This window comes from Dermacentor andersoni, chromosome 4, assembly GCF_023375885.2.
Source record: "Dermacentor andersoni chromosome 4, qqDerAnde1_hic_scaffold, whole genome shotgun sequence".
Taxonomy (NCBI): domain Eukaryota; kingdom Metazoa; phylum Arthropoda; class Arachnida; order Ixodida; family Ixodidae; genus Dermacentor; species Dermacentor andersoni.
In genome coordinates, this window is record NC_092817.1 from 169,801,287 (window position 1) to 169,873,375 (window position 72,089).

Genomic DNA, 72,089 nt, shown 5'->3' on the forward strand with positions numbered 1-72,089 from the left:
AAAAAAGCCAAGAGGCACACTGAATAGAATGCAAGAGCTAATCAGCAAAACAGTCACAATGCGAGACAGCAATCGCAAAAGAATGAAGGCACAGTACGGTCATTATAAGGTTAGGGTTTAAGGTGATCAGTAAGCATCAGATAGTTATCACCACTGACAGGCTCGCACATCCAGTTTTACTGACTATGCGACGGTGCTTGCCCTATACCGGAATATTTTCGTATCTCTTCTCTTTGGTTTTTGTTTTCTCCCTTTGAAATTAAAGAGGAACAAAGCACAAGAGAAAATATGCCAATATAAGGCGAGCATCATCGCCTGGCGAGGCCAAAGGCCAACGTCAATTGCCCGGCCTCTGCATAGCTAGCCATCTATGGCACTGGTTAAATCATCTTCGTCCACTCTATGAGAATGCTCGGCGACTCGGGGACCGTCGGGCTACGTCACCTCCCATCTCCAGGTGAATCCAGAACTACGCACGAACAGCCTGCAAGTGCGGGTACTGAGCGGGCGCACAACTTTTGAGCCGTTGGTGCCGAATAGCCGGCATCGTTCACTTGATCGCCCAAAAACAAGAAAACAAAGAATTATCGGTGAAGAGAAAGGGTAGGGAACACGAACTTGAATTCTACTAAGACACGTGGAACACTTTCCTTCTTTTTGTACTACTATGGCATTACGGATAATGTATTGCAATGTGTGAGCGCTAACTAAAACTTTAATGATCTTACCAAACTGTTATTTGAATACAAGCTTAAGGTATTTTTGAGTCCAGGAGAGGCATTGAAACTCTGACCAAACAAACTTCCGGTGATCAGCCATCTGAAGATAGCGTGACGACGGCATTGCGTCATTGGCTGGTATGGCAATAATTGTGCAGACAAGTCTATCACTTATAATCCACAACTTAAAAGCCCCTCGAATAAGTGTCAGTACAAGTAATTCGAAATGATGTATTGGCTACAATTCATTCTATTTATCTTCAATATAAATGTGTATTAGCAATAATCTTTTTATGGCTGGTGAGTGAATGCTTGTGGTGAATGCTCAACAATCTGTAGCGAGACTCTCGGTGCGATGCCAAAAGTAAGCACATAGAACAAAGCCTTGTAATCTACGGGGAGTGGTTAATAAAGAGGAGGCCATCTATTGTAATGCATTACATAATTATTATTGTTCTGTTGATTAGGCGTTTGGCCCGTCTGGGCTTCTTCCCTACTTGGAAAGGAATGTTATAAAATCTTTTTAAGCAACAACTTCACACTAGCGTCTACTTTAATGCAGCAAAACTCCTGTCCTGGGCGTATTCCTATGTTGAAGCTAGCTTCGGATAATTGGTCGTATTGAAAAAAAATCAACATGCCTTATTCGTCATTAGTTCAGCAAACTTAGCATAGACGACGCAATAACATACTTTAGTACTTTTATTACTGACGGCATAGAATACGTGCAAGGGTGAGGAAATGAGGACAGAGAAGATAGGCGAGAAAAGCAACTCAAAGCATGGGGCACACTTCGTCGATACCCAAGCACGCAAAATTCTGTCGAATTAAAGAAGGTAAGTGAAAGGATAGATCGACGCAAGGACAAGATATAGAACAATCTGGGGCAGTTTCTCTCTAGCATAAGGTCCTGCACAGAATAGATGCAAGTCTAGTATGGGCTAACAAGTTTACAATGGCAGGAAACTCATCCGTAGACCTTGATGAATGAGTGAGGCAGGGGCCTAGAAGATCACGCATATACTCTTGGTAAACACTTCGAGCATGGGTGTAGCTCTATGCCAAAAATTCAACCATTTTTTACTTTTCCTTAAGGTCTATTACTTCTGTAATCTTCGAAGAACACTTCTCTTGCCTCCAGCACACTCAATTTGCAGCGTTTTCAACTGGCTTACTTGTGCAAAAATCAACTAAGGCTTTTAAGCAAGCGTTCGTACACCCTGGAATTGAATCATGGGGATATATAGAGAGAGAATTCTTTATTCAAAGTCTTGGCTTCGGCCAAGGGACACGGGTGGCCGGGATGCTAGGCCCCACCGGAGCCTCCCTTCCTCAGCTGGCGGTGGGACCTTGAGTCTTTGCGGCGTCGTCGATCAGCCGAACTAGCCAGATGTGAGAATTTGGGCATTCGCAAGAAGTATGTCAAAACTTGTCTACGTATTTCATCATTTTGTGTATGAGCTCACTTCACTGTTGCTGAGTATGAAGCATAATTTACGACTATGGCGTTATCACTTCCTAGGATAGCAACCTGGCTTCAGTGTCCATGGCGCGGCACGTGTTATTGATTCGTAGCGTGGGACACGGATAAACACAGAAACATGACTAAGGCGTCTCACATGTCCAGGGCAAAACTTTAAGCACAGGCCAAGTAGGCATTCATGAAGCCTAAACCACATCGAAAGACAGTTCAGGGTGAGCCCATCGAATTGTGGTCTTTTTGTTTTTAGACTGAAGCTTTTTAGGCGCACTATGCCGGACTTTATTACTGATTGTGGCTGCAGATGTGTTACCCAATAGGTGCGTGCTTCACATCGCTTCGCACGCATGCGCTGTGCAGTTTCCATTAGGCGACAAGCACAAGAATAAACAAAGAAAAAAAAAAGAAGGCTACCGTACACCTGTAATTGGAGTCTTAGGCCCAAACAATGAAACGGTCCTTTCCTTCGAGCGCTTCCTAACCTTACGTGAGGCCTCCTAACAGCGAAGGACCGATGGAGGAAGCAAGCGTACTCTGAAAGCTCCCTTCACCCGTCCTCACGTAAGGAGTGGTTGCCGCATGCCTGGGTTCGAAATTATCTCTTCATATATTTACGCGAACACCATTATTCTGTAAAAAAATGTATCGTCGCACAATCTTTAAATTGAAGAGCTAATATAGAGAAGCGTGGACGCTTTCTTCTAGTTTTGTTTACTAAAGTTTAAAAATGTAGCGCATTACAGTGCAAAACTTGATGTGCTCCATCAACGCTGGCACGCCGGCGTTGTGCAACGCCTAGCAACGCTTTCATGCCGCACGCGTGACTGAAACGAACATGCCTGGCAAGACGTACCGTGCTCGCGCTTCTCCGCAGGTGGGCGACAGCACGCATGCGCAAACAAATATCACGTGGGTAAGCAGTGAGGTGAAGCGCTCGTTCAGGGCCAGGAGCGGCGTAAGGATGCATGAAGGTAGCTTTGGAGCTACCTTATGCTAAGGAAGCACCAAGGAAGCCTTCACTAAGGGTTCCTCAGTAAGGAAGCTTTCAGAGTGACATAAGGTAGCCTCCCCGCAATGAAGGCTTACTTACTGAGGTAAGGAAGATTTCATTGTTTGGCCCTTAGACTTCATCCTGCACACACCTGTTCATACACAACGCCTGCATGAGTACTGGGTGGGCGTAATTTCCTTTTCTTTTACTTATCTTTAACCGTAAGCAGACACAGCATTGTGGACTGCTTCCGATCAAGATTTTCTACCACCGAAAAAAACAAGCCTTTAGCGAAGATAACTTTTACGGGCATCGCCGCGTACGCACGCGCGCGGCACCAAATACTTTCAAGTTGAAAGTTACAGCTTTGCAGAGGAATTTTGCTTAAATTTTCAATATAGTAAATTTAGCGGAAAAACATGGATCTAAATAAAGCGACCCTATTTGAGGCACACGAAGTTGCAAAAGAAAGGAAAACTTAACTTTCGTTTGCGCACTCGAGATAACGCATGCTTTGGCTGAAAGCTAAGCTCTTCATGGAAAGGCCCATCATTTGACAAGCAGGTGAAAGGCGTCATTGAGCCAGTAACAACGAAGTTTACTGGAAGGACAACGTTTACTACAGGTGTATTTCGTTGCTTTTGCTTTTTTACGATCAATCAACGTGAATATAGAGCACCTTGCTATACGACCCGAGCACGGTCGTCCTTTTAGGGAACTCCGAAAGCTGTCTCAACAAAGAGGGAATTTGCTGAGGCAATCGTTTGGTTCTTACCGCAAATCTGCCTCATAGAATATTGCTCACTAAATATACCTGTAGATTCACTTCTTGAGGCTGACGTACAGAATTCCCGCGTGTAGTCAACTTCGATGCTCTATCAGCTCTGGTTGCCCCAAGAAATTCCTTCTCTTGTCCGCGGTAGGCATGCACGTATTTTGAAGTTCTTTTTCCTACGGCATCTGAGTATGTCAAGCATTAAACTTGTACCACAAGATATCGTTGAGAAATGTGGTCCGGTCTACACGGTTCAGACATCTAGATTTTGCAATTCCGTTCAGGAGAGATTATGATTGCCTAGTAGAATAATGTGACGCAAACACATGAGAAACGTCCATTCCTTGCGTAGGACATTTGCAATTCAAGCAGCAGCGCCTCGTGGATGACAATGCAACTTGACGGCAGGGCCTGTCGTACTAGAAGAAGGAAATTCTGGCCGCCACAAGCCATATTACTTTCTGGAGCGAAAACGGTGACCGCTGGTCACCTGTGCAGCAGCAACTACACGGTGGTTGTTGTAAATGAAATATTTTATTATATTCGAGCACCGTCGTTGTCGGTTCGGAGCACCTATCGTTTACGTTCGGTAAATAATTTGCATTCCAGGGCGGCAAGAAGGGTCGGTGGTGACTGAGCCGCATGACTGCAAGCGGCCTCGGGGCGCTTACGCTTATGTTCCTCGAACATGGTTGGGTGGACAAGATTTTAGGGATGAGGCATTTTGGCAAGAAACCGTCCTGTAGAATTACGTGAAGGCTCTATGCACAATCCAAAAGACACTGAAGCGAGCAGGAGCAATCCTGTGCTAACAGAGAGCACTGGCGTCAACTATACGTGCCTTGAAGTCAATTGTCGCTCGAATGGCTACACGCCCAGGGATAAAGTCAATGTTGACTTCACATTTGCTGTCTTCGCGTTCACCGACGTAATTTGGCCTAAAATATAGGGGAAAAGATTTTCTGATTCACCCTCCTAAAAACGTCGTGTTGGCTTTGGCTCATTCTATGTATTCACTACTTGCGCCACGACCGCCAATATCTCCCGGGGAAGCCTTAGCCCTTCTCCTGAAACAAAGAAACTGTGAAAACACATGTTAGTGCTTGCAGTTTCTGGCTGGGCTAGGCATTTACCTAAACTTGCTTTTATGATTCTGTGTCAATTCAGCACGGGTCACCGGGGCGCCTCTTTTGGTGTTCGAATATTAGCACTTTAACGTCTACATAGTGGCGCACTCTATCGCCTCTTTTTTCCAGATGGGTTTTACGATTTCATTCGAGTTGCCCAAATGCCCGACGTTTTACTGGTTCTATCATCCTTGGTACAGACAGCGCATGCGTGATCATTCAGCCACGTTCTGTCTCAGAATGACACTAGTGCTCCGGAGCGTCAGCATCAGGCATGACTGAACAAGGAAATGGGGGACACACGCCTCCTGCGCTTGCCTTCATCGACGAAGCTACGCCGGGTACAAGCCGTGAAGGCGGCGAGGTTGCTTCAGGCACTTGCTACGATTTACCTGCGTGAGTATTCCCGCTTGTGAAAGTTTCGTTGGATATTGCCAGCCACAGAAACAACCTGGAATACAGACTGTAACACCCACACTTTTGTTTCCACATAGAAGTGGGCATTTTCGAGGACGACTTAGATTCAGCGTGGCTGTGGCTGTTTAGGACCATGATAAAGAGAAGTGGCTCCTGTTTTTCGATTAAAGTGTCTATATATATATATATATATATATATATATATATATATATATATATATATATATATATATATATATATATATATATATATATATATATATATATATATATACTTACACCCACTTGGGGTCTCTTCTGTTTCAGTTACGATAGGGGACCAGACATTTAGAAGTGAATTTACTGTGCTTGCACGTACAACGCATGACATTACTTTAGGAATTGATTTCTAGCGTGAATGGGGGCAACTTTGTATTGTGGAAGTGGCGCCATTTCTCTTCGCCGTGACGTGCTAACTTCAATGAAAGATAATACCAGTGATGTCGCCGACGTTCTCGCCGTGTCGCAAGATGTCTGTTTGCCTCCTGAGAGGGAAATGTTAGCGCCTGTCAATAATTCTGGCCCTCGTACAGGTTCTTGTTGTGGTTTAGCCGAGCCCGATTATAACAATGCGCTCAAGAAAAATGTGATAGTCCCTCACGCCCTCGTTGTCACCGCTGATGGTTGTATTCGTTTGTGGACAGTGAACGTTCCAACCCAAATCATAACAATGGCGCTAAGACTTAAACTGGGAAGTATTGACGAACAAGCCACTGCCAGCGTCGGAACGGTCGAAATGTAAACTGCCGAAAATAAATCCAACCCCGATTTCAACCGTGATAACTCTACTGACTTTAAGCGCATGAATAAGAAGTCGCTGCCTTCTAGTGAGCAGTGTCTGCTTGAAGGAATGCTCTCTCGCTACGCCACATTGTTTGATTTTGAGCGTCCCATACACCACCGGCGTCTCGTATGAAACACCGCTTCCATACAGGGCAAGCGACGCCAATTCCTCAGAAGCCCTATCGCGTTTCACGTTCAGAGAGAAAAGTCATTGCAGAGCAGGTCGAAGAAATGTTGCAGAAAGGAGTGATCCAGGAATCATGTAGCCCTTGGGCTGCTCCTGTGATCCTAGTAAAACTAACTCATGGAGATTCTGTGTGGACTATCGCCGCCTAAACACCGTTACAAAGAAAGACGCGTACCCCCTACCGTGAATAGACGTCATGGACTGCCTCCACTCCGCGTCGTATTTCTCTTCTGTTGAATTACGTTTAGGACATTGCCACATTCCCATGCACCCCTCAGGCAAAAGGACACCCTTCATGACACCTGACGGTCTCTTTGAGTTCAACGTTATGCTCTTTGGCCTATGCAACCGTCCAGCGACATTCGAGTGATTTATGGATACCGTGCTCCGTGGACTCAAATGGGAAATTTGCATGTGCTATTTAGAAGACGTCACTATCTACGGCCGGACATTTCACGAGCACAATCAGCGCGTGTCGGTCGCTCTTGACTGTATCCAGCAAGCTGGCCTTATTTCAAACTCGAAGAAATGTCATTTCGGTGAGCGTCAAGCCCTCGTACTAGGCTTTCTGGTCGACAAAGACGGCATACGACCAGACCCTGAAAAGATAGTAGCGGTTCGCGACTTCCAACAGCCACACATGGTGAAAGATCTGCGACGCTTTTTGGGCCTTTTCTCATATTTCCGGCGCTTGATCAACAATTTCGCACAACTACCCTCTGGCCTCACGTCACTCCTTCGCAAACACTCCTCATACTTGTGGACTGCTTACTGCGAGTCGGCGCTTGAACAGCTGAAATTTTTGCTGACTTTTGGACTGGTTGTAAGGAATTTTGATCCAGAGGTGTCAAATGAGCTGCATACTGACGCCAGCGGTGTGGGTGTTGGCGCTGTGCTTGTTCATCTCCGCGGTGGCCGTTAGCATTTCATTGCCTACGCTATTCGTGCACTTACAAAAGCGGAGATAAACTACACCGTTACTGAACTCGAGTGCCTAGCAGTCGTCTTTGCCATTCAGAAGTTGCGTCCATATATACATGTCTAGTATCTAGTATCAGTCTAGTATCAGTGACCATATCTAGTCACTGACCATCATTCACTCTTTTGGCTCGTTGGGCTGCGTGACCCGTCAGGCGGGTTGGCCCGTTGGGCTTTCCCCCTTCAAGAGTACTGCTTTTCCGGTAACTACAAGAGTGGACGCTGTCACACGGATGCTGACTGCCTATTCCGTCTTCCTTTGCCGCACACTAAAGCGGAGGATAATGACTTCGATGACTACCTAGTTTCCATCTCTTCCGACTTTCCAGACCTGAGTACCTTCGAGAGCGAGCAACGTTGCGACCCTACCTTGAAGTCCCTATGGGCTGCGAGTCAGCCAGCATGAACAACACCGTTTACTTTTCGTAACGGTTTGCTGTGCAAAAAAAAATTACCTGGGGTGCTGGTGCTCCATTGCTTCTAGTTGTGCCCGAAAACGTGAGTCCTGCTGTCCTTCCTTCCATGCACGAAGATATCACGTCCGGGCACCTTGGCATCGACAGATTTTTCTGGCACAAGCTCTGAAAAACAACAAAACAGTATGTCGCCAGCCGTCGTCGTTTGCCAGCGCCACAAGCAAACGACGACGGCTCCAGCAGGCTATTTGCAACCAGTTACTCTTTGAAAAAGTCGGCACCGACTTGCTTGGCCCGCTCTAAAAGATGTCATCTGGCTACCGCTGAATTAGAGTATGCGTAGATTACCTTACTCGCTACACGGAAACGGCGGCACTTCCATCTGCCGCTGCAACAGACGTCTCTTCGTTTTTGTTGCATCACGTCATACTCCGTCACGGCGCTCCCCGTGTTGCCATCAGTGACCATGAACGACAATTCACCGCCGACGTCGTTGAACTTTTACGGCTTTGTCATTCTGCATATCGTCATTCCACTCCTTAACGCCCGCAAATAAATGGCCTCACGGAACGGACGAATCGAACCCTTGCCAACATGTTATCAATGTATGTCGCTGCTGACCATAACAATTGGGACGCCGTCTTACCTTTTGCAACGTGCGCGTACAAAAGTTCCAAGCACGAAGTTACTGGATCTGTGTCGTTTTTCTTTTGCTGTACGCACGCGCTCCCGAGAGCTTTCTGGGCCCTATTCTACCTTTGTCGTGCCAAGAAGATCCTTCCATCGCCCAAACTTTGTCGTGCTGAGGAAGCACGTCGACTGGCGCATCGTAGGACGTTGTCCTCACAAGGCAACAGCAAGATTCGCTATGATGTGTGGCATATCCCCGTCAGCTTTACTCAGGGTGATTGTTTCGTTGTGGACAGCCGTTCGCAAAAAGGGATTGTACCGCAAGTTTCTCGCCACTTTCACCGGACCGTTCGTTATACTCAGCCGCTTGAGTGGTGTGGACTATATCGTGGCCAAAGTGACGGCAAGTAATCGGCGTTCACGTTCGACGGAAGTTGTTCACGCGGCCAGACTCAAGCAGTACCATCACAGGTCCCTTTAACTCGCTCAGCGACCTTTGTCTGCCCCCGAGGAAAATGTCGCAGCACTGCGCGACTAAAGCAGAGAAAGAAGAACTAGAGTGTGCGCGCGTGATCTCGCGGTACCCTGGGCGTCGCCTGTGGCTTCATCGTGGACCTCGTCTCACCCTGTAAATATACATCATTTGTAACAAATATATATATATATATATATATATATATATATATATATATATATATATATATATTGCACGCATTTATGCGACGCATTTATGCGGACTTCATCTCCATCTGTACAAAGTCATCATCAATCAATGGCTCGTGTTCGTTTTTGCTTCGGCGCCATTTTTCCTTCTTGGAATAAAGCGTCGTCTCGACCGTTGTATTTCAAGTGGTGGAGGCACTTTAATATCCCTTCCACCTCAATCCACTTCAAGACCTCTCCTGGAGCTACGTTCGGCACGCCGCTTACGCCAAGAGGCTGCCCTGTCGCAAGACCAGACCGCAGCGTCTACCATCTCTGTTCAAGTGCCAGCCACCCCCACTCCCAGCCCTGCCAACACCCGGTATCGCGATCCTGAAAGCTTCTCTGGCTTGCCTGGTGAGGACGTTGAAGACTGGCTGGACAACTACGATCGTGTCAGCGAATACAAGTGGAACGAGACATCGAGGTTAAACAACGCGCCATTCTACGTCTCTCAAGTAGCCAAGACATGCTTCCTGAATCATGAGAGAGACTTCCGTGATTGGTCGTCTTTCAGGGAGCAGTTACGGCGGATTTTCGGCACACCCACGGTTCATTCGGAAGTTGCGAAAAAGAGGCTGTCTGAGCGCGTCCAGCATTATGGCGAGTCGTATACCTCGTACATTGAGGACATCCTCGCGCTTTGCCGCCGTGTCGACAGTGCCATGTCAGAACCTGATCGCGTGCGACACCTTCTTAAGGGTATCGGATCTACTGCCTTCAACGCACCCACCGCTCAATACCCTTCGACGGTGTCGGACGTCGTCACCGTCTGTCAGCGCCTCGACGCCCTGCAATCAATCCGCTTGCAACCGGACTTTTCCGACAACCCTCTGGCAAACAGTATTGAGCTCCGGTCTATCATTCCAGTCATAATTCGTGAGGAATTGCAAGCGCATGGCTCACCCCCTTGCAGCAGCCCTCACGTCCAACCTGCTTCTACTGACTTGCGCAGTATTATTACGGAGGAATTGGCCTCCCTGCAGAACACCCAGCATACCAACGCTTCTCCTTGTCGGTTCCTACGCCCAGGTTGCTGCAATGCCAGCCGCGCCGTCTCCAATCACACCACCTGCGCCTGTTCACGATCACCTGGCCCCTTTTATCGCCCGAGCTCTGAACCCGCCTTACTACTCTGCCTGGCGTTCGTCGAGGCCTATCTACTACTACTGCGGCTTTCGAGGACATATCTCCCGGTTTTCCCGACACCGCCAGCAAGACGAACGTCGTGGTTACGCGGCCTTTGAGCGCGATGAGGCACCTCCGCGCGTTCACCGCACTTATGACGATAATCCTCCCGTTCGCCGATCTCCATCTCCGGCCGACTACTCCAACACCGCACACAACACACGTGCCTCAAGACGCCGCTCCCCATCGCCGCTCCGACGTTCTGTTTCGCCATGTCGACCTGTCTCCGAACTCCATGTCCAGCGACCGGAAAACTAACCAGTGCAGTTTTTTTAGGGAAAACTCCATCGCCGCGAAGTGCTCCAAGTACTCCTGAACGTCCTTCGAACATGTTATTGGTGACTGCGGAGGGCGTGCCTTTGTTAGCTCTGATTGACACGGGAGCTACTATATCTGTTATGCGTGCGGACCTGTGCTCTCGTCTGCGGAAAGTGAAGACGCCTTATATTGGATCATCCCTGATTAGGGCTAATGGAGAAATCATTCGACCATCAGCCCAATGTACTGCATGCGTCTTCATTGATGGTATCCGTCACCACATTAAGTTAGCGATTTTATTCCCGTGCGCTCATGAACTAATTTCAGCGTCCGCTTTAATCTCTTGCTGTCAACGTGTACTCCACATGACCGAGACAGTTAATTGCAGCGGGAGTGCCGATGAGCCATGACTGCGTTTTCTCACTACTGCCGATTCTGTACTGCCTCCCGGCCACGAGCAAGACATAAGTCTCTCTTCTGCGGACATCACCGATGGCGACGTGTTCATCACTCCTTACAGTCGCTGTCTTGCCCGTGAGATTGTCTTCGCTTCCTGCCTGGTGCGGTTCAAAGAAAGCTCTGCGTTAATCATCGCTTTAAACGCGAACACTGAGACAATCCTCCTACCTCAAGGCTCCGCAGTGACCTGTTATGTGGACACCCAACCAGTCTCCCTGCTTCCTCTTGCCGCCTCGCAAGCTCTTCCTCAACAGGATACATCTGCTTCATCGGCCCTTGCTTCCGTGACAAGTCCTGAGCTTACTGCTGCTCAAAGTCAAGCGTTGCTACAATTGCTCACGAAGCACCAGGCCTCCTTTTATATGGATACTTCGTCACTCGGACAGACTTCCGTTGCCTTCCATCGTATCGACACCGATGGCCAGACTATTGTACGCCATCGTCCCTACCGAGTCTCTTTGGCCAAACGCAAAATCATCGAGGAGAACGTCGCCGATATGCTGAAAAAAAAACGTCATACGTCCCTCCGCCAGTTCTTGGTCATCATCCGTCGTTTTAGTGCAGAAGGATGGATCGGTACGATTTTGTGTTGACTACCGTGCGCTAAACAATATCACCCGTAAGGATGTACATCCGATTCCCCGTATCGATGACGCCCTTGATTTGTTGCAAGGCGCACAATACTTTTCCAGCCTTGATCTTCGCTCCGGATATTGGCAAATTCCATTGCACGAAGCGGACAAAGAAAAGACCGCCTTTCTTCTCCAGATGGTTTTTACGAGTTTAATGTAATGCCTTTTGGTCTATGCAATGCTCCTGCCACATTTGAAAGAATAATCGACATTGTTCTTCGCAGCCTCAATTGGAAAACTTGTCCATGTTACCTCGACGACATCATCGTGTTTTCCTCGGCTTTCACTGACCATCTGCAAAGCTTAGATGAAGTGCTCACATGCCTTTCTAATGCCGGACTCCAACTAAACACGAGGAAGTGCCGTTTCGCTAGCACAACGATTAAAGTCCTGGGTCATCCCGTTAGCAAAGACGGCACCCAGCCCGATCCGGATAAAATTTCCGCGGTGCTCAACTTTCCACGCCCACTACGTGCAAAATAACTGCGCAGCTTCATTGGACTCGCCTCATACTTTCGACGTTTTATCCGGAACTTTGCCCGCATTGCCACTCCCCTCCACAAGCTCCTTGCTAGTTCCAGTTCCTTCAATTGGAACGATCAGTGTGAAGCGGCGTTCCAAGAACTCAAGCGCGTACTAACATCCCCACCTGTTCTTTGTCATTTGATGACAAGGCGCCCACATTACTGCATACTGACACCAGCGGTCAAGGAATTGGTGCCGTACTGCTGCAGCGCGACCACGAATATTGCGAAAAGGTTGTTGCATATGCAAGCCGCACTCTCGCTTCCACGGAAAAGTACTCGATAACCGAACAAGAGTGTTTGGCTGTTGTCTGGTCCATTCAGAAATTTCGTCCACATCTCCACGGTCGACATTTCACGGTTGTGACCGACCACCATGCCCTATGTTGGTTGTCGACGATCAAAAACTTGTCTGGGTACCTTGGCCGCTGGATACTCCGATCGCAAGCATATGATTTCGATGTCATATATAAGTCCGGAAAGAAGCACCAAGATGCCGATGCTCTTTCACGATGCCCATTACCCAGATCATCGGAGCACATCACATGACCTCGTCAAATAGGCCGCATGGAGGACGCTTCGTCTATTACACCGATTTCTTCCTTGACTCCATCAAACCGCTCTTCAGTGCTTTCCACTCACCAGTGCGCCGATTCCTATTGTATCATCAATCGCCTTAGCGGTGTTTCATTTCAACCCAATGCCAGGCTACGAAAACAGCTCAAACTGCTCAAGTTTGAAGACGACGTGCTCTACCGGCACATTTTTTATCCGAAGGCCTTCGATGGTTTCCCGTTCTACCGCGCTCTCTTCGCGCTGCAGTTCTGCAAACCTCACACGATGACCCTACGTCAGGCCACTTGGGTTACCACAAAACACACGAGCGCATACGCAGCCGCTTCTATTGGCCAGGCCTTTCCACGAGCATAGCTAGATATGTTGCCTCGTGCACGCTTTGCCAACACCGTAAGCGACCTACTACTGCTACGGTCGCGACGCTACAACCAACTTCCTTGTCCAGCAGAACCCTTCTCTGTCGTTGGCATTGACCTTTTCGGGCCACTGCCACGTACTGCATACGGCAACAGGTGGATCGTTGCTGCTGTTGACCATTTGACCCTGTACGCTGAAACAGCCTCAATACGCTCTGGAGCTGCCTCAGAAGTAGCGGCCTTCTTCCTGGCTGTCTACTTGCGTCACGGGGCGCCTCACGTTCTTTTAAGTGACCGAGGCAAGGCATTTCTTTCAAGCACTCTTAATCAAGTTCTTCAAGCGTCCAACACCGTGCACAAGACAATGTCCAGCTACCACCCTCAAACCAACGGCCTAACAGAGCGATTTCAACGCACGCTGTGCGACATGCTATCCATGTATATTCAACCTGATCATCGCAACTGGGAAGCGATTCTCCCATTTGTAACATTTGCGTACAACACGTCTGTTCAACGGACCACCGGATACTCTCCGTTTTTCTTAGCATACGGCTGCCACCCAACCTCATCACTCGACGTTTCTTTCTTCTCAGGCCCCGTCAACGCTTCACCATTCATTTGCGGCCAGTTTGTGTCTCGTCTTGCCCAATGTCGTCGTCGCGCCCGTATGAACACTGCAGCCAGCCAAGACGATCGCAAACATCGGTACGATGCCTCTCACCGCGTCGTTTCCTACCGCCCTGGTGACGAAGTGCTCCTATGGACACCTGCACGAACACCCGGTTTATGTGAGAAGCTTGAGTCTCGATATATTGGCCCCTACAAAGTCATAGAGCAGACCTCGCTGGTGAACTATCGCGTTACACCTGTTGAGGCCCCAACCGACCGACGCTGCCGCGGAACCGAGATGGTGCACGTTTCTCGCATGAAGCCCTTTCATCTTCGTTCCACTGACTAATGTGCGACCAGGCTGGCCGCTTCCGTCCACGGGGGAAATTAGTGTAAGCATTTATGCGGACTTCATCTTCATCTGTACAAAGTCATCAATCATCGGCTCGTGTTCGTTTTTGCATCGGTTCCGTTTTTCCTTCTTGGAATAATATATATATATATATATATATATATATATATATATATATATAATATATATGTATATATATATATATATATAATATATATGTATATATATATATATATATTGTCACGTGTACTCATCTTTATCGGGTGACCACGTTTGGCCGCCTAACATATGTTTATCGCGCAGCGCAGGACGCACCTGCATGTAAAAGAAGTTTCTGGAATGTTATCGATGGTTCCGTCCACTGTCTTTCACCGCAACTTGTATAATCTGATTGCATGTATGCGTGACGCGAATAGTGTAGAACTTTGTGGAAGACACGCGGGTCCCATCGGTTAATCTGGAACATTTGACGACTGATCTATAAAAGCTGACGCGCTTGACCCGCTGATCAGATTTTTCGACGATCACCGACTGTGTTCGTCGCTCTCATTGTGCTGTAAGTATAGCCTGTTTTTTGGGCACAGGCTCGCTCAATAAAATCTAGATTTGCCTTTCACAGTATTTCTACTGTGTTCTTAACGTCACCACCACGTGACAATACATATATAATTCAGCGTGCGTTTGATCACGGCACCGCAAAGTTGTAGCAGTAGACCATTCGCTGGGATGTTGCGCTGCTTAGCTCAACATCACGGGTAATATTCCAGATGGAGTGGCATTTCACCAGTGATTGTGAGACGCAAGAAGGCTCCATAACTTGAATTTACGTGCGCCTTACTGAAACCCAGGTGGTGAAATTTAATTCCGTGATCCGTCCAAGATTTCGTCATAGCGAGATCAGGGTGTTGAAACGCGAAACACAAGGATATAAATAAATAAAACAGCATGTCACACTTCAATGGGCGGTCGAGTGAGCACATGCCAGGAGCCTCGCAAAACATCGCACAAATAGTACCATTTGCTAAACACGCAATAGATGTGTGACCACGTGAGAACACTTCTTAACTTTTTGCTGTTACTTGTTTTTCAGGAAATATAAAAGGCGCGCCTGAAGAAAAACGCCATACGTCTTTGAAGTGAACGCTGTGATAATTTTTACAGCACGTTCGGGTATATCGGAAAACACTACCGGGACGCCGCGACGGCCGCGTTGGCAGAGCGTGCGAACGTAATCGTGAAACGACGAGAACAATTGCCGACTGCAAATTTTAAGATGCGTGGTCGCACGCTGGCACAGCTGTTGCGTACGTGGTTGGGCGACTGATTCGACCGACTGGCACGGTTCTTGTACAAGCGTTATTATAATGCAGCCAAACCTAACATAACCTTGCGTTACCGAAAGCATAATTTTAAGTTCCCGTCCACCGTTTCCGCGCGCTAGTCATGGTGCGGCCATCCTGTGACAATGTGTATGACTAGCACTTTCCAATTGACTCGCACGACGTCGTAGAGCTATAGGCACGTAGTCTAAAATGGGCGCCTTGGAGGGGATGACCATACATAATTATATCGTAATCTTGCAACTTAGCATTTTCCTAACTTGGTTCTAGCATCATTCGTTGTTTTCTTGTATTTCATGCTTCATGCCATGATTTAGGAAATTACGCAATTTAAGAGTGCGCCGTTCACCTATGCCAGCCAGCAAGTTATACTTTTGATAAAATGATGCATTACAGGTTTTACCTTAATTAACAAAGAAGCACTTCCCTTGTTCCAAATTCTGTTTGGCAAAAACACTCTTCAGGTATATTGTGCCGTAACTTGGAGCACCGAGCCACAGCCAATATGTATGTCTCATTCCAGGTATATTGAAGAGTACATCAATGACGCGTTGAAGGCGCGGAACTGCCAGACCGATGCCACTGACGTCAATGGTACGTACGGCATGGCCTTTAACCATCGATACCACTCGCGGACATGCTTAACAAAGCCCAGAGGAGGCAGCATTTCCACCGAACATGACGGCGGTGCATTTATTGGTCATACCGACACCATACTAGCGTCACCATGTCGGTTGCTGCTTGTGCAGTCATCGTGATATTCATGCAGATGAATTGAGTGCTAACAGAGACAACATTACGCATATTCTACGTCCCTCAAGTTTCGAATGAATCCACTTTCAACGCGATAAATTAATTCGCAAAGGCAATCAACGCTTCTCGTTTTGTTATGCATTTCTTGTTGGAATGGGGTCAGAGTAACCAGCTTACCAATGCGTAGCAAGTCAACCGCATGTTTTATACTTCACGCTCAATGCTTGCTAGAGGACCTTGTCATTCAAGGGCCTCTTACCGGGCGCCATTCCAAATTTAGATTAAACGCTGGGAACTGCCACTGCGCCGTCAAGGGAGTGTTTCAGTGATACAATTATTGAAGTGCATTCGTTATGGGAGAAGATAGATCGCATCGAGCTGTCGCGCTACTGTGCCGTCAGCACGCTAGTGTTACTGCTTCCAGACAGTCTCCCTCTCCGCCTCGAATGGCGTTGCTTCCTTGCCTTCTCCGCAAATGGCCTAAATCATGTTAAGGTGACGAGCCCCTGCTCTATTATTTATTTCGATACGATTTTGCCGTACGACACATCTGTTGTGGGCATTTCGTCATTGGATGATCAACCAAATCCCTGTGAAGTGGTCGTTGCCGTTGCAAGCAGTTCGCATTGCACAGATACATTTGTCAGCGAGACATTGACCGGCTCTCTCAAAGTGCGGCTCCTTCCAGATGAAAAAAAAATATTATGTAGTTTTAAGTGCCAAAACCACTCTCTGATTATGACGCACGCCCTATCCCCTCCTGGTACGCATAAACATTCTCTGTTGGTTTACCTCGGTTTTTTTTTTTAATAATTGGCTTTACTTCAAATTACATTTTGGGTTTCTACCCCTCTTCATTTACTTTTGATTGGCTTAAAGCTGCTATACCTTGGTGGTGCGGCTTTCCCTCATTTTTATTTAGGTTATTTTTGTTTTACGAGGGGCTCAAAAATACGCCCTAGTGGAGGACTCCGGAAATTTTGACCACCTGGGGTTCTTTAACCTGAACCTAAATCTAAGTACACGGGTGTTTTCGCATTTCGCCCACATCGGAATGCGGCCGCCGTGGTCGGGATTTGATCCCGCGACCTCTTGCTCAGCACCTTCCATATGAATGGCACGTGGCCTACTGTTGAAAATTGCAACTGTTTCCGGCCTCGCAGGCGCTTATACATTGCACACGCGGTAGCCAACACCTAATTTACGAGCCGTGCTTTTCTATTTACAACAGCCAAACCTGGTGAGAGGACCTTTAAGACAGCTCTCTGTCTACCTTACGAAAAACCAGCCACATTTTATGAGTATTCTGGAAAACACGCGGTCAATGTGTTTACCGGAGTGTGGCGAGATTGCCGCTGTTACTTTATCCAACGATACTGCCCTGTCAACTTGTAATTCTGCAAGTCTTTCCCATCTTATCAGATGCCCGCAACACAACCCTCACATATGCGCATTGGGCGGCCTATTTTAATCATTGTGATAGGTCTCGAAGACGTGCAGTGGATCACAGCCATTTTTGTTTATAATTAGTTGTCAAACATGCACTGCTAACTGTGAATGCATTCTTAGGAACTACAACTACAGACGTAGGTAAATATATGCATAGAAGAGCGAGGCTCTTGAAGAATAGTTTACTACCGGTTGAAGCTGGCATTTATCTTATCATGACATAATTTTCCTGGCTATTCAAGTTTGAATGGAGTTTTTACACTTGTTCTGTCACCTTTTTTTCGTCCACGACCCGATCAGGCTGTCTACTGCTAACAATGAATAGGTGAAATGCAGAACCTGTAGCTGCACTTTTGCACACAACCCGTTGACATATATAGGTTCGTGGATGTCGCGGTACAATAGTAATGAAAGTGTCAACATACGGGTGGGTGACATCATTCGGCAGTAATCCGTAAAGTGCACCACCCATGCTTTCGAAACAATTTTCTTTTAATAGGAAGCTTCGGCTAGGGGGACATTTGAGATTTTCATGCTCAGCATGTAAAATGCCAAAATGCTTTGAGTAACAGCTCTTAGACTGACATGAACAATGTTCGTTGCATTTGAGAATTTTCTACTCACTGCAGCAAGGGAATTGCACATTTAGGGCCTGGATGGTATGCCCAAATTCCCGGAAATTGGCAAGTTCCCCGAAACTTGAAACACAACCTATGCAATTTAGTAACTCTAATCCTAAAACACGTATAGCAGTCCTGTTAACCGCTAGATATAGAATATCTAAAGCGGCCGAGTTTAATTTATGAATGTACGATTTACAGATATGACAAATGTTTCCGGGCATTTTTCAAAAGTCCTAGCTATAACACTGTGGTAAAGTTCAGAGCGCTGCGTATCATTTTATTCAATTTACGGGCATTAGTAAATGTACTTTCCAGAATTAGGATAGCGTTTTATTGCTCAATTACACAGTTGCAAGCTTGATATTCTTTTTTTTACAAATTTTGGCGCAAAAAATACTTATAAGGACACTCACCATCTCAACAATAGGTTAGTTTATGGCAGTTACAAGATTTCAGCACTTTCTTTCACATTCGATAGCCTGCATCAGATCTGGTGCAAGCGTGACCGAGAAAAATATCCCTGCTCCAACGTACTTAGACAGAAGCCTCCGCGCTGAAGGTTCCTTTTGCGCGTTGCTAACTAAGCTGCTTTGGAATAACGAGAAAGCGTCCTTTATGGTAAAGGCAAGTTTGGCGTGTCAAAAATCCTGCTCATTGAATTTAATATACATTTTGTTGCGACCTTAATGAAGCATGGAACACACCCCTTGCTTGAAATTGGAAACATAGGTTTGACCTTTGTAGCGCACTAAAAGAATACGACCTGCAGCCTTTCGCTTAGCAAATGGTAGTGTTCTAATCTGCTGTATTGTTTGCAGCGTATTTATCTTTAGAAAAATGAACATTCCATTATTTCAACGTGGTTGTCTCTTCGTCATCATCGTCATCAGCCTGCTTACGCCCACTGCAGGGCAAAGGCCTCTCCCATATTTCTCCAACAACCCCGGTCATGTACTAACTGTGGCCATGTCGTCCCTGCAAACTTCTTAATCTCATCCGCCCACCTAACTTTCTGCCGATCCCTGCTACGCTTCCCTTCCCTTGGAATCCAGTCCGTAACCCTTAACGACCATCGGTTATATTCCCTCCTCATTACATGTCCTGCCCATGCCCATTTCTTTTTCTTGATTTCAACTTAGATGTCATTAACTCGCGTTTGTTCCCTCACCCAATCTGCTCTTTTCCTATCCCTTAATATTACACCCATCATTCTTCTTTCCATAGCTCGTTGCGTCGTCCTCAATTTAAGTAGAACCCTTTTCGTAAGCCTCCGGGTTTCTGCCCCGTAGGTGAGTACTGGTAAGACACAGCTATTATACACTTCTCTCTTAAGGGATAATGGCAACCTGCTGTATTGTTTGCAGCGTATTTATTTTTAGAAGAATGGACATTCCATTATTTCAACGTGATTGTCTTTTACGTCGATGTAAATCTTTTTCGTGCACTGAGCTCCGAATTCCAGAATTCCGGAAAGAAAAAGCGCACTGCACGCACCAACACAGCAGCCAGTCTTCCCTATCCCTAAAGCCCAACTAAAACGTTTTGCATGCCACCATTTATTTTTCATGCTCTTTGAATTACCTCTACACAGCGACGAGTAAACACCTCTGCTGTTTTTTCGGGCGGTGCAGATGCCACTGACAACGGAAGCACGAACTACGCACCTGTGGTGTCCACCGCTAGTGCCGATCACGCCTGGCCCAGAACGAGCCACACTGGCATTGAGAAACTATCGCCTACCACGAAAGACAGCGCGAGGTGAGCCACCATTTCGAAATATTTCTTGACATAAAGCAACCCAGCCATTGGGCGAACTGCGACTGCAACCGGGCCTCTCACTCCCGATTTTATGCCACATAGAAAATAGAAAAATAGATCATTACTGTAAAAGGAAAAGAAAACGTCTACTGCCAAGACGCGTGAAGACATTTCAAAGACGCGTGAATACGCTTCAAGGACGCAAGAAGACAGCTCATTTCTCCATACCATAGGGTATGCTGATGCAGTGCACAAAGGGACAGTGCCGCAGCAGCCTTGCCCACGAAGAATGTGCCCAATGTTAGGCAACAAGCCCCCTTCGGCGGGTGCAGCCAGCGTTGCACTGCCATCCAAGAGAACCTCATCAACTTCTAGGTTTGTGGCATTTGAAGATACTGTCACTCCAGGCGAGGCGTTGCCAAACCACCGCTTCCAAGAAGGGTGCTGAACACGATTCCTAGTCGAACTGCACCACCGTTTCACTTCGAGCCGTATAACCCACAGTACCCCTGCGTCATATAGAGCCAAAAGGACTCTGTAAGCTAAGTTAGCTGTCTTATGTTAGACACGCAGCACAAGTGTATTCAGCAATATGTACGCAGTAATATTGCAGAAGAATGTAAAGAGACTTCTACACAATTTAGATGATGTCAAACAACCTATTTAGAAACTTAGTGCAAAAGTGCTGCGAACCGCTGTGGTTGCTTAGTGGCTATGGTGTTCGGCTGCTAAACACGAGATCACGGGATTAAATTTCTACCACGGCGGCTGCATTTTGATAAGGGCGAAATGAGAAAACACCCATGGCGCTCAGATTTAGGTGCACGTTAGGGAGCCCCTGGTAGACCAAATTATTCCCCAGTTCCCCACTATAGCGTGCCTCATAATCAAATCCTGGCTTTGACACGGAAAACCCCATAACTTATCAATTCTTAAAAGCTCGGTGTGTTTTCAGACGTAATATCTACACACACTTTCCTAGGCAATGTCAATTTTAAGAGAGACCACGACAATTGTCTCACCTCGTCGGGTGGTGTGGCTATAATCGTAAATAAAGAAATTCCCTGCCATCAATTACAACTCCGAACGACCTTTGAAACTGTTGCTATCCGAACACTGCTGCTCGACAGGCTGGTAAAAATCGCTGCCATTTGCATACCTCCCAACCACCAAATTCGCGAAACAGTTTCAGAGCCTTATGTATGAACTTCCCGAAACGCACATAGTATTTTGAGATGAAAATGCACATAGCCCCCGTTGGGGAGATTCTCGCTGTAATTTTTTCTCCTGTGGATGCCTCTTTATTGATAACGAGCCGAAATTCTTCAGCTTGAGATAAAGCATTCCCCTCGAAAGACATCAGCATAGCATCATATACACTCATGCCCTACCTAGAGTGGAATGTGCTGAATAACTCGTCAGGAGCCTGCTGCGGGAACTGATCAGACTATGTACGCGATAATAAAACACATTCACGTTGATACGCAAATTGCTCTATCACCAATTTTGAACACGATGTGGGCAACAATATCAATTTCCATAGCACTTAAGGAGGCTATTTATTTCTCCATCTTGAAACAGGGCTTGGATGCATCTTCTATGGCAAGTTAGTGGCCTATGGCGGCATGAAGCTGCTCGTTTAATCTATTACGAAAGATGATTAATCGTGGGCTATTACTTTCTTGAACGAAACAAACTACTTGACGTTTATGAACGATGCTTTACAGACAGCCGATCCACAACTGACCACCTCGTGCAGATTGTCTTACATCCGTAAAGCATTTGCTTAAAAACAGTTCTTTCTGTCATTGTTTCTTGATATCAAAAACGCTTGAAGCCCCACCTGGCCCTACGGAAGCTTGCAACATCTTTCGGAAATGGGCATTCGAGGCAACATGCTTAACGTAGTAGAAAGTTATTTATCGAACCTAACATACCTTATTAGTGCTGGCAATATTTCGTCCAGGTCATTCATCAAGAATACTGGGTTACCAGGGTGGAGGCGACTTATTTGTATCATTGTTATTGTGAAAAATGAATTTAACACGTTCATTTATTCCACAACGTTTGCTTTTATCCATTCATGTTCATGACTTGCCGATTGGATTTAACTCGTGTCACCTTGCATTCTACGAAAGACAAATTGAAATTGGCTTGACCAAAGCGTTCACATCAGCACAGAATTGATTTAAGCCGCATTTCTTGAGAAGCCCCTCCTTCCTTTTTTAAAAAAAATAGAGACGTCGTTCTGGTCTCCCATATTAAGGTGCATGTGCAACACTTATTTGCGAATAGAGAGCACTAAATTTTAAGGCAGCATTTTAGGCATGAAGTTAACCTTTATTCTACGCCTGAGAAAGATAGGGTAAATGATAGGCTTTGATGTTACCCTACAATGAGCCCGGTTGGCTACCCTGCACTTGCGGAAGGGAAAGGGGGCGGCAAGATCAAGAGAAGGGAAAATCTACTGTGGATACCACCGACACCCCAATGGTTCTCTGCTCTATATCGCAGTTAGTCACTCAGTCCTTAAGTACCTTGAAAAGAAATGCCAAAAAGCAATGAACATTCCTAAAATTTTGTTGCAAACAACGTGGTGTATAGTGACAAGAAGTTCCTCAAACTTTTACAAATGCCTAATTGGAACACGCGTAGATTACGGGGCCAAAGAGTATCAATCGACTACTTATAGTGCCTCAATGATGCGGATCCTGTCAATCAACTAGGCATCCGGCTGACCCGTTGTAAAGGCTCTGAGTGAGACCGAAACATTGGAACCAGTTCGATTACCAAACAGAGCTTTGGTTTCTCGGAACTTGCTTATAATAAAAGATAATTTCAACGTTTTGCCACAGCTGTAAGTATCTCATACCAATACTTTTCTTTAATTTGCAGCTGTTCTGACGACGCCTGGCGTTGCCAGCGGTACGCGCAGCACAGGCCGATAGCCGACCAGACGTACAGCCTCGATGGTACGTAGACGATGGTCATTCAGCTTTACAAGAAATATAGGAAAGAGGTCCTACGTCCACCATTGCAGTGTTGCATTTATTGCGCATGAAGATGCGCTTCACTGACGCCGCCAAGTCGGTTTCCGCAGGAGGCGCCTTATCCCTCTCCTTACTAAGAAATTTGTGCAGATGCGTGCAAATTCATACGCAACCTATCTTTGAATGCATTTATTCTCACATCATTGAAGCGCAAAGGCACGCTTCCAGGTGATCGAGGCAGAGGCCCAGGCTGTACATTTTACGCAATCATCAATTTAGTAGCAATTAAAATCGCCGCTTCAGCATTGATCCCAATTTTTATTTGTCAAGCAGAATCTGTGTGTTCGTCGAGCTGGCACCATAATTTTTCTCTTAAACCCATTGAACTTTGTTGACAAAGATAATGCTTAAATACCAACCGTGGTCGCTTAGTGGCTTTGCCATTGCGCGACTAAGCACAGCGTCAATGGGTAAAGTGGTGGTTGCGGCGGCTGCATTTCGATCGCGGCAAAATACGAAGACCTGTGTACAGTACATTGGGCGCACGTCGATGATCCCCAGGTGACCAACTTATTCCTAAGATTTCGGCCCATAATATCCCAGGATTGCAGGTTAATGTGTTGACACGAATGCAGAGTAAGGTGTGCACTTAGGGCCGTGTTTCAGATTGCTATACTGGAGGAGCAGAACGCTACTACACGGAAGAATCGCTCAAGTGTAGCAGGTTACAAGTAACCGACGTATCCCGCTACGGCTGACTGCGAAAATTACGGCATATGACTTGGGGCTGCCCAAGCAAATTTATATTTAAGCTCTAGGCTCTAACAAGCCGAAGAACAACGGCATATACAACTTTGAAATTTTAATGAAAATGTCGCGAAATGGGATTCAAAATTGTGGGCAAGTTACTTAAGGTCTGAGTCCATGAATCTACCCATAATAACCCAACTATAGGCTTTTGAAACTTTACCAACCTCTAACCCTATGCCCATATTAACAAGCACAGTACTCGGCGGCCTCTTATAAGTGTACCACTACCTCAAAATTGTAGCGCTTTTCTATCAAGAAAGTCCACGACATGAAGACACCACTGCTTCCCAAACTAAATTCGTTCTCTTTTTTGTAAGATGATTAGCACTATTTGCTTACTTCAAGCATTTCTCGTTCTCCCAGTACCTGTGCAACCTCCTTCACTGATCTGACTGATATTAGTTGCGATTTTAACAGTGCTCGAAAACGTTCGAAAATGAATTTGCCCTAAATATTTCCGTATGCAACAACACTATAGTTCATTAAAATTCAGAGATGCTAAAACTGAAATCTTTAGTACCAGAGGTTGGCAAGCCGCGTTTATTTAAATTTTCTTTATGGTATGTGAAGACGCGATTAGCATTCTTACTACTCTCCCCTCCCTTTCACATTGTAAATGAACGTGTATTCAGTTTTGCGGTATGTCTCTACATTGGCTTAATGGTAATTTCTCTATCATCTTTGGTCGTCAAGAGGAAGCCTCCACCGTAATTATTGCTACTAAATCTCACGCTTGCCTTTTTCTTTAATTTCATGCAATTTCTGGGAAGTTAAGAAAGATGCGTCCCTAGCTACAACACTTGCATATATAACTATACTGTCCCCACTTTTAACGTACATTTATGCTCTCTGTTGCACAGTTATGTGTCATTGCCAGGCAAATTATCACTTCTTCATTGCTTTCCAAGCTAATATGAGGACTGCAACACGACTCTTACATATGCGCATTGACTAATCTTTTAAATGCAAAGCATTTCTTGGTCAAACTTTGCTACTGGGTCTGTCTCTCGGTCTGTCTGTCTCTCGGTCTGTCTGTCTCTCGGTCTGTCTGTCTCTCGGTCTGTCTGTCTCTCGGTCTGTCTGTCTCTCGGTCTGTCTGTCTCTCGGTCTGTCTGTCTCTCGGTCTGTCTGTCTGTCGGTCTGTCGGTCTGTCGGTCTGTCTGTCTGTCGGTCTGTCTGTCTGTCGGTCTGTCTGTCTGTCGGTCTGTCTGTCTGTCGGTCTGTCTGTCTGTCGGTCTGTCGGTCTGTCGGTCTGTCGGTCTGTCGGTCTGTCGGTCTGTCGGTCTGTCTGTCTCTGTCTGTCTGTCTGTCTCTGTCTGTCTGTCTGTCTCTGTCTGTCTGTCTGTCTCTGTCTGTCTGTCTCTGTCGGCCCATGTCTGTCTCTGTCTGTCTCTGTCTGTCTGTCTGTCTGTCTCTGTCTGTCTCTGTCTGTCTGTCTGTCTGTCTGTCTCTGTCGGCCCATGTCTGTCGGCCCATGTCTGTCTGTCTCTGTCTGTCTGTCTCTGTCTGTCTGTCTCTGTCTGTCTGTCTCTGTCTGTCTCTGTCTGTCTCTGTCTGTCTCTGTCTCTGTCTGTCTGTCTGTCTGTCTGTCTCTGTCTGTCTCTGTCTGTCTGTCTCTGTCTGTCGGCCCATGTCTGTCTGTCTGTCTGTCTGTCAAACGCCTTGAAGGTCTCACGGTCGTTTCCTTAACTAAACATGCGCATAGTATGACAAGAGTGTATGACGAACATAAATGATCGGTCGCGACATGAATATCATGACATGCGTCAACGTGAGTCATCAAACAGCCGCCAACGCCTTAGTGCTCTCATGGTCGTTTCGTTAACTTGGTAGGCACCAAAATTGGTAAAATATAACTAGAACTTAACATCATTGACAGGGCATTATTTGTATATCATGACACGAGTGTTATATATATCATGAAACAGCCTCCTACATCTTCGTAATGTCATGGTCGCTTCGTTGACATGGTATTTACAACAATTGGCATAGTATGTCAGTATCAGGAACAGAAATGAGAAGTCATGACATGAAAGTCATGATTTGCGTGTCATGTACGTCATGAAACAGCCGCCTACGTCTTGGTATGTACCAAAATTGGTATAGTATAGGAGTGTATGACGAACATATAAACTCCGTGCGCTTCCAATTTGTGAAGGATGACCAAGGAGGCTGTGTATGTGGGCCGCTAATGGCAAACTGCCCCGCTGCCGTAGGTTGACCTGGCACAGCACTATCTTCGGGATCGGCCCAGGTGTGGAGAGTCCTTAACGCCTGCTTAACCTTCACTGCGGGTCTTCAGGATTTCGTGTTTTCAATGCGGACACGATCCTGGGGGCACTAGCGTTAACAGCCGTCCTGTAAGTGATTCGTCATGTCATGAGTGAAACTCATGACATGCGTGTCATGTAGGTTATCAAACACTCGCCTCCATCTTAGTGCTCTCACAGTCGTTTCATCAGCTTTGTAAGCTACGCGCACACTGCTTCGCATAACATCGACTTCCACAGGGCGCGGGATCTGGCAGATTTTTAATGTTGTCTGATAGTCTATCGATGGCCTACACAGGGATGTAGGGAATGACAGCCGTTTGAAGCACGAAATACCTGTAGCCCTGCAGGGACGTCTGTGTCAGCAGGCGTTTGGTGTGTTGCGACACCGCGTACCCCAGCAATGAGTGTTGGCCCCTCGCGCCTTCTCCTTTCCTTTGTCTTCCACTTTTTCCACACGCGCACGCGCACACACGCGAACACGCGCGCGCACAGACGCTCGCGCACGCACGCGCACGCACGTAGCTCCCGTTTCTGGCAACCTTCAAGAGACGTTGAGCAAAACTCCTGAGCCTTTATCCAGGAAATCAAGACGAGAATGGAAGGCGAATGTGGCGAGAACAAAACGAGAACAAATGGGCATCGTTGGGAGATCAAAACGAGATCTTCCGAGGAACCAGTCAAAATTAAGAAAATGCAGTCTCCTGCCTTCAACTCCTTGTACAGGACCGCAATACATAGGCTAGTTACTGTGCTAAGAAGTTAAAAATATATTTCTCGCGATTACAACGGTAGCGAGCAGGAGTCCCAGGTGAAAGGGGTACACATGTCAGTCTCGAAAATCTGGGCGCTATGGGAGGTCGCCCTTCTCAGCCACAACCTCGCCGATCAACTTTGGAGCGTCCGGCACGCCGAGGATACCACCCGTGTCAAACGCCTCGAGGCCGTCACCTAGATTGGGGTGGTTATAGCTCCTCTGCAAAAGTCGCCGAACATTTTGAATAAACTTTTCAATCACTCATTCCTATTTCTTACTCTTGCCTCACTCAACATCACTCAAGCTGCAATTTCTTGAACGCTGAAGTTTAATTGGTCAGTTCCAATAGCGACGTTCAAAACAGAAATACAGCACCCAATACAATTAACTCATTTTCGGCGCTGAGATATGGTCACCCGTGTTTTCAAGGCCCGCAGAGGCCCGCCAGTTACGCGGCGCGGATTTGGCACCCCCTCCAAAAGAAGGCGCGACGCTGCGTGGCCAGGCCGGCAGCGTCGGGCGAGCCGCGAATGCTTATGAGGGTTAAAAGGGTTGTGAGTAAACGTCGTAATTACTTCAACCAGTCTTCCTTTCTGGAAGCCATTTCATACTTGCATATACTCGAGATTCCAGAAGCATGGGCAATTTTTTCTTCGTAATGGGAGCATAAAAGTACATCCGTTGTATCCTGTACTTCCTTAAGAACTTCATCTACAGGAGTACTGAAATGTGATTCGGATACCGGCTTCTGAAATGCGAGTACGTCGTTGACAGACGCATGTATGAATAATAGCAGGTCAACAACTTCTGCACAGGTTTCGAAAGAAAATTTTCTAGTACCTCGTCTGAAATACGCCCTCTCATTTTATTTTGTCCTCGTCTACAACGGGCTATGTCTGCTGTTCGTAATAGAGGAAAAAGAGCAAGAACATTGTGAAGCACCTGATGCTCATATTATTGGATGATGCATCAAATATATGGGTCAACGTTTGCGCGCTGGAGAAACGGACATGTTCATTTTTGCTTCGAACAATACCTTGTTCTGCCCGAGGTCTGTAATGGAGCGTAATAATCCTGCGAAGAAGCCATCATTGCACAATCTTGACAGCGTTCAGCTCCCTCATCGCCACGAAGTCTTGTATGTATTTAAGACTGAGTTTCAGAAAGTGCACCGCATACGCAAGCAACTACAATAGAACTCCTCTATCACTGACAGCTTTCGGCTCGACCGTAAAAAATCATCCTTTAATATAAATTGGCCTTGCAGACCTGCGAATGAACAATTTCTATGTGCTTCCATGCCATTCAGGTGTCTCTTATAGCGGTAGCACTAGTCACCTACACCTGGGGCCCACAAGCGGCATCGATCACAAAAAGCCCAGCACAAGCCACGCTGGAATGGTGGAGGCATCAGCTAGTTCACAATACGGAACCAGGTAAGGCGATATTAAGAAAAGTTTCATTGCTAAAGAACTCGGAGACTACAGGGAATGCTTACCCGAGTTCAACTTTGCCTGCCCCCTCTAAATGATCAAGGGCAGCGCTAGCTCTGATGTCTGAAACAGGAACTGCATCAGCAGTTTTCAGCATTCGGCAGGCAGAGCTGGCATTAACATACTTCCTTGTTGCAAGAGAGCGACTCGACGCGGACCGAGCAGAAAGCATAGGGTTTCCTACAACACACTTCAGAGTACTCGGGCACTGCAATCGTTGAGCCACCATCGGAATGATGGAAAGTACATTGGTCTGATTATTCACACGTTGTTGTGGAGCCGTTAATTAAGCTTTGTCTGCCTTCATTGTCGTAAAGTTCAGAGAAATCTATACACTTCGAAGTGCGGAAGACGTTGCAAACACGTACAATGAGGACTAATGGAAACGACGGAGCTTGTCGAGTTGGCCAAATGGAAACGCGCCAAGCGTCTCAAGGCACTGGCTTGCCCGCAATAATTATATAAAGGCGTTTCACATTGCATGTCGATGCATGCGACCGTGGCGTAATAGTTTCAATATTGGACCTCTGTGCTTAGAGGTCCTGTGTTGGAATCTTGCCGTCGGACAATTTTATTATTATTCATTCTATCATTCACTACGCAGGACCATGTTGAAAATAACCAGTTTACCCAGTCACTAAGCCGTTTGAAGCCAGAAGGAAGAAGTTAAGGCAAATCCATGTACCTCCCATAATTCCCATGCTCCCGTAGAAACTAGCACCAGAGTTATTGGTTCCTGTTTATTGTATGAAACTGTCATAAAGGAGGGGAACAGCAAATGGCGCAATCGTGAAGCCACAACTCGGCCGATGTACCATGATGTTAACACGCTGCAATATGCGGCACAGTTGAAGGCTCGTTGCCTGCTTACTTACTCCAGCTTATGGAATTCATATGGATAGCAAGGAGCAAGATGTTCATTTAAATCAAGGCTCATAAAATGATGCAGTGTATCTAAGTTTACCGAGGGAATGTAGCGTGTGCTCAAAAAAGAAACTTGCGCTAGAGCAACAAAACCGGCCGTTGCAGGTTGGCCGGCACGCTTGAGAAATGGCTCTTCTTTGTTTCCCTGATAGTTCTATCTGTGTGCGTGTGTCCGACATGAACAATCGCTAAATTACAGGCGTCACTGTTTTTTTGGGCGAGCTTTGAGTTCAAAGGCCGAACATATTCTACAATGACTCGACAGTTTCAGGGGACCAATCAATGGTTTGTGTTAGGTTCTGGGCTACTTGCTGCTTGCGCCGAATATTACCTGGCTTACTTTTTTAAACGTCATTGCGTGCACATTGCGTCAGTGCTCTTACCGTATTCAAAGTGTGTTGTTGTGAACCCTCAGAAAAGGCGCCTGAATTAAGACGACTTTCGGATATACATAACTTAGTCTATACCCTCGGGCCTACATCCAAGTGTATTTAGTGTATTCATAACAGCGCCTGCTTAGGCGACTCTTGGCACACCCATAAGTTCTGTTTATTGATATTTTTACCCGAAGACAAATCACAGTAGGTGCTTAAGAAACAGCGAGATCTTGAAAAACAGAAGCTATGCAGGTTCCGACTATATTACCTAGAAGAGACACTGGCGCTGCACTGTTTTGTTGAATACATTGTAATGCGCGATCGGGTGACTTTGGATCGGCATCGTTCTCGCAGAGCCAGGACACTTTCAATGCGCGCCTGGCAAGCGAAGCAAAATGACGGTTCAATTCTTTTCCTAAATCAGCACGTGACGAGCTGCTTTTTCTTTATTGCTACGTACGCAAAAATATTACTCAATCAGGAGGGCATGTGCTTTTATGTCCAAATATGGGAAACCACAGAGTGTCAGCAGGTCGCTCAAGTTAGAGAACAGAGACTTCCGTAAGCATTGCAACAGTTTGTCAGCGTATGCTATGTGCTGTAGGCGAGAAAGCTTTATCGAAAGATATGCTGCCGGTGAATAAAAACATTTTACGAATGTTTTATTTGAATAAATCTATATCAAGGCAGCCATAAACATGTTTCAGGTTATGCAACGTTCTAGATAATACCGTGGACCTCTATAATATCCCGACATTCCATAGGCGTCACGATGTCCAACGTAAAACTCGCATACACGCTGTCGCCAGATGTCCTTCTAGGTATTATTGCGAGAAAATTTATGATAGCGACTATCGAGGCCTGCTCGTAATATCACCAATACCCTTATGTCCTAAGTACGCCGACACATGTGTAGCCCAGGCAGACTCCTGGAAGTCCCGTGAACATCTGCAAGTAGGAGGGTGACCAAGAGGCGGCGAACAGAGAAATCCTTGTTACACACTGGCTTCCCGCTCATCCATTGTTGTAGGTGGCCTGATCTGTGCTTCGAAAATCACTTGTAATAGGGAGTGGCATCAAGGAACGTTCACTTTGGGACAAGCACCTGTAGCCTCCTTCGCAAGTTCTGCTCATAAAGGCATCGCTGTGACCGCCAGTACTTGTGGTCGTTAGGTTAGGTATTAGGCTTGTTTTCGCGCAAAATGTAACATTAAGTGTTCAAATAATGAGCAGGTCGTTAGTCGAATATACAATGTCTGTAATACCATGACACTGACTGTTTATTGATCTTATACCTTCGTATAGATGCAATAGGTTGGCCCCTTGTCTTGCCAAATAGCTTTTTTGTTCAATCCGATTTCGTAGCTGACAATATATTGTATCAGATCAATGTATCTGTGTTGCTTATGGCTGAAGGGCACAAAAGTTTCAAGAAGGGGACTTGTGCTCATGAGTGGCATCAACTTGCCGAAATGTCGGCCTCGGAAACAACTTTTGTTACGCCACTGTTAATCACCTCAGGCCTTACTGTTCGTTTTTTTTCTGTTCTAGAAATCCTCAGACAACGCAGATTCACCAACGCAACACGCAGTACTACCCGACTGCAGGCACATCCACCGTCCACGGTACGTGTGGGAAGGTCTTTAGACGTTGGTCTACCACGCCTCGTCTTGCTGGTGATTGAGGAAGCTGATGTCTGGTATCGCAGACGACACATTTAAACAGCATCCCCGCTTGCTCTCAGGTGCATGGTTCTCCTCATGTAAATCTGAGCAGAATATTCTAAATCGAACTGTCGTTCCATGAAATTAGGTTCCCCTGTGACAAGATCTAACAGATTATTCACTGCGTTGATCAAGCTGCACGCACGTGTGCGATTCTGTTCTAATCGCTAAGATAGGTTGTAGATTATACTTGAGCAATTCCTGATGCCCATTTACCAGACTTATGGTAGCAATATGTGCATTTTTAATGTTTAGGGTTCCCAATTAAAGAGGCGGAATGCAACATGCGCTATAAGACGCTATCTGGTCATGTGAGATAGATTTGTCGCAACTACGAGACAGGCTGTCTCGGTTTGCTGCTCAACATACCATGTCCACGTAGCGACGAATCGAATTAGTGGTAACGCTCCTGAAGCCTTGGATTAATAGCAATGCTTGTTTTTAGAGTTCTTTATTAAAGTGCATAATCGCATGATGAGTTGAACTCTGCTGCGCTTCTAATTGTTACCTTAGATCTGACAAAAAAAAATCCTGAGAAATAGTCGTAATAATTGGATGGAATGTAGTAACGCCTGCCGCAGACGAAGACAACGGTGCATTATTGTCTAACGCTATTATTTAGCGGCGATTCCGTCACAGCATACCTTCCACTCAGTAATGCCCATTGAGTACCTCACCGGAACCCAATAACTCCCTTTTAGAAATCCGTGTCAAATGCTTGCAGTATTCAACCGGTTGACACTATACGAATGCCTTCAACGTGGTAGTCTTGACGCTTTCGTCACACACTCAAATACACGATTTACGCCGACAAATAGGGTTTCACGCACCCCCAAACAATCCTTGCTGGCCGGGTAACGTGACTTCGTGCAGTGAGTGGTATTTCAACAATTTCTTCTACAGACAAAAAAGGCTTTAAAAACCGTAGGCTACGCTGGATCCGTCCTCAATATGACCACGTGTCCGAAGTTACGATCAATTTCTTAAAGGAAGTCATTGCTTTGCACACGCGTACACCATAGTTGTACGGGAAAACTATGCGGGTTTCTGAGAATGAAAGCTTTGCAGTTCACAAAAGAAATTAGTTTTTTTTAGCAGCATGTCGGATGGGGACAAATCTTTCTTGGCCTGGCGGATGCCAATTTTCTTTCATGAACCTTTCCTTGCATTTCACGATAAACACATAGGCAAAAGATGGAGAGTTGATGTTCAGGTGTGCCTAAGCCACAGCCGTTGATCTTACGAAAACCTTTCCCATTTCTAAAAATAAGCAGCCAATACGGGTGCAATAAATTACCATAGAACCATGCGGTTTTCTTGTGGTCAAATTTTTCAATAACAGCAAAACACTAGTATGTAGCCATCGGTCCATACAGGACAGTTCAATCTTATTGTGTGACAAGCCAAAGCGAAGGTTAACGCCTAGTAACCTATCGCGGAGATAATGCATTATCCAAACACTTGAAGCAAGGAAACCAAGATCAGGCATTGTAAGATCAACCATGCTCTAGTCTAGGCATCAAAGACCAATGAATAAAATAATGAAAAACTCCCAATATGCATACTTGTCTTTTTCGTAGCGCCACGTTGGGCCTTCCAGCTTTTGTTGCTTGCATTTAGAGAAGCATTCCAGACGGAAGCACTGCTGTTAGGATTTATTAGCATCCAGACTCCTACGAAAACTTATTGGTCCTCTCGCGTTCCTAGCAGGGAATGTGACACAGTGTGGATCCAGCACCTCTGATTTCAGGGTATACACGCAACAAAGAAACCGGAAGCACCGGTTTCACACTTCCAGTGGCCAGCAACGCGGGCACGCAGGAAGCAACGGGCATTCCAGCAAAAGATGCTAGGTGAGCCAAACATCTGTAAGAATTCCGTTCAATAGAGCAACTCGTTTAGACGACATGGAACGCCACCTATGGCTCAGTTATGCTTGAATTGACGAACTTGTGCGAGGGATTGAAGTTCTGATGACTGAAGCTCCAAGTATCGGCTCTTCTTTTCACAATATGGTGCTGGCTTTAACAGGAAGCTTTATCTGTGGATCTGCTACCTAGGGCGTAAATGCGAGAGAATTAATCGTCTTGATCTGCAACCACCGCAACAACATTGGTAAACCTTGCGTCGTATTAAAAAATAGAATATTGAAATTAAAGGAATTCCATCGATTTGTTGAGAAAATTGAAACTAAGTTATTGAAATTACAACTTCATTGAGCTTTAAAAAATACCATGATGATCTAAACTGCACTAATATCACATCTAAAGTGCCCACAATTGATGTATCACACAGCACTCTAAGATAAACTTTCTTATAAGTAGATGCTTTGGAAATGCTCGCATAAATGACAACTATTTTACGCGTCTATTTTAGGATTGGTGATTACAGAATTTTTTCAAGTTGAAAACCAAAACGTTGATTCAGGCAATTCTTGGAATCCAACTGTGTCAATCAAATGCAATATATTTCAACGGAATTCACACAGAAGATAATAAAGAAAGAAGATCGTTCCATTGCCTTGACGGGTTCTCATTATTTATTTGCCCACGATGTTCTAACTTAAGCAGGACATAAGCCAGTCTAGATGCCGGCCAAGCTGACATGATTTGCAATGTAAACCAGAAGAGTTGAGCAGCACCATAAAATTCCATTAGCCATGTGAACAACAATAACAATAAATATAGGTATACAAACAGCACATTGCCCACACAATAGCGAACAATGTTCACCTAGAGCTTAGCGCAGCTATTTGAAAAGAGCAACATGCAGTAAAGCAGACATGCACAGGGCATGCGTGAATCTGCTCCAAGCAACACGCCTGTGCGCCTTAAAAATTCCGCAAGCAAACGTCTCCCTTTGAAAGGGCACTTATCCTCATGAGTTCCGCCCGTTTGTCGAAACGTTGGCTTCCGCTAAAATCTTCAGCTACCTTTGTTTACCATCGAAGGCCGCACTGTTCATGTACATATCTTTCTTGCATTTTAGAATTCCTGACGCCACCGGCGCTGAGCCATGGAGTACGCAGTACTACGCGGCTCGTGGCACAACAGTCTACGGTAGGTGTGGGGAGACTTTCAGCCGCTGGTATACAATGCCTCACCTTGCACGTGACTCTGCAATCTGTCTGCAGTCGTATACGGCACATTTCTAGAGCATCGCCGCTGGCTTCCGGGTGCGCGGTTCTGCAACTGTCAATCTGTGCTCTACATTCTGCATAGTTTCTTATATAAGAAATGTAACTGTTGCCTCGTGAACTAAGGCTCATGGTTGAAATGATCTGCAGTGTGAATCGCTGCGGCGCTAACGCTACTCGTGCCTGTACGTTACTGCAATCCTGCTGAGGACAGTACCAATAAGCCAGTAATTAAGACAGTAAGCAGGGATTCCCTGTTTGCTATCGTGTCGACGTAACTAAAAAACTGCAGCAAGGCTCCTTCCGCTTTCTCATTAGTAGAAACATTTTCTTTCTAGGGGCTGCTTATTGTTGATTGAACTTTTTAACTGCATCATGAATTAAATTGTGCTGCGCTTATTCTCCTTACCTAGTACTTCCCAGCAGTGCGACAATATATTCTCATATATTACCGAAAGTGGACGCGGAGGAGCCCGAGGCAAGAAGGCTGGAGAAAAATCAGTGGGCGAATATGGCATAGGTTCTAGGAATCGCAGGGGAGAGCGATTAGTAGTTTGCAGAACGGAATAGTGTGCGGATCATGAATACCTTCTTCCGCAAGCGGGACAACAGAAAGTGGATGTGGAGGAGCCCGAATGGCGAGACTAGAAATGAAATAGACTTCATACTCTTCGCTAACCCTGGCATCATACAAAATTTCGACGACCTCGGCAAGGTGCCCTACAGTGACCATACAACAGTAAGATCTCGAATTAGCGTTGACTTGAGGAGGGAATGGAAGAAACTGGTACATACGAAGCCAATCAATGAGTTAGCGGTAAGAGGGAAAATAGAGGAATTCCGTATCAAGCTACAGAACGGGTATTCAGCTTTAACTCAGGCAGAGGACCTTAGTGTTGAAGCAATGAACGACAATCTTATAGGCATCATTGAGGAAACCGAGTGTGCAAGGAGTGTGCAATAGAAGTCGGTGGTAAATTTGTTAGCGAACCGGTAAGCTATCGCAGGAGACGAAAGATCTCATTAAGAAACGTAGATGGATGAAAGACCCTAACCCTACAATTAGAATAGAACTGGTATAACTTTCCATGGTTAGCAACAAGCCTAAGATAGCTGACTTCTGGAAGTATAATATCGATAGAATTAAGCATGCTCTCAGGAACGGACGAGGCCTAAAAGCAGTGCAGGAAAAGCAACGTATATGCAATAATCAGATGTATACGTTAAGAGGCAAAGCCGGCAATTTCATTACTAATATGGAGAACATAGTTGAAGTGGCTGAGGAGTTCAGTAGAGATTTATGCAGTACCAGTGGCGCCCATGACGATAATGGAAGAGCGCATAGTCTAGAGGAACTTGACATCCCACAAGTAATGCCGCAAGAAGTAAAGAAAGCCCTGAGAGCTATGCAAAAGGGGGAAGGCAGCTGGAGAGGATCAGGTAACAGTAGATTTGTTGAAGGATGGTTGGCAGAGTGTTCTAGAAAAACTGGCCACCCTGTATACGCAATGCTCCAGGACGTCGAGCGTAGCGGAATCATTGAAGAACGCCAACATATTACCCATAAGAAATGGGACGCCAAAGACTTGAAAACTATAGACGGATCATAGACGGAGCTTACTGTCAGTTGCCTACAAATTATATGCTGAGGTAAGCACAAATAAAATCAGGAACAGGCTCGACTTCTGTCAACCAAAGAACCAGGTAGGATCTCGTAAAGACTACTCAACAACAAACCATATTCACCCTATCAATCAGGTGATAGAGAAATGTGTAGAATACCCGCCGTGGTTGCATAGTGGCTATGGTGTTGGGCTGCAGAGCACGAGATCGCGGGATCGTATCCCGGCTAGGGTGGCCGCATTTCGATGGGGGACGAAATGCGAAAACACCCGTTTACTTAGATATAGGTGCAGGTTAAAGAACGCCAGGTGGTCGAAATTTTCCGAGTCCTCCACTACGGCGTGCCTCATAATCAGAAAGTGGTTTTGGCATGTAAAACCCCGTAACTTAATTTAAATGTGTGCAATATAACTAACTCCTATGAAGCGGTATGAGCCTTGAAATAGAAAATGAAGAGGTGCAGGAACCTGGGTACAGGAGAAGAGGAGAATGAAGTTTGAATTAAAGTAGACAAGATGACGCCGATTTCTCAGCAAAGATTTACATCTATTGCGTACTTTAACTAGGAACGCTACATTATTGTAGCGCAGCCGACAACCGACTCCAACATGTGGGTGACATTTTTCCTTGAGCAGACCTCCGCAGAGAAGATCATCTTTTCGAGATAACAAGCTCAATATGATCCAGCGCTGGAACTACTTCGCGACCTCGGCAGAACTCGTGAAACTGGTTTTAGAGAAGGCTTCCATAGATACTGCTCGTCTACGCCGTAAGGGTGCTGGGAAAGTGAACTTGTCTGGCGATTTTCGAGGACTTAGTTCTTCAACCGATACGTCGAAAGGACTCTGAATCACGGTCTTCGACGGAAGAGGTTAGCATTGTTTTGACAGCTCTTCATCTAGAGCAAGAACAGTTTGCGCAACAAAAGCAACTGGTGACTTATAAGGTCGCTAAATGTTGAGAAGCCGGTGAATAAATTTGTAGAACCCGATGCGTTCGACGGAATGTCTTCAACTCCAGAATGTTGGAAAGATTTTTGACGACGATTCTTGGAATGAAGGAAACATTTTTGACGACATTCAGAAGCAATTCAGTGCGAAGATAGGACACCGCGCTTAACTTCAAATTCAAGCACTGCTTCCTTGTCGAATATTTCTTTGAAAAACGCCGCTTTTTAAAGCTCGCAGAGCTTATGATTCCTTCTTCTGCCTTAGTAGCCCTAATAATGCACGGACTGCACACGCAAGTCCTGAAGCAAGTGTAAGTATGGTCACCTAAAGCTACGGACGGGCTCCTGGAGCGCCTTCAGGACATACCATCTACTTCAGAAGAAAATATGACCACTAACTCAAGCACTCGCTTCAGACGGAACGGCGCGGATTGGTCAAGCTGAATATCGGCGAGAACCAAGCCCCCTTAAGCACAGAGAACTTGCGTTGGCGCGCTCCCATAGGTCGGGTGAATAATATCGACAACAGCCCTTTCCCCCTACTTTAGGATGCTGAACAGTTTCCGACGACAAAAAACTAATAAAAAAGGGTGATCAGTCCAACCCGATGACAACAACTGACACTGTTTATATAATTTGCTCTAGCCTACTTCACATTCCTGTCAAAGCGGGAAGCAGACAGGAATGATGATGAATTTGGTTGACAGCGGTGCGTTTGTGTCTATACTAAATGCCAAGCTGGTAGATGCAAGTCACCTGTATAGTGGAAGAGTACTACGGGTGCCAGATTATGACGGAAAAGTGGCAATGCATAATCAGTGGGCCTCAGTTAGCATCGAGTTCCAAGGTCATGAAATAGTGTGAAGTACTGGTGATAGAGCGGATGACGTATGACTTTCTGCTATCCTGACCAGATATAGACTAAACATCTACGTATACTGTATACTATCAAGGGAAAAGACACACCAGGGTAGAAAAGATAACCTACGAGTTTTCAAGTGCACGGAGGATATTGCAACGACCTACCCTGAACAGGTATGCATAGGAAGCTATCCACAAGCGATGAAGTCACACAAGCTGCCTTTCAAACTAGCTGACAAGATAGTCATCCGAAAATTTCTTTATAACATGTCAAGAGAGGGCAAGATAGGGTTGAAGAAAGCATTACAGGAGAATCTAGACACCGATATAATCCGCCATTCAGTGTCACTCTTCGCCTCTAGCATAACAATTGCGCTGAAGGAACTTTCAGACTGTGCACATATTACAGGGTTCTCAATCCCCAAACAAAACTTATACCATTTTCCAGGCCGAAGATAGACGCGATGATGGATTAGACAGGTGGTTGCCGAAATTTTTCACGTACTGACTTGTGAAAAGGTCTCTTGGAAATCCTGCTAACCGAAGAAACAAAAAGGTACACTGCTTTTAACACGCCCTTCAATCTGCACGAGTATGATTGGCTTCCTTTCGGCTGGAAAAACTCGCCAGCATGTTTCCAGAAGATATTGAACCAAGTTTGGAGACCTCTCCTAGGTGTATTTTGTAACGTGTACATACACGATATTACGGTCTTCACCAAAACAGAGGCTGAGCATCAGAAACACCTGTCTCAGGTATGAAACGCCTTGAGCGCGACACACCTCAAGGTTAATTTAAGGAAATGTGCATTCTTTCAAAGGAAAGTTGTTTCTTGGAAGTCTTTGATGGGACTACCAAAAGCACGCAACAATAGTCCGTCGAGAGGATATCCCAACTGGTAAAAACATATTGACACGTGTATTTATCTCTATCAGGCTACCACGTTTCGCCGCTTAAGAAATGTTATCGCACAGCGCGGGACGCGCCTGCATGTATCCGAAGTTTCTGGAAAGTATCGATGCTTCTAACCACTGCGTTTTGTCGCTCAACCTTGTGTTATCTGATTTCATCGCCTGACGCGAATGGTGTAGAACTTTGTGGAAAGGCTCACCGACGTTGTCCTTAGGACATTTAAGCGAGGATTGTCTTGGTCTCGCTTCAAAACAACCTACTTGTAAAGAACTTCTCATCAGTGTGCGCCAACTACCTTCTTGTTGTCCCGTCAGGACTGCGTCCAGAAGTATCGCACGCCTTGCATGACGACCCGACCGCTGGACACCTCGGGTTTTCTCGGACACTATCGAGGATACAGGAAAGGTATTATTGGCCGCGCCTGACCGCCGACGTCGTATGCTATGTCAAAGCATGCCGAGACTGTCAGTGACGCAAGACACCACCGACAAGGCCAGCGGGATTACTACAACCAATCGAGCCTCCTTGCCGACCATTCCAGCAGATCGGGATGGGCTTGTTGGGACCTTTTCCGACGTCAACAACCGGAAGTAAGTGGATCGTCGTGGTGACGGACTACCTCACCCGCTTCGCTGAAACTAACGGACTGCCGAAAGGTAGCGCAGCGGAAGTGGCGAAATTCTTTGTCGAAAACATCCTGCTGCGACATGGCGCCCCAGAAGTCCTCATTACCGACAGAGGAACGGCCTTTACAGCGGAGCTAACCCAAGCCATTCTGCAATACAGTCAGACAAGGAACAGGAGGAAACGGCCTACTACCCACAGACGAATGGTCTTACGGAACGCCTGAATAAGACCCTCGCAGACATGCTAGCAATGTACGTCGACGTCGAACACAAGACCTGGGATGCCGTCCTGCCGTACGTAACATTCGCTTACAACACAACGGTGCAAGAAACAACACAGATCACGCCGTTTAAGCTGGTTTACGGCAGGAACCCGGCGACGACGCTCGACGCCATGCTGCCGCACGTCACTGACGAGGAGAATCTTGACGTCGCTACCTATCTCCAACGCGCCGAAGAAGCCCGACAGCTTGCCCGCCTGCGGATCAAGAACCAGCAGAGGACCGCAGCCGACACTACAACCTCCGACGACGCTTCGTCGAGTACCAGCGCGGCGACCGTGTTTGGGTATGGACAACAATATGCCGACGAGGACTCAGTGAGAAACTACTGCGACGCTATTTCGGGTCCTACAAGGTCATCCGACGTATTGGCGCACTGGACTATGAGGTCGTGCCAGACGGCATTTCCCATTCACAGCGGCGCCGCGCACGATCTGAAGTGGTACACGTGGTGCGCCTTAAACACTTTTGCGGACGCTGACGAGCTTCCTTATTTTGTTGTTTTCTTTGCTTCGAGCGCTTTTCTTCATTTCGTTTGTTTGCAGCATCGGGTCGATGCTCTTTAAGAGGGGGGTATTGACATGTGTACTTATCTTTATCGGGCGACCACGTTTCGCCGCTTAAGAAATGTTATCGCACAGCGCGGGACGCGCCTGCATGTATCCGAAGTTTCTGGAAAGTTATCGATGCTTCTATCCACTGTCTGCTGTCGCCCAACCTTGTGTTATCTGATTTCATCGCCTGACGCGAATGGCGTAGAACTTTGTGGAAGGCACGCGGGTCCCAACGATTAGTCTGGAACATTCGACGACTGCTGTATAAAAGCCGACGCGCTTGACCCGCTGAGCAGATTTTCGACGATCGCCGACCGTGTTCGCCGCTTTTGTTGTGCTACAAGTGTAGCTTGTTTTGTGGGCACAGGTTCGCCCAATAAATGTTAGTTCTGTCTTTCACAGTATTGCTACTGTGTTATTCAACGTCACGACCACGTGACAATGACATCCACTCATTGCATGTATTTTTAGAATTGTCGGGGCATTTCAGGCCTTTCATAAGAGACTTCGCCATAAAAAAAAGATGCCTCACGCCCCTAACGCAGAAAGAATTTCCATTTGACTTGTATGAGGAATCTGAGAGTCTACCGTGATCTGGTGCACAGAATCTCTACTGACCCTAATCTACGCATACCAGATTTCGCTTTACCCTTTGATCTGAATATCGACGCCTCCCACTATGGAACAGGTGCAGTTTTGTACCAGAAATGCCTAGAAGCATGTGGCCGAGAAAAGCAGCACTTCGTAGGTTACTACAGCTACACCATCAAGCTATCTGAAGTTAACGACACCACTATTGAAAAGGAAGCTCTTCCAGTCCTTAAGGCAATTCAGTACTTCCGTACGTACCTAGAAAGTGCGATGTTTACTTTCTTCACCGATCACTAGGCCCTCACTGATCTTTTGAATATGACCCAACCTAAGGAACATATCGCCAGATGGGTGAACTATTTGCAGCAGTTCAATTTCACCATCTCCCACAGACCTGGACCCCTTTTGACTGATGCAGATGCATTGTCTGGCTGATGATACAGGCCAACAAAGAACAATCGGAAGAAATCAATCATGTAAAATTGTGGGAAGGCTATGAACAATTGATTTTTATGGAAGATCGCTATCAAGTCCCACCAACGCTGGTTTTCAGGGTGCTTTATTTGTACCACGAAAGCCTAGAATCTGGAGGAAACGATGGATTTCGGCGCACCTACAACAAGCTAGGCACGAGATTTAGGTGGCGTCACATGAAAGAAGACGTCAACCAATGCGTTTGTTCATGCCAGATTTGCCAAGCTAACAAAGTGAAATATAAGCAGCCTACGGACGCCATGGTAATACCTTTCCACTCGAACGTGCCTTTAGAAGTTATACACCGGTATTTCACCGAGCTAAATAAGAAACGGGAAGGTGTCCGAAAAACGCAAGCTTTTCTTCTGGCTCTAGATGAATGCACCAGGATGTGCGCGGCATGGGCAGGAAAAGGAGATGCGAATAGTTTCATCGCCCTCGTCGAACGGGATATGTTCAGGACAACCAGGAAGAACGTATGTGACGGTCGTAGTGAAAAACTAGCAAGATGGGCTCGAGACCACAATATATCAGTCAAATTATGTACGCCATACCATCACGTGGCGAATGGGCTTGCAGATTGCGCTATACGAGATGTGAAACAACACATCAGCATGTAGGATAGTTACCGTGGTGGATCGCAATGCTCTTTAGAAGCAGCTGTAGGACATCACAATCGCTCCTACACCAGTGGCTTCGGATGTAGCCCACAGTTCGCTTCTTCAGGAGGAACCCCTGTTGTTCAGGCGCAAAGTGAGCTGGGGCTGTACGAAAATCTCAAGGTCGTCGAGAAGAGGAAACAAAAATCGCAGGAAGAGAGGTACTGTAAACGAATGAAAAAAAAAATTTGACTCGAGACATTGCTCAGATATCCCAGACATTCAATTCACCGACCCCGTTCTAGTTAGGAAAGGAGTAGGAGAATCCAGTGCCAAATTTTATGGCCCTTAGTCTGTGACAAAGACAGCCACTCAGAAACAGCCACTCAGACTGTGCGGTACATTGGTGAATGTAACTCAGTTGAATGTCCTTCGATTGGAAACGTTTTCAAGTATTACCGCAAGAGGGGTTAGCAAAAGGAAGCTGGAAGGGTGAAACGGTATGAGCCTTCCAATCGAAGATGAGGCGCAGGAACCTGGGTTCACGAGAAAAGGAGAATGAAGTTAGAATAAAGGCAGACAAGGTGGACGCCAGTTGCATAGCAATGCCTTACGTCTATTGTGTCCTTTAACTAGGAACTCTAGATCTTATATATCGATTTATTTGATTCCGAGAAAGCGTTTGATTCCGTAGAAACCTCAGCAGTCACGCAGGCATTACGGTATCAGGGTGCAGACGAGCCCTATGGAAAAACACAAACTTATCTGTAGCGCCTCAACAGCCGCCATAGTCCAGTATAAAGAAAGCAACAAAATCCCAATAAAGAAAGGTGTCAGGCAGGGAGATACGGTCTCTCCAATGGTATTTACAGCGTGTTTACAGGAGGTATTCAGAGACCTGCATTGAGAAAAATTGGGGATAAGAGTTAGAGAATACCTGAGTAAGTTGCGATTCTCTGATGACATCGCCTTCTTTAGTAACTCGGGACCAATTGAAATGCATGCTCACTGATCTGGAGAAGCAAAGTAGAAGGTTTGGTCTAAAGATAATCTGCAGAAAATTAAAGTAATGATTAACAGCCTCGGAAAAGAACAGCGGTTCACGATAGGTAGGGAAGCACTGGAAGTGGTAAGGGAATACATCTACTTAGGGCATGCAGTGACCACAGATTCGCATCAAGAGACTGAAATAATTAGAATAAAAATGGGGATGGGATGCGTTTGGCAAGCATTCTCAAACTATGAACGGCAGGTTGCGATTATCCCTCAAGAGAAAAGTGTATAAAAGTTGTCTTACCGGTACTCACCTACGGGGCGGAAACCTGGAGGCTTACGAAAAGGGTTCTATTTAAATTGAAGACGACGCAACGAGCTATGGAGAGAATGATGGGTGGAAGGTTAAGGGGTAACAAGAGAGCAGATTGGGTGAGGGAACAAACGGGAGGTAATGACATCTTTGTGGAAATTAAGAAAACGAAATGGGCATGTGCGGGACACGCAATGAGAAGGGAAGATAACCGATCATCATTAAGGGTTACGGACTGGATTCCACGGGAATGCAAGCGTAGCAGGGGGTGGCAGAAAGTTACGGGGGAGGATGAGAGTGAGTTTGCAGGGCCAACATGGCCAAAATTAGCATATGACTTGGGTAGTTGGAGAAGTGTGGCAGACGCCTTTGGCCTGCAGTGGGCGTAGCCAGGCTGATGATGATGACGTCGCGGAAAATCCTGTCTCTTTTTGCCGCAAGTTAAAACACATACGAATGTAAGACACACGGATGCACATAGACACAAACACATGCAGCCCGTGTTGTCTTCAATGTGTTTTCTTTTGCGTGTGCTTTAACGTATGGCGAAAAACTTGTATTGTAAGGTATAGGTAGCCGTGCATGTGACGCCTTGCCATATTACATGCAGTATTTGCAGGTTATATTGCCGCCCATCTTATCACTAATGATGCTCAAACCTTGTCTTTCATTCTTTACAAAGTTGTTTCGTGGAACTTTGAGAATGACAGCCCCCAAAGCAATGCCACAAAAACAACGAAAACGCATACCTTTATTGTTAAATCTTCTAAGGCTGAACTAATAAAAGTGCGAAACATTGCCGCAAACATAATTAGGTTTCGTTCTTTTAGGCGCGGAACTTCGCAATCTCTGGGATCGGCCTCGCAATAGAAGTGTATGAGGAACAAGAGTGTATGACGAACAACTAGGGTGTATTACGAACATAAATGATCGGCCATGACATGAATATCGTGACATTTGTCTAATGTAGGCCATCAAAGAGCCACCTACGGCTTACTGCTCTCATGTTGGTTTAGGTAACATGGTAGGTACCCATATTCGCATAGTACGAGAAGAACGTAAGAAGAAAATTAATGATCGAGCATATTATGAATATCATAACTTGTTTGTCATGTAGGTCATCAAACAACCACCAACATCTTGGCACTTTCATAGTCGTTTCGTTAACTTGGTATCTACCATAATTGGTATAGCGTAACATGAATGTATGACGAACGTAAATGATAGGTCATGACATATTGTCATGTTATGCTTGTCATATAGGTCATGAAACAGACGCATACGTCTTGGTATGTACCAAAATTGGCATGGTATGACAAGACAGGACGAACATGAATAATAGGTCATAACTTGAATGTCATGACATACGTGTCATGTAGGTCATGAACCCGCCGCCTACGTCTTGGTGCTCTCGTGGTTGTTTCATTAACTTAGTAGGCCATCGATTCCCACAGGGGGTTGGATCTGCCGGTCTTTTTAATGTCTGATAGCCTATCGACGTCCTACACAGATGAAGGGGATGACAGCCATATGAAGCATGAAATACATGTAGCTCATGTTGTCGGCAACCTTCAAGAGACCTTGAGCCTAACTACAGAGCCGTTATCCAGGAAATCAAGAGGAGAATGGGACGTGAATGGGGCGCCAACAAAATAGGCGTCTTTGCTAGTAAAAAAAAAAAGATCCTCCGGGCAAACATTCAAAACGCGAGACAATGCAGCCTCCGGCCTCCAACCCTTTGTACAGGACTGCATTACATAGGCTGGTTACTGCCCCAAAAAAAAAATCCTGCGTCCAATCGTTCCCGTAGCGAGCAGCAGGAGTCCGCGATGAAAGGGGTACACATGTCAGTCTCGAACCGCGGGACACGATTGGAGATTGCCCTTGTAAGCTACGACCTCGCCGATCAACTGTGGGGCGTTGGGCCGAACAAGAACGCCGCCCATGTCCAAGGACTCGAGGTCGTCACCAAGGTTGAGGTACTGTAGCTAGCTCGTGTGCTTACGTGCACAGGCCACCCAAATCGCCTGCCATCTTGAATAAAGTTATCGTACACTCATTCCGATTTCTTACTATTTGTTGTTAACATCACTCAAGCTGTAATTTCTTGTACACTTATATTTAATTTGTCATTTTCAATAGGGACGTTCAAAAATCAAATGCAGTGCGTCATACAGTTGATTGTAATTTTAGGCGCTGAGACAGAGTTACCTGCGCCTTTTCAAGGCCAGCGGTCCGAGAGCTATGCCGCGCGGATTTTTCGCCGCGCGTATTGCGCCATCTCCTTCGAGAGATGTCGCAATACTGCGTGACCAGGCCGGCAGCGTCGAGCGAGAGGCGGATGGTTGTTAGTGTAAACATGGTTGTAAACGTCACGCTTACTTCAACCATGGTTCTTTTCTGGTAGCCATTTCTTACTTGCATCGACTCTAGATTCCAGGAGAATCAGCATTTTTTTTTCTTTTCGTGACGACCGCCTAGACATGCATTGTTTGCAGCCTGCAGTTTTAAGAACTTCATGTACAGGGGTCCTCAAATAGGATTCAGATAACCGGATTCTGAAATGCGAAGACGTCGTTGGCTGGCGCATTTACAGGGTCCATTAAAGAAGTAATGCACATTTTCTGGGAAAAATAGATTTATTGACCACAGTGGTACAAGTGGTTGAAATTCTTTAAAATACTCTCCACCTGCATCACTACACTTGCGGAGACATGTCTGCCACGCCTGGAAGGCACCCTGAATATCCTCACTAGAAAGGTCTCTCAGGAACTCTGTAACATGCTTTTCAATGTATTCCACGGTCTCCTAATGCTTTCCTTTCAGCGCTCTCTTCAGACGGGGAAAAGCCAAGTCAGGACTGTAAGGGGGGTGGGTACCTCAAGGTAACACGATGGGTTGACAGTTCGTCCCTGCGGCGCAAAGTCAAAATAGACGCCTCCTAGGACGTAAAAGATGATGAGCGTCCCTTTGATGAGAGACTTGCTCATTAGCGCTTGTTGGGGTGGGGGGATGATTTTGTGCGCCACTCGCTACTCGGACTTTTCGATTCTGTGTCATACTCGGACATTCAGGATGCGTCTCCGGCTACGACAGAGCTAAAGTCCGGCTCATTTTGCATCTAATTCAAGAATTCTTGACAGCGCAGAACTCGAAGTTCTTTCAGATCTCCCATCAAGCCTATCGGCACAAGCTTCGTGCAGCCCTTGCGCATTTGCAGATCCTCGGTGTATATCCCATGCACCGCAAATGTGGACATGTTTAGGGCAGAACCCTTGCCACATTTCTAGACTGGTTTTACCGCGCTGCCATGAATAGTCGCGCCATATTACCATGCACATTACTTTCATAAGGGACCCTACATGTACCACAGCAGGTCAACAATTTCTGGGCATGTTTCGAAGAATTTATAATACCTCCTCTGATACGCGACCCGTTACTTTGTCTGTGTCCTCGTATACACGGGCTATGTCTGCTGCTCGTAATAGATGAACAAAAAGTAACATCTTTGTGAAGTATCTGATGCGTCCATTATTGCATGATGCAGCAAATATGTTTGGTCAGGGGTTGCGCTCTCAAGATATTGACATGTTCATTTTCCCTTCGAAAATTATCGTGTTCTCTCCGTGGTATGAGATGGAGCGTAATAATTTTTCGAAGAAGCCAACACTGAACAATCCTGATAGTGCTCAGCTTACTCATTGCAACGAAGTTCTTGTATGCATTCAAGACAGAGTTTTCGAAAAAAGAAATAGCACCACTCGCACACACTCTTCCACTAATCTACCACTAACACCTTCTTGCGTCGACCATAAAAAAAGAAATGTTCCTTTCGCAAGGATTGGCCTTTAACAGCTACTACTAAATACCTTTTATGTACTTTCGTGCAATACAGGTGTCTGGTACAGTCGTAGCACAAGTTACCTAAACCTGGGCTCCAGCTGCAGCATCGATGACGCACAACCCAGCACAAGCCGCACTGGCATGGTGGAAGAATCAGCCATATTAGAATACGGTGCCAGGTAAGCCCACTTAAAGAAACGTTTCATTGCAAAGCAACTCGAAGACTACGGGGAATGCTTACTGTGGTGTAACTATGCCTGCACCCTCTAAATGTTCAGGGGGAGAGATAGCTCTGATGTCTGAAACAGGAACTGCGTCAGCAGTTTAGAGCATTCGGGAAGTAGAGCTGGCCTTAACATACATTGTGCTTGCAAGAGAGTGGCTCGACACGGAGAGACCAGAAAGTAAAGAGTTTCCTACAATATATTTCAGAGTACTCAGTCGCTGCAATTGTTGAGCCACCATCGGAATCATGTGAAATACATATATTTTTCTCACTATTTAGACGGTGCTGTGGATCCTTTTATTAAGCTTTATCTGCCTCTAATGTCGTAAATTTCAGAGCAATCTATACACTTTGAAGTGCGGAAGACGCTGCAAACACGTACAATCGCTACTAGCGGAAGCGACTGAGCTTGTCGAGTTGCCCAAATCGAAACCGGCCGAGCGTCTGAAGGCACTAGCTTGCCCGCGATAATTATAGAAAAGTCGTTACAGATCGTTTGTCGATGCATGCGTCCGTGAAGTAATAGTTTCAATATCGCACCTCTGTGCTGACATAAGCAAGAATAATATGCATAGAATTAGGCATGCTCTCATGAACGGAGGAAGCCTAAAAACAGTGAAGAAACTAGGAATAGGAAGAATCGGATGTATGCGTTAAGAGACAAAGCCGGCGGTATCATTACTATTATATTATACTGGCCAAGCTGGCATGATTAGAAACGACATGCATGGTAACACCAAACGAGTTGAACCACACCATAAGGTTTCATGACTCCTGTTAACAACGGTAACAAGAATAGATATAGGTAAACAAATAAACAGAAGATTACCCGAACAATGCCGCACCATGTTTATCTGGAGCTTAGCGTAGATATTTAAAAAGAGAAACAGACAAGATAGAAGACGCCCTAAGCACCGGTATCTTTGCTTCACAGGCCGTTGTATTTTTTTTTCTCAACTAAACGGTGCAAAAGATGTCGTACCAGCAATGACTTGACTTAACGCTTGCAGGCATAATTGACTGACTGAGAAAAATGTTGTCGGCTGTGGACAGAACTAAGAGAGAAATACAGGTTATTTGTTTTACTTGAACGTTGATTGCAATGACCGCTGTAATGCATATTTTCACGAGATATGAAGAAGCAAAAAATGAAACTTCGTCGGCAGCATACTTCATTCATTGTACGACAAAAACAGAAGTATTTGAGGCATTGGTGATGGCTGCGTAGGGGGGAATAGATTATGTGCGCGTCGACAGCTCCATGCCTTTGGCAGGAACGGTGTATTGTTCCTATGCAAGTGGAATGTTAAATGACTGGATACAAATAATTAAGAAATATTTGAGCCCGGAAGTTTTTTCTTCCAGTTCAATATTGTTACGGGAATGTTGCGAGTATAGAAAGAATATATTTACAATATATATACAAGCTGAGTCAGAGTAGTTAAGATGACTGACCACCAACAACACGCACCAGCCAGCCGTCTCCGATCTTCTTCGTCCTCTCTTATTTCAGCCTTGCGTAACAGGACCCCTGGATGGCGACGCGCCGTCTCGGCGCATGGTAGGCGAAGAATTGCGAGCGAAGTATGGCTTCAGCCGCGAAACGTGCACGACGTCAACAGGCGTCTGACTTGACGATGCATCAAAGTGTAGCAGCAAGATCTCATAATTTACGTCGTTAACTTGGCGTAAAGACCTTGTGTATTGAGAGAGAAGCTTCTGGGGGAGGACAACCCGATGGCATGGTGACCCGAGGAGCAACCAAGCACCTGGCGCGAACTTTTTGTATATGCTGCGAGGCTACCAAACAAGGTTGGGCGACTTGACGTGCCATGCGAGCGCGATCGATGACTTCACGCACGTACTCAGTTGCAACACGTGGCACAAAAGGGAGGATCGTGTCAAACGGCAATATGGGTTCGCGACCATACATGAGATAAAAGGTCGAAAATCCTGCGGCGTCATGTCGGAACGAATTATACGCGAACGTCACGTACGCTAGCGTGGCGTCATAGTCGCGGTGATCGTTGGAGACTTAATCCACATAATCTCTGTGATTGTTAGGTTTAGACATTCCGTAAGACCGTTCGTTTCTGGGTGGTAGGCGGTGGACAGCCTGGTGCTCAGTGCGACAAATGGGGAGGAGGTCATCGACAACTCGAGATAACAACGAGCGGCCGCTGTCTGTAAGTAACTGTCGAGGTGCACCGTGGTAGAGAATGACGTCGTGAAGGAGAAAACTGGCGACGTTAGTTGCGCGACTAGTCGACAATGCCTTTGTTATTGCGTAGCGACAGTAGCGACAGCAATCAGTAGCGACAGCAATCCACTCATTCTCTCCGATCGTCGTAGGAAAAGGGCCAAGCAGGCAGAGGCCACCGCGAAACAATGGTTCTGAGGGAACTTTAATTGAATGGAGTCGTCCGACAGGTGCCAGAGGAGACTTCTTCCGGCGCTGACACAACTCGCAAGTTGCGACATAACGTCGCACAACATCTCCCTGGATGAAGACGACATTATGGTGTCATTTGACGTGAAGTCGCTCTTCACTTCAGTGCCTGTTGACCTGGCCGTTGCTACGTGCAGAGATGCCCTGCTGGCGGACGACACGCTCGCTGAGCGCACCCCTTTGGAAGTACAGGACATTTGCGAGCTTTTAGACTTCTGTTTGGGCAACACCTACTTCACTTATAACAAACAGTTTTACAGGCAGATCAATGGAACTGCCATGGGTGCTTCCATTTCCGTTACTACCGCCAACTTGGTCATGGAAGTCATTGAACAGAAGGCCCTCACTGACTTCGCTCCCGCCGAAGGTTTTCGTCCGCTACGTAGACGACTGTTTTTGCATTGTGCGAAAGCCGGACGCTTCACGCCTCCTACGTCTTCTCAACTCAGCAGACGCAGCCCTACAATTTACCACAGAATACGAGTGTGACAACAGCCTCCCCTTCCTTGACGTCCTCGTGCGGCGAAGTGGAACGAGGCTCTCATTTGCCGTGCACAGGAAGGCGACTCATACCGGCCAGTACTTAAACTTCAATTCATGTCACCCGGCTTGCCACAAGCAATCCGTTGTCGCATCCCTCGTGACGCGGGCCACACGCATCTGCTCAAGTGACCACGAAATGCAGAACGAACTGAAAATAATTCGTCACGAATTATCCAGGAACGGGTACCCCAAGAAGTTTATTGGCAAAATGGAAGCCCGCGTCCTCCATCCAAAGGCGTCTCAAGGCAAGTCGCTCATGAAACGCGCTGGCGTCCCATATGTTCCTGGCGTCAGCGAAGCTCTTAGCCGCGTATTCTCAACATTGGATCTCAGAATAGCCCACATGCCATCCAACAAATTGAGAAATCAGCTTGTTAACGTAAAGGATCGGCTTGAAAGCAAGAATTATCCCGGTGTCATGTACTAGGTACCATGCGCAGACTACAGCTGCAGCTACATCGGTGAAACCGGGAAATTCACGAGAAGACTAAAAGAGCACCAAAGGGACGTGTCCAACAAGAAAAAAGTCTCGAACGCCCTTGCCGAACACGCCGATAATCGCAGTCACCGCATCGATTGGGAAAACGCTGCTATAATAGCTAAGGAAAAGAATTCGATGACGCGACTCTTGTTAGAATCTTTATTTATTCAAACTACTGACAACACTATCAACAGGACTGATGGCAATCTTCCCGCTAACTACACCCGTTCCCTACGTCACATTCTGCCATAAAAACGACTCGCGGCTCTTGCCCGCTTTTAGTGTGACCAAGGAACCCGTACGGGTCCCGAAACGTCTCTGTGTTTTTTCACCTTGACTTGGTCAGTGGCCGCAATTTCTTCATCATCATGTTACCTGACCAGACGAACTTTCGTCGAACTCTTGACTACATTTCATGCGGGCATTTGCATCAAAACGGCTCAGGTTGGTCGGCGTGTGAGGTGCCGAGAGCCACGAGTTGCGACAATATCGGGTCACATGACCAGTGCGGCGACAGGTGAAACAGATTGGCTGGTCGTCCACACCTCTTCACTCAGTCGAGTTGCGATAACGTGGAGAGAAGCCTCGGAGTGGAGCGAAAATAGTAGAGGGCGTTCGTTAGGTCTGGAAAGGGTGACAGCACACACAGAATGTAAACCAATGTGTTGAAGTTTTTGGTGAACGATGGCTTTTACGATAGGAACGGGAAAAGCGGTAGCATCAGGGCTACGCCAACAGAAAGCTGTGGGCACCATCGCATCCAGTTCCCGTCGAACGATTCGCACCACGTCCTCTAAGGGTGAGGCATGCTGCTGTACAGTTTGGTATTCACAGGTCGACCTTGCGGCAGTATTGCGAAGACTGGCGAATGGGTGCAAGGAGCGTCGGCCTTCGGCCTGCTCCAATTGTCGGCACTCTTTAATGATAGCACCAGCTGTAGAACAGCTTTTGCACATAATCAGATTAAACGCGTCGTCAGCATTGCCCTTAAGCACGTGCCCGACCTTCTCAACTTCTGTGATGTCGTGATCAGCTTTACGACAAAGTACCAGCACGTCCTGGATGTATGAAACATAGAACTCCGTGGGGGTTTGCGCACGGGAAGCCAGTTCCTGCCTTGCGGCAATTTTACGGCCGGCTGGTTTGTCAAACAACTCTGCCAACTTATGTTTGCATTGGTGCAAGCTGGTTAGCTCCTCTTCGTGGTTTTCTTACCACACCTTTGTCTTGCCTGTTAGGTAGAACAACAGGTTAGCTAGCATTAGCGTTGGGTCCCATCTGTTGATTCCACTCACGCGTTCGTACATCGCCGCCCACACTTCGATGTCGGCGCTATCGGTCGCGCAGAAAGTTCAAGGATGCTTGGGTTACACAACCACAACCGAAGGTGACAGCGATGTAACTAGCGACGATGATGTCGTAGGCGGCATCGACGTTGATCCTGCGGGCTCACCGTGATTCATTGTGCGGATGGTGCTGCGACGTCCTCTGCGGAGCTTCGCTTCCAGACGCGGTACCCCGCACCTCCCACCAATATCTTACGGGGATGTTGCCAGTATAAAAAAAACTATTTACAATATATACACAGGCTGAGTCAGAGTAGTTAAGGTGCCTGACCACCAACAACACGCAGCCAGCCGTCTCCAATCTTCTTCGTCCTGTCCCTTCTTTCAGCCTTCCGTAACAATATGAAGGGATTGAGCTACGACGTATGATATCCGATGGGGAGTCAGTCCACCTTTACTTCTTTCCACCTTTCAATCCACAACAGTGGTCGGCGCGCTGCCTTGCGCTATGTCGGATGATGTATTGCCATAAATTTAACAAAGGGCAACCATGTCCACACCATCAGCCGAGCCAAGGCGCTGCCAAGGGTATTGCTTTCGCAATCTTCCAGGCTTAACCAAGCTAAGCCTTCAGTAATTTTTTTTCATTTCCGCTCTTTCGTTTCATCTTTCCTTTTTTAATTTTTATAGACTCGCGGACACATTCCAAAGTCCCAGACACCAGAATACCTTTTTCGACACGTCGACCACATAGGTTCGTGCCAGTTAGTATAGCGCCGTGACAACGCCTACACAGAAGTAGTGAAGCTAATCCTATGAATAACCGAGCCGAAACCTTCCAAATGCCGCGTCCGTTGCAGCCACAATGTGGGTCGCCAGCATAACACCTCCAAAATTACCCAATGCACTGCTGCGATATCGTTACAGATCGTGCCTGCAGTGTGCTTTTTACCCTTCCTTACGCAACAAAACAGACGTGATTGCCGCCATGGAATAATGGATGAATGAAAAGCTGTATTTAGTGAGAATTTTCAGCGCATGCGCTGGTAGGAAGTTACTAAGGACTGTCTGAGCCATAAGCTGGTTCCAATCGCATGTTGATGCTTACTATGTTATATTTCTAATGGAGCATCGGGAAGCAGCTGCCATTAAAATGGCACGCCACAGCCAGCACGATGTACAAGAATAGCTTCAAACGACCAACGTCTCATCTTCCCTCAATTTTTTCGGACAATTCAGTTTTGTTACATGTGGTGGCAATTCTTTTATACCGCCACCATTTTCATGGTGGCGGTAGTAGGTAGCCGCGGTAGGTAGCCGCGAGTAAATCACGGCTCTTCCACTTGTGATTCCAACGACGGCGACAATAGCGGGCTTGAATTCGCACACGACGAGAACACCAATGTGTATGTAAACCGGTTAGTGAAGTTTTTATAGAAGCCCACACGTCAAGAAAACGGCGGCTCGTTGAAACCGTCATCTGCGTATTGGTAGGGTAGGAGGGGGGGGGTGGAGGGCGGGGGACAACTAGGAGCAAGCAAAAAATAAAAGGTGACGTAGCATCCGAAAATTGCGATGACGTCAATATGTCACGCTGCTTGGAGCTAATGTTTGAATTCCTTAAGCGTCTGACTTTTCCACCGCTACGCCAGCAGTTTTTTTTTTCTTTTTGAGGCTGAGGCGAGCTTGGAATTCGCCTCAGCTGAAGCGCCAGCGGATCAATAAACTGAGAGCGGCGTTTGTCATAATGTGAACATAATTAGGTTGTTGTTGTCAGCAATTGCTCCAGTCAGTAAATTAGGAAGGTGAGCGAATAGGCTGGAAATGAATGGCAGCGTCACAGAGGTTTCAAAATCAACTTCACTTTTGTTCGTCTACAACAATGCAAGAAATATATTTGACCAAACAAAATATATTTCAATGGATAAACAATACTTTGGCCAGCACACAGTCGTAATGTATAGCAACATATGAGAAATGTTCTCACATAATTATTCGCAATTTCGTGCGACACCATTCATATTCATATCCAACCGTTATCAGACAAGACAACATTGTTTAGAAAACATTCGGCTTACTAATTTTGCTGCACTTAGGAAATTCTGTGCCTTTGTTACTGAGAGTGAACGAACATAACGCTAAGTTTCTCCGGGGAGCGTTCATCATTTATCGTCACGACGAGAGAGAGCGCGTCGGATGCCGCAGCGCGATCTTGCACGATAAAAAAGCCTCCACTCGCAGCTTTCGCCAATGAATGCCGCACCTTAGATCACGCACAATTTAAAGTAAAACGCACGCCAAACTTTGAAGAAACACGCAAGGAAATATTAAGAAAAAGTTTGTATGAAACCGTCGTGTTCAAGAGAGCAACGGCATTCAGCACGACGTAATAGCTGCTTTGCACAGTCCTGCCAAGTTTTGCGCCCGAATCACGGGTTGATAGGTGACACCAACAAAGAATTAATAAATTGTTAAATAAAAGCAAATTTCCCGTTGTTCTACTACAGCAAAAATAGTAGATACGCAATAGTAAGACAGTATTCTGCTTCAAAATAATCAATTCTAAATGTTTTGACAAATGAAGTTTAAATTACTCAGTTTTAAATCATTTTCTTTTTCAAAGAGCAAACTGCGGCGACCTTGTGCCACACCGATAAATCTGTGGAAAGTCGTGATGTTCTACGGAACATTTTACCATTTGTGAACAAATACAGTAGCAAGTCGGATTTCAGCTGTTTTCGTGCTAAGCGTTGTATCGTTATTAGGATGTTTTTCATGCCGTTCTCCCATTAAACTTCATTCTTCTAAGAATTCTGAGGTCATCTGCGGCGAGTGACATAGAAGCACACATTGAATCGCTTGAAAACAAATATTTTTGTACACCATTCTAGTTCATCATGATTTCATTCGAACTCGTAATTCTTTTCCCAAGTGTTCAAATTCTTCCTTGGCTCAGAGACAGAAATCTGCTTGTATTCTTCAGAACACGTCTCTGAGCCAATAGCTTCAAATAATTCAAATAATACGACCTATTACTCATAGCTGCCGGATCCGTGAGCCATCATTACAATCGGCGTGAAAACGCCATATTCACCACGGCGATGCCCAATGACATCAGGCGGGTACAAATGGGTATTTTTCAAATATTAGCGCAGGTTTGCGTCATAATTGCAGAAACCATCTGCGCAGTGTCGTTGTTATACTTCAAGCTGATTTATTGATGCAAAGAATATGTTCAATGCATCAACATTTTATTCCGAAATTATTGTTAGGATTCTGTCAATGTGGCAGAGGAGCAAACTACATAGTACCCGTTATAAGTACTCCAACAGTTAAACTGACAGTGTTCGTGCAAGCGAAGGTGCCGTTTCGACTATGGTGGATGAGTGTTCTGCCCCATATATTGCCCTGAGTGTGCCGTTCGTCCTATGCAAGCGAGCATAGGACAGTCGGTCTTCGATGAGAACGAACTATTGCAAGTAGCGCAATTACAAAAGACGACTTTACTACTTGTGAACAGTGTTTTAATAAAACATAAATTGAACCATTTTTGTAGCACTTAGTAATTGTCTAATACTTTATTAATTACAGCATTCCGGATGACGCCTGGAAGTACCAGTGGAATACACAGCCCACGCCGATAACCAACGGGACTTACAACGTCGATGGTACGAAGGCGATGGTCATTTGCCAACGGGGGAACTTGCGAAGGCAGTTCACAACAAACATAGGAGATAGCCCCTACGGTTACCGGAGCAACGGTACATTTATTGGGTATAAGGATGCGCTTTACCAGCACCATCAAGATGGTTTCCGCATGAGCCAGTTTATAACTATCCTTGTTGAGAAACTTGCGTTTATCTGAATATATGCAAATTGATACATAACTTATGCAGTAGAAGCTTATGAATGAATCGATTCTTGTATAGGTTGTCAGGTAAAGGATGCTCCTAGATGACCAGGGCACAAGCCAAGACTGTGCATTGCACGCAGCAATTCACCCGCAAATAGAATCATCGCTTGACCGTTGGTCTACAATTTTTATTGGCCATGCAGAACCTCAGTGGGTTCGTCCTCCTAACATCGTTATAATGTTTTCCTCAAACCGATTAATCTGGTTGAAAAAGCAAGTGCTTTGATGCGAATGCAGATTAAGATGTGCAATTAGGACGGCGTTTGAGATTCCTTTTAAAGGAGGGTCGTAACTGTAGTGCTACGTTTTCGGCCCAGTGCGATAATTGCTCCCGTGCATCAGGTTTGGAGCAGCCAACTTATCCCGTTGCAGCCGACTGCAGAACTCACAGCGTACAAGTTCGGGCAGCACAAAATAGTTTATGTTTAAGCTCTTGGTTACTTCATACCAAGCAAGCCAAAGCACAGCCGCAGAATAAGCAGCCTTAACAAATTAATGAAAATGTAAGACAAGGAGACACAAAATAGTTGGCTAGTTGTTTGCGCTGTTTCCTTTAGCCTTTACCAAATAACCCAATTATACGCTTCTGAAACAAGATAATTCGTGTTGACAGAGTAACAATCTCAATACCCAACGATTTCCATTGGGTATGCCACTACTTCAAAAGTGTAACACTTTGTGAACAAGAAAATCTACGCCATGCTGAAACACCCGCCTTTCAAAGTGAATGTTCTTTTTTAAGGCGATTAGCATTCCTTGCATACGTGAAGCGTCATTCGTTCTGCCAATATCTACGCAACCACTTTCTCAGGCCTGACGAACGTTGCGCCTTCACCGGTGCGACTAATAAAATTGACGGAGCCAAACAATGAAGATTAGTTTCTTAAATTACGCATATGCAATCACACTAGTTCCTCTGATGACGAAACTCTAATGTTTAGTTCCGGTCGTTCGGAATCCGCGTTTGATCATTTCTGTGACGTACGAAGGCGCAGAGACTCGGGCATCTGGGTGTAACAATGCCTAAACATTCTTAGTCAACTCCGTCCCACAGCCTTCATGTTCGGGTGTGTCCCTGCAGGGACACACCCGGCGTGTCCCTGCAGTTTTATTGCTAATGGCAGTAGGGTCCATGATTATCCAGAGGAAGTGTCTGCTTTATTTTCCGCTTTTTCCTACTCTCGCATTTTCTATTCATTTTCACGCGATTTCTCCACAGTTCTAAGGGAACACGTGTGCAGCTATAATCCTTGCAACGCTATCCATGCAGTCCACACTTTAACGCGCTTTGACGCATTCCGTTGCATAGTTCAGTGGCATTGCCCTGTGAATTAACACTTCCGCATTTCTTTCGAAGCTGATCTGGTGTACGCAATATCATTCTCAGATATGGGCATTGAGCAATTTTTTGATAGTTGTCCTGTAGTCTGTTGATGGCCTGCACAGGAACATTGTCGAGGACACCCGTTTTGGCGTTCCTAATGAGCTGCTAAACATGCAGTGCTTACGGCCGGTGCCTAGGAACTTGAGCTACCGGAGTCACCAAATAGGTTTGGGATAATCAGTTTCTTAGAGACGAGTACATCGTTGGATGACGCGCCTATCTGTCATAGAAGTTTAATAAATTAAGGGCAAACATCAAACAAACATTTTAAATCCCTCGATAGAAACGCCTCCTCTCAATTTATCGTCGTCTGCGTCTGTCTATGTCTCCTGCTGGTATTAGATGAACAATAAGCAAGAACTTCGTGAGGCATCTAATGTGCTTGTTACTGGATATTATAGCAAACATATTGGACCAGCGGTTCCGTGCACGAAAATCGACATACCGTTTTTCACTTTGTGCACTGTCGTGGTAATGCTCGTGGTTTGAGAGAAAACGTGATAATCATCAGAAGAATCCAATAGTGCACAATCATGATCGTGCTCGACTTCCTCATCGCCACGAAGTTCATACATGAATTCAAGAATGTTGCAGAAAGAAAAGGCACCGCTTACCGACGCACAACAGTAAAGTTTCCCTACCACTAAAAGTTTCTTGCCTTGTACAATGAGCATGAAATACCATTTCCCATAAATTGGCCAATCATAACTGCGAATGAACACTTTTACTATACTTTGGTCATACAGGTGTCACTGACAACTGGAGCACAAGTTACCAGTCCCTGGAGTCCATCACGAACATTGATAACGCAATGCCCAGCACAAGTCGTGCTGGCATGGAAGAAGCATCAGCCAATCTTGAAGACGGCGCCACGTAAGTTCGCATTTACAAAACTTTCATTAAAAAGCGACTCAGAGAAGTTAGGGATGGTTACCTGGTATAACAATGTCTCTACTAGGTAATTTCTCCTTTGAAAGGCTAGTTCTGGTGGCTGAAACAGGTACTGCATCAGCGGTTTAGAGCGTCCGGCCGACACAGCCTGCCTTGCCAAACTTCTTGGTTCCAACAACGCGACAGCACACCAGAGTCCGGTCCGCACCCACACCTCATGCCGCAACCGCGAAGCCAAACAAACTCGCTCTATTTCCATCCTGTTAACACGCCACAATGTGCGGCCCCCTTGCTGGTCTGTAGCCTGCTTACTCACTCCCAATCACGGAATATGCAAAGATCGTGAAGGAGAGACGCTCATAGGAGCCGAGGCTCATGAAATGAAACAGGCTTTTTCCTGTTTTCCTGTGAAATTCCTGTAAGAATTGCGCTGGGACTGACACACGTGTGCAGGGGATACATGTTGCGATGACCTAAATGACAAATATCAGCGGCTCTTCAACAATATGGCGTCGGCGTAAAGGAGAAGCCTTAGCTGAGGAAATACTACCTAAATACTTTGGAAAAGAGGAATGAATGTGCCTGACAACACACTGTTCGAGTATTGAAGCTTGTGCGTTTAAAGAAATGTGATAATATCGTAACTGAAGCACTTGTATTTTAGATTTGTCAAATACTTAAAAAAACGTTGAGAAACTGAAGTAACAAAATTAGATCTTTATAACTAATATAACAAATATAACAATATAAGCAAATTTATCAGCGATACACATGTTTTTCTTGTAATTAATTTTTGTAAATTCTAACCTTCTATTCTTTTTAAACCTAGCGATTTCCTAATTTTCCCCAGTTGGAAGCCAAATAAAAGTTGTTAAAAATTTAATTATGGAGTTTTACGTGCCAAAACCACTTTGTGATTATGAGGCGCGCCGTAATGGAGGACTCCGGAAATTCCGACCACCTGGGGTCCTTTAACGTGCACCTATATCTAAGTACACGGGTGGTTTCGCATGTCGCCCCCATCGAAATGTGGCCGCCGTGGCCGGGATACGATCCCGCGACCTGGTCCTCAGCAGCCTAACACCATAGTCACTGAGCAACCACGGCGGATATAAAAGTTGTGATGGATACACTTGCCGGAATTTCTTTGGCTCTATGAAACGAAATTTCATTCTTTGTTTGTTTTAATTTTATTATTAAATAATCCGTTCGCAATGGCGGTCAAGCTGGCACGATTAGAAACTACGTACAAGGTAGCACCACACGACTCGAACCAAACCATAACATTGCATGAGCCATGTGAACAACCGCAACAAGAATAAATACAATTATGCAAGTAAAAAGCACATTACCGCAAGAATAGCTACCAATCTTCGTATAGTGTTTAGCGCAGACATTTCAAACGAGAAACAGCCTGTAGAAAAGACACACTGAACGCGCTGTCTCTGCTCTACTGCGCGTTTTATTTTTCTACACTAAACTTTAGAAAACATGTCGTACCAGCAACGTCTTAACTAAACGCTTGCAGTGTTCATGAACTTACCGAGAAAAACAAAAGAAAATACTAACTTTTTGGCAGCATATTTCATCCAGTCTACATGAAAACGCTGAAGTATTTGTCGTATCTCTTCTTGTTGCGTATGGGGGAGTAGATTAGGCTGTAGTTTGCTGGATGCCTTCGGCAGGAACGGTGGGCAGTTCGAGTGCGAGTGAAATGCTGAATGCATACAAACGCTGCAGGAAAACATGAATGCGGCAGTTTTTCTTCGTATTCGATAAGTAGGTCTTGAGTTAAAACGCATGGTGTCCGACGGCGAGTCAGTCCACTACACGTGTCAGAAATACCGCGAATAGTTTGGCTTGGTGCTATTTCTATTTCTTAAAGCGAGAGCCTCAAGTGGCTTGTTGCAATGGCTTGTACCCGCAAAAAGCGGCTCTAGTTCAGTGCCTGAAAAATATCATCATCAGAAATAGCTAACACCCCAATAAGCAAGCATGGATGTAATAGCTGAATAAGAACGAAGGAAATAAAAAAGCATCGAACGAACGAGCGACGGAAAAAAAAGACAGCCAACGAAAACAACTAAATTACCTTCAGGTACGCATTAGTTTCTCGCGTGTGACGTTGAGGAGGTCAACATACAGTGCCAGACGTTTACTGCCAACTGCGGCTCATTATGCCTCAGATCCTACAAATTTACCCGTCAGATCCTACAAATTTAGCCATCTCCACGAATGCAGCAGGCTTTCGTCGTCAGGTGTTTGTAGAGTATTACATGCTACAGAACTTCTTCACACTACCTAGCATACAATCCGTCCTGAAAAATTCACCACTCATTAAGATAGCTCATAATGCGAAACTTGAGAGCAGCTGTGTACGTGGGCTTTGGCGATATAGGGAGGAAGAGATTTTAAGAGAAACGTAGCAGACGTCAAGCGCCACGGCTTTTGTAAATGACTAAATGACTAATCGAAGGATCCAGTGTAACGGCTGCTGCTGCTTAGCTTCCATAAAATCCTGAACATTTCGATTGCGCATAAAATCCGATTGGAAAACAATCGAATACCAAGACAACCAATCCTAGCTATTAGAACAAGTGAAAGCGAGACCCGACACGAGCTGATCATAGCACGAAATGGGCGCTCTGGCTGAAACCAGATGCTAGTACGAAACGAGCGGTTGGGCGGCTCCGCATGAAACCAGTTTTCCGCGCTCATGTCACTGAAGGGGCAGCGCTCATTGGTCTCCGCCTCTGGAGTGTTGAAGGCTCGCGTTTTCTCCCTCTCCGCGTTCGCTCTTTCATCTTTCGCTCTTGTGTTCGTTCGCTCTATTGCGCCACCGACGCTCGCCGCAAGAGCGGGTCATTAAGAGCTGCGCCATAAAACGGACACGTATTTTAGCAGACGCAAACATTCTTTGTCGATGCCAAATGTCTCATTTCCGAGGGCACGTTCCTGGACTTTTCCTGAATTTTTCTTGTGAGCGTGTTTAAGGCGCAGTTGTATTTTTAATACCCAGACCAGTTAGTTTTCTAACTTACCATCACTAACAGACGTTTTACTCTCCTGCACCTGTTTGCTGTAGGATATGCATGATGTATTAGATAATGCAAGGCTTCTGTTATGCTTGCATCTCGAACGAGGAAAGTTCTTAATTTCCTGTTTAGCATCACAGGCCATCAAAAGCACCACTGTTCCGTTTCTGCCAATGTAGAGCGCGAATGACCACTGTTCAGTTTCTGCGAATTTAGAGCGCAAATGGAGCGCTAAATACCAATGCAGCAACTTAGCGCTAAAATTCAGCGAGTCGCCTTAACATTACCGAGTGATTTAAACTTGTCAAACGCTCGATGGCTCGAAATCTGTTTTTGTGGTCCCATAAGAAGAGTCGGCCATTTAGAGTTATATTTTTTCCTATTCTTGCAGGAATGCTACTGGAACCGGAGGAATCGAACAGCGAGAGTGCTGCGGTGTCAGTGGAAAGGTTTCCAGCAGACGGGACCCCTCACACGGGCAAACCAACAATCACCCGGACGGCACAGCCCCAATGTTCAGAGCACATGATCGATTGTTTGTCAAGAAGTCGAACCACAAATGCGAAACATGTGGCAAATTGTTTAGCCGGACTGATACCCTAACTATACATTACCGCACGCATACACGCGAAAGGCCCTACAAATGCGAAATATGTCATAAATCGTTCGCGCATTGCGCGACTTTCCATAAGCATCAACAGATTCACACAGGAGTGAAACCACATATCTGCCATATATGTACTAAACCATTCAAAAACAAAGACGACCTTAAGAATCATCTCAAATCACACAGTACCGACAGCCCTTACATTTGCGACATATGTGATCTCTCCTTTAAGTGGAACTCAAATCTCAGAAGGCACCGCCAAAGAATTCACGAAAGCAAAATGCCGTACGAGTGCAAGCAAAAGAAGATTTGGGTTCGCAAAGAAAGAAAATGTTGACACACATCTCTGCTAGAATAGTAGGTGCCAATTGTGTGGAGATTCGTTTAGAAATTCAGCTGAACTGATCGCACATCTCACGACGCATACGGGTGGGTAGTCATAACAGTGTGACCAGTGCGCAAGTGCAGTTATTTGCCCACGTGTGTCGCATAGGAACGTGACCGTGAAGCCGTGCAGAAAAAAACTCACCGCTGACATTCTCCCGCAGGGGTAATGAACCAACCAAACGCATCCTGTGGAGGGACGGGCTCCTATTGACATTTAAAACTGCTGTGTGAAATGCGAGACGTAAATGATGCCACTTGATTTTTCGAAATTACGAGACAAAACGTCGTCTCCAGCAGATTTTAGGATGCTTGAATGTGGAAGTGTACTGCAGGTCCTGGCTAGAGCTCATTGTTTCCAGAACTATGTTGTTCCCCAACGTTCCTTTAGCGAACCCATTTCTAGACAAACCCTAATGGGCTGCATGTTCGTGTATTGTGTCAATACAAGGTTGAAATGTTCGCGCAAGTTCCTTGACAGCTCGTTTAGTTTAGTGTAAGCGTTTTGACAGCGGACTAGAAAACAAGATTCTAGTAGCGATCCTTTTAACGATTCTGCAGTGCGAATAGAAGGGAGCACCTCTCATTGGGAACTATCTATAAGGTAGGCACTTTTTCTTGACAAGTAAAAAAAAATCTGCCAGTGATTGAGGTGCTTAGGCCTCGCTGCCTTCCAGAGACGCACGCGACAATATATAGACATGAACATGGCGAAATTTATTTCCCGTACAAACTGTTCACTGCACGTAATGTCTTGATTCTATCCTTACCTCTCGTATTAATACAGAAGATTTTTGTTGTTTTTCATGCTGATGACAAGAGTGAGACTCAAATGACCTGGAGCTTCACTATATATGTTCTCCCAATACGAATATTTTACTGAGGTGGAAGGTCTGCCAGTTTTAAAGTGCAGTTTCTGATTCATTCGGAAGTCCTCTCTTTTGACTTGCATTCCACTCTAGTTACAGCTGTGGAATTTTTTAGCCTCTTGTGACAAACTTATTCTTGCGAGTAAGATGCAGTTTTTAGTTATATTATTGGCACGCCGTGTTTTATGTCTTCTTGCTGTGAGCGCTTTTCACCGGCTAACAAATCTTAATTCACTGCTCATTGAATGACACTCCTGCATGCATCTGAACATTCTCCGAAAATCTCGTCGATTCTATCTTTTTTTTTATTGTTGTCCAACCTTTTGTTATCAAATTGCACGCGCAACGCGAATACGGTTGTGCATTCTGGAAGACAGGCGAGTACCGATGAATCCACTGGAATCTTCTATGAACCATATGTCAATAGCCGACACTAGTTAATCGCAAATCATTTGTTCGGCGATCGACTCATGTGCCTGGCGCTATCTTTCTGCGCGAACGTAACTTGTTTAGTGGGTGCTGGCTCACCCATTAAAGAGTGTTTCGTTACTCACAGCTGTTCTTAATGCATCGATCACAGTCGCTACAACATGACATCTCATAGAGGTTTTTCGTGGTGACCGAATAAACCCTACCAGCCGTGAAAATAACGTGAGCGTCGTCATGGACGAGCAAGCTCTCCACAGGCTACAACAGCCCGAGTACGGACGTCTGCCTGAGTAGACTAGGAAGATCATGGCCCAGGCAACTGCCATAGTGAGAGTGCCGGCGTCATCCGCAGCAACGTGTGCTGCAAAAGCCAAGGAAGCCACCGATCATCCCCGGATCGCCGTTTCGACATCTCGAAATCTGGCCGGAAACCTGCAGGAGAACCGCTACGTTTAACAATTGAATCTGTGATGAGCTGCGGTTTCACAGTTTCGCAGTCGATTTCTGCCAACATTCATGAGCGTCAAGCCCAAGGAACCGGCCGAAGTTGAATAGGAATGCCGAATGAGAACACCGTGACCTTCAGGGCAGAAATTCAGCCACGCCGACTAGCGCAAGTCCGAGAGAAAAGCGTTCTTCACCTGCGGTTTGAAGCAAGTGGTTTACACCGGATTGATACGCAAACCAGCCAAGACCATTTCAAAATTTCTAACGGAAGCCACGGGCATTGACAAGACGTTGGAAAAGCGCACTGAGCAACATCGCCGCCTGATGTTTTTGCCGAGGTGAAAAATTCAAACACTATAGGCTCTGACGAACTCCGAAGGACCACCATAACAGTTTCACGCGCAGAACTACTTAAGATGTTCTCATCGACGCAGCCTTGAGTAGCCATAATTGCTGACGTTGTCTGAGAGGAGATGCAGAAGCAATTCCCAGTCCCTGAATTGCTGTATCTGAAACCTGCAGCGATGCCCTAATTTACTGTCTTCAGCCGTCTGCGTCCCCCTTCGCGCCCGCACCTGACTACTGCTCGCGCTGCTGCCACTGAGAAGCCGGACACGTCTATTGCTTATTCCCTTACCGTGAGATGATACGATGTTTTGTGATGAACTGTTTGCATTCACAGCAAGATGAATGTCCGGGTAAAATTGCTGACTGTTAGGCTGCAATTTATAGAGGCGCCCACTACTGTGCCGATCGCCGTCGCCAAAGCACTGCATCTCCTCGTAGCACCCAGAGTACACTATGCCAATAGGTGACTGATATTTGGGTGCATATCCCATAAACTAAACACAGCAACCCATGGAAGTGCGGTTGCTGTTCGTTGAAGTGCCGAAGCTCCTCCGCCGGCAACGCAACCTCAGTCTCCACGACGAAGGAACGATATGCTGCCATTTCGACAAAGCTCCGACGAAAAAGCCAAGCTCCCTAAAGGATGCCCGACGACGCCACCTAAAGGTGGGACAGTGCGATACAACCATGATCCGACACTGCGAAATAACTAAGTTCATGAACCACCAGCATCGACGAAGTCGCTGCGCAGTCGCAGCTTTAGTGGACACAAAACCTAACTACTCCGTTATGAATGAATCCTTAACCGCACAGTCAACGATAGTTATGACGGCATGGAAAGGGCCCCAAATCTGGGAAGCTGGAGACCACGTGACATCAACGAGTGGAACGAGCACGTATGTCGCACACAAGACTTGTTAGGACGCGCTTGCGTCGCAGAGCATCCTTCTTTCGCCGGGTCCCAACTCGCCCGCCTACGCATCAAGCACCAGCCAAGGACGGTCAGACAACGCTACGGTCTTTGACGACGTTTCGTCGAATACTAGGTCTGTGATCATGTTTGGGTTTGCACCCCTATAAGGAGACGTGTACTGAGTGAAAAGCGAAGTTATTTCGAACTCTACCCAAAAATTCATCGACTATGCGCATGGTTCTTCCAGGTTGTGCCAGACGGCACGCAATCACGGCGGCGCCACTCGTGCCCGTAAGCAGTCCATGTTGGACGCCTTAAGCAGTTTTACCACAGCTACCCAACTATAATTTTTTAGCTTTACTAATGTTCTTTTGTACGTGTTCTTTTGGTTTTTGCTGTAGTTTGGTGCTCGTTGCCCTGGCACGATTCTTTTTTAAGATGGGGTGATTGACACAAGCACTTTTTATCTTCTTCCTGTGAACGCGTGTTTTGCAGCGTTAAGTTATCGCTCTGCCCATGACGTGCTTGCATGTATCAGAACCTTCTGGGTCATTCTAACTAATTTTATCTTCTGTCTATGTTGTAGTGAAACCTTGTGTTCTCAGATTACGTGCATGACGAGAATAGCGCCAAACATTCTGTGAGGCGCCTGAGCTCATGCGATTAGTCTGGAATCTTCGACTAAAGATTTATAAATAACAGACTCGCTTCAGCCGCAGATGAGTTTTCCGATGGTTGAGGCATGTGCTCACTGTTATCATTCAGCCCGAGTGTAACTTGTTTTGTGAAGGCAGTTCGCACAATAAAGAGTTAGTTTCGTGACTCGCGGTTCTGGCTACTTGGTCCTTCACCATCACTGCAACGTGAAAATATCGACGATAAAACCTCGTCTTAGTGGAACTTTCTTCGAGAGTTATGCAACATTGTGCGGAGCTCTGATATCGCAGACACGAGAGACCAGCGGACCTGAGGGATCTTTAGGCTGCAGAAAAATTCATGCAGTCTTTCTCTGTGGGAGGTTTCGATGGTGACCACGCGCCAGCAAAACCGATTCGCTGAGACGCTTATGCGTGGGTGTCGTCTGCCAGACGCTGCACCGACAAGACGTAAACCCCGTCTTCCCGGAACTTCAATTCCATAGTCAAAGAAAAACTCATCCAAGTGGACGGTACGCAACGAGTTGGCTATGTAGATTTTCTAGTTTCCTACACTACACACGGAGATGTGGAACGCACGTTCAATCTCGTAATACCGCAGGAAACGAGCTTTTGCTTGTGTATGTGAATGGTTATGTTGCTGTTTGGAGGCCTAGATATCAAAAACATTTTTCTGGCTACCATTCACGCTGAATGTCACGTTTAAAGGAGATTCCCACGTCCGCAGCCGTTCTCAGACATTTGCTTTCCAGTTGTGCGATATAAATAAAGAGACGAGTAGCAGACCGTCAGTTCGCAAAAATAAAAACCATAGCGATGGTGCATGTTCAAGAAATACCTATAGGTGTACAAAGAAAGGCACTTGCCAGAAAATGTGCAGTTTCGTTCCTCGGCGAATCATGTAGAGCGTCCTTGAAGGGGATCATTGCCTGAGGACGTCTTGGAAAGCTGCAATCATGAAGAGGGAAAGGCCACGTAATACTCGCATTTTGACAGTATTCAAGAACTAGGAAAAACATTCAAAGACATTAGCATGACCTTACGAGTTCATTCTGGTGCGTATACACAATGGTGCAGTTCCCGCATGGTTGCCTCCGCAGGTGTCCATTTGCCGCCATGTTTTTCGTGTGCCGTGACCCCAAGGACTCCAACACATGGGGGTCGGACCCGCATCGTGCGCGGCTTAGCCGTGTCCGAAGGAAACACGATTTGCACGGTTGTGCCCACGCTGAGTGCCGGGGCCTTATAAGGCCCATCGGTGGGGGCACGCCACGTTATTGGCTTCGATTTTGCGTGTGCTTCGAGTGATCTACCCGGAAATTTTCGGCGTTAGCATTATCCTCTTCCCGTTTTCGAGTGTTTTTCTTCTGACATCCCTCGTTTCTCTCATACCTCACCCACTCTTCCTATTTGTTTTCACGGCTCGCGCGTGCATTCTTACATGTTAGGTCCTGCAACGTCCCACAGATAGGCTCCGTGCTGGTTGGCTGTCATGGCAATATAAACGCCTCCCCAATTTGGTCTCCTCATCAAAATTATCTAATAAATGTGATGGAAATGATACAAAATAGAGCAGCCCGGTTCATATCCCGTAACTACAGCATAAACTCAAGCATTACACAAATTAAACTAGACCTACTGTTGCCGCCTTTAGATATCCGCCGCAACATCGCTCTTCTCTGCTTCTTCCACAAATATATTTACACTAATAAACGAACCCGGTTACAACTACAAACACCCCACTCTTTTTCACGCAGATTACATAATCAGTTCAGTTTCATGTGCATATACGGTAAAACAAATGCATTTAATTCATCTGCACTACCACGTGCCATTCGTCTCTGGAATGACCTCCCCGATAACATAGCCTCCATATCTAATCCCGACACGTTCCGCTCTCAGTTACTCATGCTTTTCCCATTTAATACCGTTCACGAGGGACCAATCTAGTGTATGTTCTCGTGCATTTTTGTCATGTTGTATATCATTTTCATAAACAGTATTCCTTTGCTCTGTTAACAGTAACAAGTGTTCGTGCGCCTTCAGATATTGCTTTGTATTCCTAGTGCCTTCAATATTGTGTAACACAGTAATTTTTTTATAGCACTGATCCTGTTGGAAATTTGTACTTTTTACCTTTACTGTTTATTATGCCGCCCTTACTTTATGCCCTGCCATAGGGCCTGTAAGGTTCTTTTGAATAAATAAAAAAATAAATAAAATACATGGCTATGAGAACTAAATCTTCTCCTTCACTACCTGAGCGCAACTCTCGAATGAATTGACGCACAAATGGAGGCTTACCAACTCCTTCAGTCCACCGAAAGACTTTCCGCCGTTTCCATGGTGCAAAGAGCGAAAGAAAGGAAAAGCAAACTAGAAAAAACTCTTTTTGTTGCTGCCAATGCTATGATTCACGCCCTAGGCATTGGCGATAGCGTGATAACAATTGAAAGCTCGTATAAGGAAGGTTTTCAGCATTGTTCATTTGACCGCAGGAAAAAGGCAATAAAATTATTGGTCACGGCTAAATAAAGTGAACAAAAGTTCAACTTCACCTAGGCGCATGCAACGATTTCCTTTTATTAGTAATACTGTGTCATTACGAATAATGTATTCCAAACGAGAGGACTAGTTCGCAACCTTCATGAAGCTACAAAAACTATTATTTCAAGCCTAAGGCCTTTTGAGTAAAGTAGAGGCACTTAACCTCCGAGCAATCAAACTTCCTGCGGTGATATGTCGTTGTCTGAAAACACCGTGACGATGGTTTTCTATCATTTGGTGGTGTGACACTCAATGTTTAGACAAGTCTGCCACTTAACATCAACTTATAATGCCCCTCGAGACGGTGTCCATGCGAGTAATCCAGATTGATATATTGGTTACAATATCTTCTCCAAATTCAATCTAATTGCATATTATTCCAAATTTGATTTTTATTGTTGATGAGTTTAGCGATCAACAGTTTGTGGGAAGGCTCTCTGAGCGATCTAACAGACCGGCTGGTTCAACACATTCTTGCCACCTCAGGTACGTCCTTATTAGATAAGAAGGAGGCCACCTATTGCAATATATCGCACATTTCATACCCTTCCAATGATTTAGCGATTTTCAAGCTGCGCGCCTCCTTGGAATGGAATTTTATTTCATTCCTTGAGAAATGACCACTTAACAGAAGCCTTTACTTTATGTAGCAACACACCTCTTTGCCGCATGTTATTATCTTGGAGATAGCTTCGGCTCAAGTGGATGCATTTTGATGTAAAAGCATCAAATGGTCTAATAATCAAGAAGCCGGCGGCTGCAGCAGCGAAATAACACCTAAATTCCCATCGCCTGTGGTGCCACATTACAGGCACGCCTCAGCGAAGCAGAGAAGGCGAAGGCAACACCTACACGTGACACGTGGCGCTGATGCGACACGTGTTACGTGGGGAGAGATGGCACCACCGCGACGCCACGTCACCGTCGTTCTCGGGTGCCTCATTTCCCCGCGCATTGCTTCTCCGCGCAAGCTCTCGCCTGCGTCTTAACTACGCCTCCGTAATGGCTATAAAGAAATTAATATATAAAAAACGGAAGATAAATGAAAGGAAAAAAATTTAATGGCCGTGGGTTTCAAAACTACTACCCCACACTTATAAGCTGAGTCTCTTACAAACGGTGCTAAATCAGCACCTCATAGATAGCAGACCTGTGCAATGATCTTTGCGACATCCGGCTAGTTGAATAGCAATTTCCATCACCAAGAACAGCGCGACGAAAGCGGTGGCGCCCAGATAACCTCGGCTTGATCGGGAGCGTCTCCATTAGATTCTGTCGAAGTCAGAGAGTAGCAAGACGTCACCGGTCGGAATGCACCGGCATTGCGTTATCTCGGAAGCGTTGGGCAAACGTCTAAACGCACTCCCTTGTCTGAGAGGACTCCATAACTTGAAGGATCACTCCAAGGCCTTCAGTTGGACATAAGTGCCTTTAGATTAAGAAGTCGCAAGTGTTTAGGTGGTTTCAGTTTTTTAAAGAATCTCCATACCTAACAGGATATTATATATGCGAGCTTAGTATAGACAACGCAGCAGCATATTTTGGCGCTTTTATTATTGTTCCAGCAAAAACTTGCCGGGCGATTAAGCTTCGCCTTTAAGAGCGGAATGCGATAACATTCAGAGATCCGCAAATGCTTCTCACGCTTCCAGGCAACTGCAGCTTATATACCCGAAATATTTACCGAAAAACTCTGGTGCCGAACACTATGAACGAAGAAGAGCAGTCTGGTAGAAGTGCGTCCTCTTACGTGGGCCGGTTCGGGAGATACACTCTAAGAACAGTTTACACCCTTTGGCGTGCCCCTTCTGCCACACAACGATAATCGTCATCTGCCTTGATGCGCTTCCTTTGTTTAACGCTGCGAGCCCGGAACTTTCCAGTAATGAACGGCACGCGCGTTACAGCTACAGCTAATACAAATAACACACTGTGTTCTCAATATCCAGTCGTGTTTGCAGTGGCGGAATCTTTTGTACCACAACCATTTTCATGAAGCAATGGAAGCACAAGTAAAAAGCACCTGCCCCCCTTGTTATTCAATTGACGGCAAAACGCGGCCGTGAATTTGCTCACGGGGAGAGCACAAGAAAATCCGACTCGACTCCTGAATTGGCTTGTATCTCCTCGCGGAAACATATCTTGTGACTTCATACTCGCAACAATTACAATGGTTGCAAACGTGGTTCTTTGCAATACATTTTTGCTTAAAATGTGTGCAACACAAATATGCGAGGGGCGGAGTTGGCATTAACGCATATTGTACGCAATTTACAACTGTAGAGCAATCACCCAAAGCTGTCCCCAATGTACGCGGTAAGAGTGAGCTACGGCTATGCACGACGCATGAGCGTTCGTTACTGAAGAAGCGCGGCAAGTACGAAGTAGTTGCAGTTGCGTATTGCTAGGGGTTGGCGAAGACAGCACTGTAACTTGTGGGCAACAGAACAAAGCGACTACCTCTCGTCACGAGAGAAGAACTACCTGCTTCACTTTTACTGAGGCAGACAGTGCCACAGCAGCCAGCAGAATTGTATCATCTGGCATTCGTATGCTAATTGGGCGTAACTTAGCTTGTATACCTCCTGCACTTCCGCGAGTGCTTACATGAGCAGTAATCTCTTACCAGCAAAATGTGCACTTCAGTTTGAGAGGACCATGAAAAAAAAGTTGCGATATGATCCGACCAATGTCCATTTTTGCTTTTGTTGATGTAAGCAAGGGATAGTTGGGGTAGATCATTCGGCGGAAAGGTAGCAAGGTTTATTGGGGCGCCCCCGCTAGCGTTCAAGAATTTGCACAGTCACGTCAAGCTCGTGGTGTACTCAAACGTCTCGTTTTTTTTTTCCAGCCGAGGGGTATCATTTTAATCCAAATCTCGAGGTGACAAAAGCTTTATTATTTTCCGTTCTTTCTTCGCATTGAGGGCGCATGCGTGGTGATTCAACATTGCGCATTCGTGAATACACGCCAGTTACACGGCATCGAAACATCAGGCATGGGTGATGAAAGAAGCTACGAGTTTAGCACAACGGACGAGGCAACTGCAACTACTACCTGGGACGGTACCCTGCGTGCTTCGTCTACTTCGGGCGCCTACACGATGTGAGTTTTACAGCTTGTAAATTTTTCATTCAATTCAGACACCCTTTGACACGACCCTTCCTTGTGCATCTGTACATTTGTTTCCATCAAAAACGGGTCCTTTTCACAGCCAACTTAGCTTTTAAATCGTAAGTTTCCTTAGATCTAGACGATTCGATGCACGTACGCTGCGAAAGTATTATGTTCAGCGCAAAGTAAGCTGTTTAGCGCTCAGGATAATATTTTTTTCAGAATATGAAGTGAACGTAGTTACAGAAGAAAAATGTTTTGTTTATGTATGATTATAGTACTGTGCACCCGCCCCGGTAGCGTATTTAGAATTGCTCGTAGATACAGCGGGGCGTGCCACTTTTCA

General features: G+C 45.9%; 1 protein-coding gene across 1 annotated transcript; it reads left to right on the forward strand.

Moving 5' to 3' along the window:
- Positions 1-5,327: 5,327 nt before the first annotated feature.
- Positions 5,328-46,323, forward strand: LOC129386615 (uncharacterized). The gene is made up of 9 exons (XM_055074701.2): positions 5,328-5,488; positions 16,062-16,132; positions 19,995-20,121; positions 23,017-23,093; positions 28,258-28,384; positions 31,294-31,367; positions 33,217-33,319; positions 34,455-34,525; positions 46,205-46,323. Exons 1-9 carry the CDS (start codon positions 5,367-5,369, stop codon positions 46,321-46,323), a joined length of 891 nt encoding a protein of 296 aa, XP_054930676.2. The 5' UTR covers positions 5,328-5,366.
- Positions 46,324-72,089: the final 25,766 nt, after the last annotated feature.

Coding starts and splice junctions, on each gene's coding strand:
- LOC129386615 (XM_055074701.2), top strand. CDS start 5,367: ATGACTGAACAAGGAAATGGGGGACACACGCCTCCTGCGCTTGCCTTC. Junction 16,133..19,994: donor CGATGCCACTGACGTCAATG/GTACGTACGGCA, acceptor CGGGCGGTGCAG/ATGCCACTGACAACGGAAGC. Junction 34,526..46,204: donor TCGTGGCACAACAGTCTACG/GTAGGTGTGGGG, acceptor CTTTCCTTTCAG/CGCTCTCTTCAGACGGGGAA.